Source organism: Hermetia illucens, chromosome 2, assembly GCF_905115235.1.
Source record: "Hermetia illucens chromosome 2, iHerIll2.2.curated.20191125, whole genome shotgun sequence".
NCBI classification, from domain to species: domain Eukaryota; kingdom Metazoa; phylum Arthropoda; class Insecta; order Diptera; family Stratiomyidae; genus Hermetia; species Hermetia illucens.
Genome location: NC_051850.1, coordinates 90343101 through 90407026, shown reverse-complemented (window position 1 = coordinate 90407026; position 63926 = coordinate 90343101). Strand labels below are relative to the sequence as shown.

The 63926-nt window shown below is 42.3% G+C and overlaps 2 protein-coding genes across 2 annotated transcripts; one reads left to right on the top strand and one right to left on the bottom strand.

Moving 5' to 3' along the window:
* Nucleotides 1-22339: 22339 nt before the first annotated feature.
* On the bottom strand, nt 22340-34038 carry LOC119649745 (mitochondrial carrier homolog 2). The gene is made up of 8 exons (XM_038052034.1): nt 33750-34038; nt 33606-33690; nt 33347-33521; nt 23528-23659; nt 23285-23471; nt 23082-23149; nt 22908-23018; nt 22340-22850 (listed from the first exon to the last, which is right to left on the bottom strand). The coding sequence occupies exons 1-8, from the start codon at nt 33867-33869 to the stop codon at nt 22775-22777; spliced, it is 954 nt and encodes a 317-aa protein (XP_037907962.1). The 5' UTR covers nt 33870-34038; the 3' UTR covers nt 22340-22774.
* Nucleotides 34039-34314: 276 nt separating this feature from the next.
* Nucleotides 34315-55674, top strand: LOC119649613 (trafficking protein particle complex subunit 8). Its single transcript, XM_038051833.1, has 18 exons — nt 34315-34561; nt 44406-44567; nt 44625-44916; nt 44973-45111; nt 45163-45327; nt 45384-45590; nt 45647-45750; nt 45806-45890; nt 45946-46109; nt 46169-46631; nt 46690-46833; nt 46886-47033; nt 53577-53723; nt 53793-54263; nt 54323-54533; nt 54597-54814; nt 54903-54941; nt 54998-55674. Exons 1-18 carry the CDS (start codon nt 34396-34398, stop codon nt 55579-55581), a joined length of 3909 nt encoding a protein of 1302 aa, XP_037907761.1. The 5' UTR covers nt 34315-34395; the 3' UTR covers nt 55582-55674.
* The last annotated feature ends 8252 nt before the right edge of the window (nt 55675-63926 follow it).

Below are 63926 nucleotides of genomic sequence, written 5' to 3'. Positions count from 1 at the left end.
CCTAGTAACTAAGAAAATTGCAAAAGACCGAAATCTATCAGCTACTGGTACGAAAAGGAGAATCGTGAAAGGTTCTTTTATGTGCGCTTCATAGGCACAATTAAAGAATATGTACAGAAACAGGCACGCTATTCTACCCAATAATTTGGTCTATATATTCTCCCTGCTTGCTATTGGAAATACTTTTTCGATCTGCTATAATATTGTCAATAATAGCAGAATTCTCCCCAAGTCTTCCAATTTTATTGCTTATCTACGCAGAGAAAAAAATTTAGTTATTAAAATGAACATGAGGTTTTTAGATGATTTGTATGTATGTACACGCTGTGGTGGAAACCATATTAGGGACAAACTCATACCAACATTTCAACGGACACGCAACATTTTTTTAAAGCTATTTTATGTTAACAATTGTTGTCAGAGAACCTTCAATAGCGATACTTTATTCGCCATTCTGTTTTACTGTAGCAATTACAGGTGGTTAAGCACGGAAGTAAGATATGATCAGTCGGATGCATTTGGAAATGGAAAAAATAATAAAAACAAAATCCTTTTAAAGGTTTTGTGTTTCTGTTGAATGTTCATCTGAATGGAAGTGGAAATTTTCGAATGACACTGACCTGAACGCACTAGTGTGTGGGATTTTTATCTATTAAAACCCAAAAAGAATATTGAAACTCTATCGAGGTGTTCCGTCGATAAGTCGGGAATGGGTCCTTTGAGCACTTCGATCCCTTACGTGTCATATCAAAAATGCACGTATGCGTTACCGGTGCGTGAGTTCCTACCAGATCCTGAAAAATACCACAAACAAGGAATCATCACGCGAGCTAAAACGGCTCGGCCACGCGTGTGGAACCGTAAAACTCCGAACCATGATCAAAGGAGAGGCCCTATGGTGGACCACATCTTCAATCGATGCTTCTTTAGTTTTCGTACGACTTTATTTAAACATACATATTTTACGGAACGTGTATGTTGAAAGTTTAGTAAACATTTTAAAATAGAAATCACAGCTTAAATAATTTTATTGATAAAGGAATAATTGGCGAGACTCTCTCAGTCGAATAATTTCACAACTTCTTTACAACTTATTTTTTCTTAACTTCAATTATTATTTATTTACATTTGATTTCAAGACCTACTCCGCCACGGAGAACACCGGTGGTGGCACCTGTAAGTCAAATTAACAACATTTGAAATAAATTTCAAATGCTTTAACCCTGCTGCGCCACACTTTCCCTGCATCAGATATGCAATAAGACCCGGCCTTTAAAGTACCCTCCCTGCCTTGGCATCTTCTTTTGAAGGATGCCTCTTATTAAGAGAGTTTTGCCGGGTCAAAGGGAAGGAGGGAAAAAGGAAAGGTCAAATCAAAAGAAACATAACAACATAATAATATGAAATGATAATCGAAGTAATAGAAATGACATGAGGAAAGAAGGAATTCAATATGTATAATAAGTATAAATCAAGTGAGCTAATTGAAAGGTTTAGTGTATTTCTCATATAAAAATACTTGAGTAGACATTTGTCCCATTAGTACCTAGCACGTAATATATGTATGTATGTATGTATGTGAGAATACTCACTTTCGCGTGATAATGACATTCAGTCTTGGATTTGAACAGAAGCGATAACTTCGACCTAATTTGCTAGTAATAGCGCGATTTCCACCAAACTTGAAGGAATCATTCTATCTGCCTAGCCTACATTGCTGCAAAATTTTGTAGCGCTGGGGTGAGCTTAAAGGTGGCTTTGCAGCCAAATACTAGAAATTATATTTATATAATTATTAACTTTATTTGAACAGGTATCGTTATGTAGGGTGCTTCGGAGCCTACGCACCATATAGTAGCAGCTTTCCGGTTTTTTTTCTGATTCTTCGGTTGAGTAGTTTCTGAAAATGAGTCCGTGAAACAAATGATCATTTTCCGCCCCCGCACTCCCCACTTTTCAAACAGATGTCAAAACCAAGACCGGCATCGGAAAGTACTGATTGGTGAAAAAAAAATCGCATCCCGCTTTTGCATATATGGAGACCTCTTCTTAAGTTCGACCTAGAATCATGTAATTCACTGTATACGTGGGCGTTCACAGTTCCCACATGCATGTTTACTTCTACAGATAAAAATGGAAATTAGTTAAAGTAAACATTTATAATATCTGGAAACCTCTGAGTTGTTCCAAACGATGTACCGGACAGAAATTGGAAGGATGGACGAGTCAAATGCTGATTCAACATTGACGCAGATTCAAGTAAATTCTCCGGTGAAGAATAACAAACACTGCGGGGAAACGCGACGGCTGCCCCGGCGGCTCTTCCCAAACTATGAGTAATTTCCCTAAGTGCCAACTGTCGATGTCACACAATTTCAAGGGAAACTAACCCAGGAAGGAAACTCAACACTGTAAATAGCCTTTTTGCGATTCAAATTTTCCACTCGACAAAGACAAAAATTTTGTTGTTTCACCACTCTCGGTTGCTCACTTCGAAAGCTTTCAGGCTATAAAAAGTCAGAAAACTACACGCAATAATTAACTACTGAAAAGTCCTCTGAACTACAATCTCTTGAAATAAAATTCCCTTGATTGAAAAAGGAAAATCGCGGAAAACCAAAAGCAATCCTCCCGTTCGCTGTGAATCCGTTGCGAAAAAATCACATTCTCCTTTCTATTATGACATCCCAAGAAATTCGAGAGCCTCACAAAGGATGATGACCTGACTGCTCTTTAGCGATCCGTTTCGATCCGTCCGGCCAATGTTCAACGAATCCCACCCTTCACTTCGTGAAGTTATCTAAAAACATAAACAAAAAATAAAATAACAACCTCACAATAAAATCTTGCGTTTCGATCCACTGCGGTCAAAATCCTTCTACTAACTTTGTCGCACAAAGACCAAAACTGTCAAGTTGCTTCCAGCACGTCCCAAATCTGAACCAAAAATGATTTCCTCTGCCCACCAGCCATCTCTGGATCAGTCGAGCCCGCTAAACTTGGCCTTGAACTTCTCGAATTTAGGTTTCCAGCAAAATGCGCATTCCCCTCTGTCACGATCAATTCGCCCGAATGCATTCAATAATGTATAATATGCGGCGAAATTTAAGGTCATTGCACAAATGTATTATTTGATGAAATTAACCCCAAAAAGTCGAATAAAATCCCGCTTCCGTCGCGAAGCCGCGGCCACCACACATTGGTAGGCTGGCTCAAATCAGCTCCGGCAGTGACAGCAGACGGGTAAAAATAAAAGTGCAAAGGGTTTATCACAGTGAGACACCCATAGTTGAAATTCTGAACACACTAAAGCAGAATCTTTCTGTCGTATAGAATCAGTCATTTCAGACGTGTCCAGAATGCAACGTGCGCGAGAAACCAGCGGAGCCTTTTCAGATCTCTCTCAGGTCTGGATCGGGTGTAGAACTTCTGATACAAAAAGTTGACCAGTATACATGGTGCAGCATCGATCAGATCATGAGTCGGCTTGAGGGCTTATAATTGCGCTCATTTGAGAGCACCAATACCTCAGGCCCTATCTGGATATAGAGGGACATCTTCCAGCTAGATTCATCGAGCACTCTTTGGTTCTCCATAGCACCGAATCCTCTTTCATGACTATTGAATGATGCTAGAAAGCTTGGTTTTACAAGCCTAGGTACTAAATGCGAGCTGCCGCACTTAATGTCCTTAGATGATTTCAAGTTGTATGCTAATACTCACGACAACCTCAGAAGTCTGTTGCGAATAGTAGGCATGTTCAGCGGCATGCCGGACGTGGCATTGGTGACTTCCAGGGAAGAATAAAATAAGCGCATTGAATGTATTCGCTATCCCTTCACTGGCGTATGACCTGGAAAAAGTTCAGCGGCGGATACGGACTACCACGTCCAAATTCCGAATGCATCATCGAAGCTCCGCCGTGGGCGGATGAACCTGCCTGCCCAACAATACCACCAACAATACAGCAAAGATCTAGCGAATCCCTTGCGTGCGAGTATTTGTAAGGCAGACTGTGCGCTGAATCCACTTTGCTTGAAAAAATAAATCTTTCAATTGTCTAAGTGCGATGAAGTCAGATCAAGAGGAGATCGGTGAATGGAAGTCAAAGACAATGCATAACACCACGTGAATTGCCTTCGGCAACCATTTGTCGATTTGTTTTTGTCAAAGAGATGGCTTTGTGTTGGAGAGCTCTTTGGTTAGACGGAGGAATTCATGTATGCGATTCAGGGCGACGTGGTCGCAACCCAAGGTTATAAAAAGCTGATAATGAAAGAGCGGGTGGAGCAAAATGTGTGGTCCGGCGTTAGAGACGTTGGACCATCTCATTTCTGGCTGCACAATAATAACACCGGCGCAATACACGAACAGGCATAATGTTGTTTGTAAGGTGATTCATCAAAACCTTGCATACAAGCATGGGCTGATCATGCGAACATGCCCGGGTTTACTGGTATGAACCGCAAGCAGTACTTGATAGTACTGCTTACGACATATTTTGGGGCCGGCAACTGATTACCATACACCACACAATAAACTAACAAGGCATGAGAAGTAAAAGTTATGTAGTGGTCTCCCCCTGGGAGTGTACCTTTTAGTGGAACATAATCAAAAGTCACTTTAAAGTGCTTGTCAAGACCTTTAAAATGAGTGGGAAGAATAATAACAGAGCGATAATCAAAATAATTTAATTACCCGAACTTTTGACATAAAAAAGTAAGCCGAATCCGTTGAGAATCGATTGTATTTAAGTGCGTGGTTTCGGGAAAAAGTATTATTTAACCCAAAAGAAATTTGTCCGAATAGCTGAGTGGTTAGAGCACAAGGCTGTCGTACGGAAGGTCACGGTTCAAATCTCACTGGTGACAGTGGGATTTGTGTCGTGATTTGACGTCGGATACCAGTCGACTCAGCTGTGAATGAGTACCTGAATCAAATCAGGGGAATAATCTCGGGCGAGCGCAATGCTGCCCACATTGTCTCCTACAGTCTACTGTAGGGTACCGTTACGGTCTTGAATGAAGTTCTCTAACACACTTCAAGGCCCTGATCCAATATGGATTGTTGTGCCAACGGTTATTATTATTAAGTTAGCGAAAAATATACGCATTGCGACCACCAGGCTATATAAAATTACCATTGACAAGCGAACCAAACTAACAAATCTTCAACTAAAGAGGCCAATAAATCATCATCTAAAGAAACCAAAAACACCAACAACTTATCGAGATAGCCAAGAAAGCCTTTGACGAAGGAAAATATTACGCAATGGTGGCTCTCGACATCAAGAACGTGTTCAATTCTATCAGATGAAACCGCTCATCGCTTAAATATATGTTAAGCATAGTCTAATCTGGTCAAAAAGTAGTATATGTCCTAGGGCGAAACGGATAACACAACGACGAACCCGGCGACGACAAAAGAATAACGATTTGCGCATTTTCTCATGGAACGTGCGCTCCCTGTACAGAGATGAAGGTGCCAAGCAGCTTGCCGATACCCTGTTCCAATATGGGGCTGATGTAACAGCGTTACAGGAGATGCGTTGGACAGAACATAGCGCCTATCCAGTAAACCATGTGCTCGGAGTAGGTTTCTTAGTCAGTCAGAAAATTAAACCTGCTGTTATCGGCTTTGAAAACATAAGAGAACGGCTATGCACTCTGCGGTTGCGAGGCGAATTTAGAAATATAAGCCTCATTAACGCTCACGCCCCTACAGAGGAGACTGCAGAGTCGGAGAAGGATACCTTCTACGAGGCAGTAGAACGAACCCTCGTAGCCTGTCCCAGATATGATATCAAAATCATACTTGGGGATTTTAACAGCCAAGTAGAGGCGTATCGCCTGAATACGGGCTCCCATCGCTTACATCAAAATACAAATGATAACAGACTGCCGATTATTCAATTAGCATGGTTGTTGAAAGTACCTGTGGTCTACAAACATACGAGATCACTTTCAACCAAATTGACCACGTGTTGGTCGAACGCGGCCACCTCTCAGCATTGATGAATGTAAGAAGGGGGGCCAATGTAAACACGGATCACTATCTCGTTGGCATGGTGCTCCGAGCTCCAATAAGAACACCACCCAGAATCCCTCTGACAATCAGGTGAGAGTTAACACTGAGACCATCCACAACGCATCCCTCCACAACACCTATAAGAGGGAAATGAATGCCGCAATAACGGCAGTCAACAGAGATTCTGGAGATGAAGCATCACCAAATGATCTTCACAATCACCTGAAGAACGTTATCATATCATCGTAAAAAGAGCGGGAACGGCTGGTTTGACGATGAATGTAAGCTAGCAACGGAAGGGAAGCATGCCGCATACCGAGTAATGTTGCATTCTCAAAGAACACGGGCACGCACAGAGGCTTATCACGAACTCCGGCGAGCGGAGAAGCGACTTCACAAACGGAAATAGGAAGCCTGGAAAAACCAACAGATCTGTGAACTCGAAAATTACAGGGAGCAACCGCACCAGACGCGGAAGTTTTATCAACAAGTCAGCAGGATAAAGAGGCATTATCTGTCTCATACAGAAAAAGGGAGATATCATAATTATTGAGGTATCACGTTGCTGACTACCATCTATAAGATATTCTCTGCTATCTTGCTAGACCGGATAGCCCCATACGCTCAGAACATCATTGGCCCATACCAAAGAGGCTTCACTCCAGACAAATCAGCAACAGAACAGATTTTCTCTCTGGGGCAAACGATGGAAAAACATCAGTTGTACCATCTATTCATCGACTTTAAAGGATAAAACTGTATACGGTCATGACAGAATTCGGTATACGGACGAAATTAATAAGACGGACTAGGCTAACCCTGACCAATGTGCGAGGCCAGATAAAAGCAGGAGGATCACTCTCAAGACCATTCGACATCAACAACGGTCTACGACAAGGGAATGCCCTATCATGCGTCCTCTTTAATCTCGCCCTCGAGAAAGTGATCCGTGATGCTGAGGTAAATGCAAGAGGTACGATCCTCTTCAAGTCCAGCCAAATACTGGCCTATGCTGACGATATCGGCATCATGGAAATAACGACCCGAGACGTACAAACTGCCTTCATTCAGATCGAGCAGGCGGCGCGAGATGTTGGGCTGCACATCAATGAAAGCAAAACAAAGTATATGGTGGCAACGTCAGCACCGAAAACCAAGTAATCAACAAAACATCAAACCGCACTGGTCAAACGGGAAAAATAAGGATAGGAGAATACAACTTTGAGACCGTTGATAATTTCTCCTATCTAGGGTCGAAAATCACAACCGATAACAGCTACGATGAGGAAATCCACGCACCCTTACAAAAACTGTTCCGTTCGAAAAGTCTCACTATAGGGTCAAAGCTATTACTGTACAAGACAATGACCTTGCCAGTCCTCATGTATTCCTCGGAGACTTGGGTTCTCAGCAAGAAAAATTGTGAACTCTTGGCCACGTTCGAGAGAAGAATCCTCCGAGAATTTTTTGGTCCCCTACATGAGGATGAACGTTTCCGTAGCCTACATAACGACGAAATCTATGAGCGATACCATGACCGTCAGGTTGTGGATAAAATCCAGCTCAATGGGTTACGGTGGGCGTGTCACTTCCTATGATAAGGATGATCCAGCCCGGAAAATCTATAAGGGTAATATCTATGATAGAAAAAGAAGACGAGGCAGACCCTGCCTCAATTGGAGCGATGGCATAGGTCAGGACGCCAAACAGCTTTTAGGGATGTTGAATTGGTGGACCTCGGCGAAAAACCGGGATGTCTGGAGTTCCTTATTAAGGCAGGCCTAGACCGGATACCGGTTGTTGCGCCGTTGACGATAATGATGATAATCTAAATATATAGTAAGTATAATCATCGACTACTTTCAACAATAGAAACTACTTTCTGGTTCGGACGGTCGAAGATGTACTATATAAGGGCAGGAGTTCCGCAGCGGTCTGTTCTGGATTCTCTGCTATAGAACATAATGTATGATGGCGTTCTACGGCTCCCAGTACCTAAACAAGGCGTTGTCGTCGTATTCACAGATGAGAGAGTGGCCATAAAATCCAATTACCCCGACGGAGTAGAAATCTATGCGAGGTTTGAAAGCTCAAGGAGAAACCATGAAACTGAGCTAAATACCCGTTTAACGGCTGAAAATTTAGTAAAGTGCATTGTGCAATCGAATACAGCAACTACTCGCATTAATTATGACGTCAGCATCTTATTTCTATGGCTTAAGTGAATCATCCCGTTGCATCCGAGAAATCAGTTGTGTCTACTAAATATAGCGTAGAATATTTGGACAGTGATTTTTCCGTGTTAAATAGGTAAAGGATTATTTCGATCGCCGTAATGGGGTGCGAACTCATCTGTCCGAACGACACTTCAATTCTAATCACAATTTAATTTTTAAATGCATTTTTTTCGAAACTACATGTTGAAAATCGGGTGCCAACGAAATTCTTTGAAATTTTCACGACCTAATCAGAACATAGCTGAGTGGTTAGAGCACAAGGCTCTCATACGGAAGGTCGCGGTTCACATCTCACGGCAGCAGTGGGATTTGTATCGTGATTTGGCGTCGGATACCAATCGACTCAGCTGTGAATGAGTACGCGAGTCAAAATCAGGGTAATAATCCCGGGCGAGCGCAATGCTGACCCTATTGCCTCCTACAGTATACTGTAGTGTACCGTTACAGTCTTGAATGAAGTGCTCTAACACACTTCAAGGCCCTGATCCAATATGGATTGTTGCGCCAACGATTATTATTATTTATTATTCAGAACATATTTCTATAAGGCATATAAGGATAATGGCAATTCATTGGGCGGTTCTTTTATACATTAAACGTGAGAAACACCAAAATTTACCAGTTTAAGAAACTACTAAAAATGTACCTTTCGGTATTTTTTAATAATCCTAGTTCACGGACCGGGATATACTCCATGCCGATTATATTTTCTCTCTAAGATTAGCAAAGCACCCTCTAGCGTGGCACCTGAAAAACACTTTTTCGAAGATGGGTGGATAAGTTAAAACGTACTTCAATTATGAGCGATTTTATCGGGCTGTTACGTGTGCTCAAAATATTAATAAATATATGGTGAAAAAATTATTCAGTTCTTCAAAAAAAAAATCCCGAAAAAATGGCCTACATACGGGATGGCCCCCTTAAGATACAGTAAATTCCAACAATATTGACTTTGAACTTGCCAAGATTATGCGGGATTAGTTATCGTTGCCGATACTCGTAAAGTCGCTGCAGAGTTTATACACATAGCTTTATACAAGTAGTACTTGGCAAATAAATACTTATTTCGGGAGCCACTTACTCCCTTCTTCAGTGCTTATGGCAAGAGTTCTTAGGCTTTTATAGAACTTTTTCTATAATTAGATACATAAATTGAGAGGTTATTATTCATTAAATTATTATCCTGTCAGTGCCACTCATTAAGGATCGCCTAATAAGTAATACGATTGTTGGTACTTAGGCGATCTATTATGCCCGATAATTTCTTCTATGCTGCTACAAAATTCGGTACTGCTAGAATGAACTTAAATGGTGTTTTTCGATCAATTTCCGACAGTTGATGATATGCTATTATTAAGTATACTAGTATGTATAGGGAGTCCCCTTTAAAACTTAAGTTTATATCACTGTATGTGTGTGATTTCATAGTGCCCTTATTTTTATGTAAAAAAAAGACTAATGACCAGCAAACTTTTTCAGTTCATTGCTGCGACCTCCTATATTATTATAGTGGCTTATATAAGGTCCGCGGTCACTTGGCTTATCTTCTGTCCTAGAAATAGAGCACCTTTTTCGCTTGGATGTCTTTGGGGATCATTCTTAGAACTCAGTTTATCAACGATCTCCTACGTACCTAATGATCGATTTCGATACTACTCTGTGATCACCAAACCCAAGATTGTTTCCCTTTTCGGCATGAACAGTGTATAATTCCATGTCTCCGGGCTGCTTCACAATTATAACCATCATCGGAAACTTATCAACATGGGATGGCCTTTGCGAGACTCGCACGGTTACAAGTATTGCCTTTGCGAGACTCGCACGGTTACAAGTATTGCCTCACAATCATCGACAGGTTTACGCGGTGGCCTGAGGCAATACCTCTGAAAAACATTACGACGCAATCTTGTGCCGAAGCTCTCTGTCGAGAATGGATACCTCGCTTTGGTATCCCTGCAGTGGTCATCACTGAACAGGGAATGCAATTTGAGTCCACCCTTTTCTCGGAGTTAGGCAAACTCCTGGGGTTTAAACGCCAGCGGACTACTGCATACCACCCGCAATCCAATGGGATGCTAGAACGTTTTATGATTCTTTATTCATTACATTTATTAAAAGTCGTAGACCGAACTTCAACTATTATTTTTCTTTTTGTTAAATTACATAATTAATAAATCTGATGCAATTTCTTTCATTTGACGGCTCAGGGACGACTCTCTATTCTTTTCTTTTTTCTTACGTCATGCCCTTTAGTCATGTAAAATAAGTTAAATAAATAATAACCAATTATGAAAAGTGTTAACTTATTTAAGTTACTAATTATGCTTTTCGGACGCTAAATACTTTTATCTTTTTTTAAGTCACAACAATAACGTCTCTTGATATTTCAAGCTTCTTTTTTTTAACAAAACAATATTTTCGCTTGTCCACATTTACTCATTTACTCTTTACATTTACATTTACTCTTTTTGTATTAGTTTTCTTTGACATATCTGCCGTCCCTTCATGGCACTCTGCTCTTCACTCCTGTGGCGAGGTCTAAACTGAGTGGAGAGCGCCGGTGACCTCATCTGTCCGCTGGTATTCGCAACATTCGAAATAAATTTCGAATGCCGCGAATCCCATCGCGCCACATCCATGCTACTGTGGCAATATACACACTTTTTCAGGCGCATCAGAAGCGCATTTTTAAGGTTTGCTGTGAAACAAATTCTTACTCAAATTGGTTTAATGCCTGTCTGTTTGTCTATCCATCACATGCATTTCTCTCGGAGACCGTTTTAGCGATTGACACCAAATTTTGTGGAAAGATGGAAACTGTGAACGCTCACGCATACAGTGAGTTACATAATTCTATGTCAAATTCAAATATAGTCATGTGGATACTCCACAGGTCTCGATTAGTACTTTCCGAAACCGATGTTAGTTTTAACATTTGTTGGAGAAATGAAGAGTGCGGGGGGTCGAAGTTGATCATTTCTTTAACGGACGCATTCTCAGAAACTACCCAACCGAAAAATCTGAAAAAAATCGAGAGGCTGCCACTATATGGTACCGAGGCTCCGAAATACTCTCCATACCATATGTTAATAAAAGTATATTACTATAATTTTTGCAACAATGTAGGGTATAACATAGAGCAGGTAGATCCTACCAAATTTGGTAGAAATCGCAGTATTACTAACAAAGTTATAATAGGTCAAAGTTATCGCTTCTTTCCAACGGCTAGGTACTAATGGGACAAATGCACACTCAAATGTCTTTATAAAAGAAATACACAAAACCTTTCATACCTGGTGCGTCCTGCTTCCGGTTTCTCGACTTGTTAAAGGGTAAATTTTCGAAAGTCACCCGAGCACACACCCACTTAATGTACTCCCGATTCTCTCCCACTTCTCTGTGGCATTACATCACCTATTCTACGTTCAGCATCATCTGTACCAAAACTGAATCTAAGGCGAGCGTAATTTACGGCGCTTGTTGATGAAAAACGCTTCCCCTTCCATTTTTCCTCCGTAACTGCCAGTTAAGCAGTTTCTGTCCACGTTAATTATTTCGAATGAGTACAATCGAGCATTCTTAACCTTAATCAGTGCTATATTGTCGACGTAATTTACCACGGCGGCCTCCTCGGGGTACGTATATGATGTGCCACAACAGTAAAACTAGTACCGAACCCGGTACAGGACCAGCAGAGACGATGAATTCTATAGGTCCATTGTCGGTACCATGCCAGAGCCGAAACAACTGTCGTAATCGTCACCAAAGACTTCCGCATTAAGCTCCAAATTGGCTGAATTGTAAACATTTTTCACGTCAAGGAGCAGTAGGAGGCAATATGGCCAGCATTGCGCTCGCCCGCGATTATTACCCTGATTTGACTGAGGTACTTATTCACAGCTGAATCGCCGTATCCGACATTCAATCACAATACAAATTCCTGAACCGTGACTCTCCGTTGCTTAGCGCTCTAACGACTAAGCCATCCGGACACTGTGCCGCTACTCTGACACTTGCAGAAAAGGCCTGCTATGGCAGATGTCGAATTGCATTTTTAATCTACGATATGACTAGTTGCCAGCGGCCAATGCGGCCAGACTTATTGAATACTATTCCTACAGAATATATTCCTGGTTCTGTTTACCTCTATTTTTTTCTGCCAGCTCGTATATTTGAATGTAAAATTTTAATTATGTTTCGAGTTGTCACCATCTCGGCAGATACCGGATTTTACCTTACTGTCAAGAAATTTAGGATCGGATGATCCTACATTTTTAAAAGATAAAGAGGCGCTGGTATTGGTGGCGGTGGTAGGATAATGGGAGAATCGGTCGAGAACTCCCCGCGACATTAAATATGTATACAGAATGGTGTATTTCTACATGGTTTGAAACAGACTGTGTAAAAGTCATCAAAGACATCAAAGAAAGCCGTGAGGGATTTAGATACAATACCCTGTAACTTACAATATTATGGGAACTGCAACCGCTTTCTCGAGACGCCAAATTTCTTTGATTTCCCGAGCCACTGGCTCATAGTTCACTTTCTTCTCCACGTACTTCCATGCACTACCAGATCCCTTAGTTCTTGCGCAGCGGTGGAGGGCAAAAAGAATCATAGGGCAAGTAAGCGGCTTGAGCATCTCTAATCAAAGAAGATCTTAGCCCCCTTTACTAAACCAAAAGGAACGCACGGATCTTGCACCAGAAATATCTAAAAGTAGTCTTGCTACTTTGCCAACCTTACTGCCAGTAGATAGGAGGAGATTTTGACATGCTGCAAGTTAATTTGAATACCCTTTATTTTTGTAGACATAAGTGTAGCCTAAATGTAAAGCCACAACAAACTAAACAATCCCTGCAGAATTATTTATCTCTGCACTGGCAGTTTCTGCCTCGGAATCCGAGACTTTTCCCAAAGATTGTTAACGATCAGTTAACATACCAACAACACCCACATGCCACAAAGCTAATAGCTAAAGTAACACTGGAACGCATCAGAGGTCAAGCTTGATCCACAAATTGCAGGCTGGTTTCCGCTCTGAATCCTGCAATGACCACGTTACAAAAACCTTACTTCGAACCATTTTGGAAGTGTGCACAGTTCAAATCTTCGCTTCAAATGCACTTCACTCGTGCCGTGCTCTACTCAGAAGGGGTATTGCGGAGAAACTAATAGCTATTATCAGAGCGATATATGATAGCGGAAAATATCGCGGGTTGCGGAAGCGGAATCCCCCAAGTTTTCTTCTTCTTGCTATCGGTGACGTTCTGTATGCTGCCCTGTCCAGAGGACCTCGAGGGGTTCCATGGACTATGACATTTTTCCTCAAACACCTCAACCACGCTGATGACTTATGTTTCCTCTCTCACCGGATCACCGGGTCATAGACCTTGACCAAATGAATTTTGATTTGGAAAGAGAGTCAAGTTGAGTGGAACTGAAGATAAACACCGATAAAACCGAGGTCCGCAGTCTGACGGGTCATCGCACTCTGCCTATCTGCATCAATGGACAGAGCATCATATGCGTCGATCAATTTGTGTATCTAGAAACCGTCGTTTCTGCCGATGATGCACCAAACTGGATGTTGTCCAAAGCATTAACAGCGCTCAATCCGCTTTCACTGCCTTGCATAAAATACAGATAGAGAGATAGAGATAGTAAAGCATATATCATACCAAGATCAAGTTGAGACTGTTCTGTGCTACTGTTCTTTCTGTGTTGCTATATGGGAGCAGCACATGGGAAATGACCACCACTGTCACTCGAAAGCTCCAAATCTTCGGAAACACCTGCCTGCAACGTGTCACCGGAGAACGCTAGCCTGATACTATTTCGAACGAAGACCTTGGTCGGCGCCCGGACCTGTCGACTGTACGCGATATAATGAGAAAGCATAAATGGTATTGAAAAGGTCGCCTATTAAGGAAAGGCGAGATTTCCTTTGCTGAGTTCGTCATACAGTGGAACCCACTCTCCAAAAATGGTCGACGAGTGGGTTAGCCCAAGAGCACTTGGCACAGAACAGTAGAGGAGTGCAAGCGCCCCCGGAAAGTCCCGGGCGCGTAATTGTGGTTGACGAATTGTACCCCACCAGGAGTGGATGGAATCCAGGTGCATATTACATGATGATGATAATTTTTCAACATCATTTCAATATCATATCCGAAATGTCAAAGAATGGTTGACATGATCCTGCTTTTCTGGTTGATCGAAAAATTTAAATAAAGTGGAGTGTATTCTAAATTGAACCTTCTTTCGCATGAACTAAGATAGACATCTTTGGTTGAAAAATAACCAAATGGCGTGAAAAATTGAGAAAATTGTGAAAATTGAGTGAAAATCGGAAAATTTACTACGGGATCTGAAAAATCCTAGTTTATGCCACAGCCAGATATTTATGCAATACAACCAACCAAAATAAGTCCGAATACCGGAAGCTGGTACTTCGAGTATAAAGGCTTTCTGTTCGTTTCATGTGAGAAGCTTTCTACGCACGTTTTTCCATTCGTATATGGCTAAAAACCCAAAATATTCCTACATTTCTTTATCAAACTATAAGATATACATACATATTGCAACCATAGATATGCTCACCCTAACCAAACAAACATTGCCTATTACCGGGTACTATACTTATACATGCACGTATATAAATCGATCGTACACATATTTCCGATTCACTTCGGGCACAAAAGCATACATATTAAACACGTATATTGAATAACGCTAGTTTTATGTACACATATATCTACGTGAATTCGGCACTATCCTAAAGCTTGATTAACATATAGATATAAATACATACATATGTCAGTCTCGAGTAATTTATGTGGATATATAAATGATAAAACAACTAAAAGAAGTGTTTCCTTGTGCCCCATTTCATATGAGCTCACTTTGTTGTGATATTGATGAATTGATATGTTATGATGATGTCATATATGTTTTAGAAAGCACAAAATATACAGAAAACGTAAAAATTTCACTCTTTTATAACTTAGTTAATAATGGTTAGATTTCCTTCAAACTCAGAGTTATGCTTTATGGTATCCCTTGTACCTCTGCACAAATTTTGTACTTCTAGCATGAACATAAAGGGGATTTTGGCAAAATTTCTAAAATGTGCTATTTGTGCAGATATCAGAACGAGATTAATTTTGGGGCCTAGATGTCGCTTAGATAATCCACTGTGATTTTCTTAGATTTTTCGGTTGGATAGGTTATGAGAACGAGACCTATTACACTTTTTGGGGGGCATATTTTGAGCCCTACTCCCCTCATCAAATATAGGACCAGTTTCGAAAAATGCTAATGGAGTCCTTTCACTTGATACCCCACAAGGCCATATTCTGTGAAAAAAAATTGCCCAAAACGTGTGCAACAAACAGTGAAACAGATCTCGTTCTCAGAACCTATCCAGCCGAAAAATCTGAAAAAATCACAATGAAGCATCTGTACGAAATCTAGGCGTCAAAATACATCCCATTACGTCATCTGTTCAAATCTGTTCAAATACAGTTAATAATAGTATATTTTCATATTTTAGAAATTTATCCGAAAACCCCCCTTAATTTCATCCTAGAAGAACAAGGTTTGGCATTGGTATATAAGGCTTAACTTTGAGAAGTTTGAATGAGTGTGTGTGTGGTGGGGTGAAACTACAGCTTCTGGGCACTCAGGCCGTGTTGGCCCATTGTACTCGCCACACCCGTCTATTTATTCCAGATTCGTTAACGCATCGCAGGATTTCTGTTAGTTGATGTGATGCTACCCGTCGCAACTAGTAAACATCGGCACCAAAAATCTGATGCCTGATGCGTCCATAGGAATAGGAAAAGCTCCGTGGATTCCACTTCTTCATTACAGGAAGGGGAACGTGTCATCTTGAATAATTTCTAGTCTGAACATATGCCCAGCTAGTGAATTATGGCCTGCTGCTGGTTCTGGTCCCGGCATAAGGGAGATTCACCCCTCTTTCGCTAAAGCATCCGAGGTTTCATTTCCCTCTATGCACAGTGACCTGGTACCCAGAGTAGTTCTACCGTATTGAATCTAAAGATAGAGTTCAAATGTTTTCTGCATTCCTAAACGATTTTCGAGGTGATCAATGGAATACTCAACGCCCTCAGGAGCTTGGCTATCATTGCAGATTGCGATGCACCTGCCCTTCAACCGCTAATCACCCAGTTTGCCGCCCTTAGGATCGCATAAATTTCGGCTTGAAAACCTGTTGGGACTTCCCAGTTCTCTTCACGCTTCAAGGTAACTTCATATCTTCTACCAAATAGATGTATGCGGACACGAGTATCGGAAGGCATTGTAAGAACTGGATTCAGTCCTCCCGGTAACTCTTCCAAAGCTCTGTGCCCCCCACATCCGTTGTTTCCCCATAGATCTAATCAAATTAGTCTATGAGCTGCTCTCATTGCAATGCTTTGCTGCGCCGGATATCGTGCTCATGGCACCAGTGATACCCAGACACACAGTTCTTTGCAGCGCGTCTAGTTCACGGTGAAAACCTTTTTGTCTCACCTTAACCCACCACACTACGGATGCATATACGAACATCGGCCTAATGGCGACGTATATACATTACCACCTGAAGCCTGAGTCCTTATGTTGAGGCAAAGGTCCTTCTGCCCAGCCCATAAGCTGTGAAATAGGACAAGCCTCTTCATAACAGTCTAAAAGTGTGCAGTTCAGAGTTTTCAATTCGTCCTCCAGCCCCAAAGGAGTCCTTAGTCGCCTAGGGAACTGTATTTCATTGGCAAGAAGTTCATTGAACTTTATCCGATCCGTTTTCCTAGGGTTCCGTCTTTGTACTGCAGACTGTTCGCCCGCAATAGTCAGATTGAATTCTAGGTATCGGTGATCTGACAGTGAGACCCCGTCTCGCACTCGCCAGTGTGTAATCAACTCTAACACTTTTGAGGTACAGATTGTTAGGTCAATTACTTCGCTTCTTCTCGGTTCCACGAACGTAGGGACGCACCCTACGTTTGCAGTCATAAGACCAGCTGAAGTGATGAAATCAAATAGCTTCTCTCCTCTTGGATTGCATTTGCTACTACCCCAACAAATATGTTGAGCATTCGCATCGCAACCTATTAATAGTTCTGCATACGCCACCAGATCCCAAAGCTCTTGCGCCGGTGGAGGATACAAGAATCATAGGGTAATTAAGCGGAGGCAACTATGATGTTTTTCCTCTCGCCATTTATCCGGTATTGTATGATGACCGTACCTAAGTCCTGGGAAGAGTACTGCCTCAGCATGGTTGCCTCTAACCGTCTTGACATAAGGACGCAAGCTCTCAGCCTTATGGATCTTTAACCATAGAAGATCCTGGCTCCCTTTACTGATCAAATGCCACAGATTCTGTTAAATCGAACCCACCGCTCTTGCACCAGAAAGATGTAGGGAAAAACCTCTTCTTCTTGCTGCCATCAGGTAGGAGGGAGCTTTGGCATGCTGCAGGTTGATTTAACTAATCTTTATGTTTTTGACATAAAATTAGTCTATTGTGTTATGGAAAACAGTTAGAAATCCGCGTGTGACGGGGTTTTCCCCACACCGTACCGCCAGAGACTCGATCCCCTCGTGTTTGATTTCTCTAATGAAAGCGGCATTTGGAGGTACCGAAGTTCCCATGACCTCATCCATGAAAAATCTCATCCCGCAGAGCATTCGTCTGCTTTCCACTTAGCACCTTGATTTGTTTACGGTGTCCGGTTTGCATAGATTCGATCACTCGAACTGGCATCAAGTTAGTTCCGTTCATGTCTCTGGCTTCCCTTTTTTCCGCCTGTTCCTTGGAAGGTGTAGGAGAAGTTACTAGCAGGTAGGATTCATTCTGTAGTCCCTTCACCAGTGCACTATCCTCCGCGGGGCAGCTCCAGTGTGGGAGAGCGCACCGAAGATGATGCAATTTGCTCTATATTGTGTGAGTCGAAGACCATCATTGTTCTTCGCTCTCAAAATCGAGATGATGCCCTACAGTTTCCTGGTATGACTGAATTTCAGTCTATCTAGGAAAAAGTGGAGCACCATATGGTGACTTCCCCTGAGCACATTCAGGCTCTTTTGGTCCAGTTCGAATACCAAGTTGAAACCCTCCAGGTTTGTAGATTTGTCCTTCCTGGCATTCATGAACTTTACCCTCCAGTGTCAAAAGTCCATGCCCAGGTTCTATTCAGCCAGCATGCGGATGATGTCCTCTGCCTTCCTTCGAGGGCCCGGTAACCAACATCCGACATATTCTGTCCTGCGTAGCTCAGTGTTCACAATACTGAACTTGGGCCGACCGTCAGCCTCTTCAGTGCACTCCAAATGCTCATCGCGAAAACCTTGATTGTTAAATCGTGGCTTCGTTCCAGTCTCCAGCATTTTTTTCCACAGACATTCCCGGAAAATGGTAAATTGTCCCTCTGACATTTTGCCATCCTTCGAGGAAACTCCCACGTTAGCAGTCAGAGCAGAGACTGCAGCTTGCACATACGTCCTCTTCCTTCTCGCCTTCATGTCCGTATACCCATGGGAGGGACCAGCTTCATAGAGATCTCTGTCGCTAATCTGATCACCTCCCGGATGTAAGCCCTGGTGCGGAGCACAATAAAGCGTTGGCCACAGCAGATGTGTTGGTCTTACCCTTCTTGCGCGCATTACTGCTGACAGAAGAGTCTGGTGCGCCCAGTGTGGATCTTACCGGGGTTTCCAGTTCCGCTCTTCTCGGTAAGGGTGAAGGAGAAGGTTCTGCCAGGCAGGATTCAGTCTGTAGTCCCCCCTCCTTAGTGACCGAAGTTCCCTTCTGCCGAGCCTTCCTCTTAGGTTTGCGGGTAGATTTGGGCTGCAGTACCGCAAACAGGCCGGCCGTAGTCGAATTTCCAGTTTTTCCCAAGCTTAGAGTTACCGCAGTTTCCTTTCTGGCTAACTTCGCCGTAGGCACAAAATGCAAGCTTTCCAGCCTTTTGCAGATTTATCTATAGGCAACGTTTATATGTATGTACATATGTGTATCTAGTGTTTAGGAGTATTGTGGGTTTTCAGCTATGTACGAATAGAAGACCGTAACCAGGAAGTTCCTCACCTAATACCAAATTCGAATGCTTTTATCCGAAGCGGCCAGCTTCCGGTATGCTAATATGGTGTAATGTAATGCATGGTAATGTAGAATATTAAAGTATAATACAATGCGTGAAATTTGCTTAGCTTATAAGTATGATGTAAAACAGAAATGCATTGATTAAGTAAATATATCAGTTTTTAATTTAATAAAAAACCATGCCAATACTTATGATAATAAATCATGCTCCAATTTGAAGAAAAACGGAAATAACAGCAATATTCGAAAATATGGAGCAAAATTTGCTTAGTCGCACTAGAATCAATTCCCAGAATATCGAAATGTGATCGACACTTTTTTTGAGTTTGTAGTAAGTAGTAGAGCAGTAAATTAATTAACGTTTGAACTGACTTTACAAAATTGCTGTTTTACTCACTGCTAAATACTGCCGAACATGGGCGTAAATAGCTCTTGGTAAAATGGCTCAAACATTTTCGATTGAATTAAGACCTGGACTTCTGGCTTTCCATTCCAAAAATAGTCTTGAGCGAAAGTTTTTTTTACTTTTATGCTACATAAACACTGTCATTATCTTGCTGCAATACGAATTCTATGCTATTATTTATCTTTTGAATAGCTAATTAGAACACCGTCCGCCATCTCAATAAATCTTTCTCATTTTGTTTGTGGTAAATCACAATTATAGGTTTCCGTAATAAGAATATATTGCCCATATCATAATCGACGCACCTCCAGCCAATAGCAGCTACGTTCATTAGGTCCGTTTAGATTAATTTTTTTCTCATTTGAAATAATGGCATTATACCATTTTCCGTTCAAGCCATATGATTTTTTACATAATCCAATATAACAGCTTTTTAGAAGATGTAGGCTGGTGTCTTTGTCGGTTTTTTCCATGTTGATTTTTTCTCCGAGGTTGGAAAGTTGGAAGTTGTGATTTTGACACAATTTGTGATACTCGTAACCTATTTTAGTGGTAACTTTTTCCTTGAAAATGTTAATTTGTCGACGGCGTATATTCATGTTTCCTATACTTTGAAGCCGAGATGCCCTATTTGTCTCCCGGTTTTAAAGAATTTTGTAACACTTCCTCCGAACTATTAATTCGGCGATAAATTTTACAATGTGAAAGTCCAGTTTCTTTTAAAATCCCGATTGGCTTTTTCTCGTTCTTCTGGAAGGTTTCCCCTAGCCAGTTTAATATTCCACTTTTTTAATTGAAGTTATTAGCCTGAGTTAATCCTGAGAAATTAGTTTTTTTCCGAAAAATTTATAAAACACTGAAAATTGAAGAGAATCCACCGACACGGCGCTTAAGGGGGTCATCCCATGTGAAGGCCGTTTTTGGCTTTTTTTAGACATTTTTTGTGAAGAACTGGATAAAGATACAAATACGAATTTTTCACTATAGCTTTATATCTTGAGCGTGCATAGTAAGTTTTCCAGCTCGATCGCATAGTTCATTATTGAAATGCAGAGCAATTTATGCACCCGTCTCCAAAAAAAGGTGTTTTTCTACTGCCACGCTAGAGGGCGCTGTGATCATCTTAAAGAAAAAAGTAAATGGCATTTTAACGTACAGACTTAACTACAGTCCGCAAACTAGGATTATTAAAAAATATTAAAAACTAAATTTTACGGCTTCTTCAATGAATAAAAAAAAAACTACCAAATGAATCGCAATTATCCTAGTTTGCGAACCGTAGAAATATGTTCTGAATAAGTCGTGAAAATTTCAAAGAATTTCGTTGGATAGATTTTGGGTTATGGTGGCAGCCGATTTTCAACGTGCAATTTCGAGAAAAACGCATTTAAAAAGTAGAATGCGATTTTTAGCCATAAAACCTTAAGTGGCCATTAATCTGCTATACCCAGTCGATAAACCTTAGGTTTCTTGAAGACACACAATTCTTGTCCTTTTGGCGAAGTCATTCGAAAGTTATTCGGGCCGATAAAACGAGCTTTATTACGGCGATCGACATAAATCTGGTATGTTACTTATCACGTGGTTAACACTATAATTTCCGAACGGCTCCAAATATCAAAAAATCACTTTACCCACATATTCAACACTATATCTAGATACAATTGATGCCGAAAAAAAGATTCGATTCCGCGGATCCGACACACGGGATTATATAAAGTTGTGATGTCCGCCGAAATCGAAAATCGTTTTATTGCATTGTATTCAAGTAAATTATGTCAAGAATATTCCCACCAAATTTCATAATGATCGGAGCGTTAGCTCCGAAGTTATAGCATGGACTTATGAGCCTCCATCGCCGCAAATACTACTTGTGGTTGCAGCCGCAAAAAAAAGTGATATTGCCTTGAAGGCAACCTTGAAGGTAAAATCGCGGCCATTTTTATAATAGTTCATATTTTGACAAATCCTTCATTCAGCGACTAGATAAAATGATATACTAACGCAAATTTCGGCTAAATCGTTATGGAGGTATCGTGTCCACCGCAAACCATTCCCAAAAGAAAGCACTCTTGAGTGCCGGTGTTTCACCGTTACGTTTTTTGGAAATTACTGTGTGCGATAAAGCAAATTTCGCTCACTGTACTGCCTGCATAAAAGTAAAAATACCAGATTGTGTTGGATTAATCGAAAATTCAAAGTCGTCGGGTTTTTTAGCTTTGTGTACTCAGTACTATATTCCACCGCATGACAATTAACAGAAAATCTTCCTTTTTTACTTCTGTCAGATCGTGTTTTACGTTTTCTACCTTTTCTTTTATCCATATTTATATTTTTACTTTAGAAAATCTAAAGACCCCTTAAAAGCAATCACTGTCTTAGAGAGCAGTTCAGAGTTCCACCGAGAACAAGTTTTTGCATTTACTGTTAAAGATTTCCTTTATTTCATACCCCGCCTTCCCAAACTTCCAGCAAGCTGTAATCAAATGATAAGAAAGGAAATTCCATCCTGCTATGTTTGGTCCCATATAAACCAATCACCAAATGAAAAAAACACGTTTGTTTTCTATTCCACTAACTCACATTTTATTAAACCCAATTGTTTAAAAGTTAATCTCCAACAAGGGCGAATTTTTGGTATCGTACTTTAACGAGCTGAGTGCCATTTTCTCTTTTCAACAAAATCTTTCAAATGCACTATAACAAAAATCAATTTATCCTTTTCAGGTCAAATACATGCTTAATTCCATAAATAGATCCCATTTCACGTCTTTCATTTATTCTTGGACAAAAGAATTTAAAAATAAACAAATTTATATGTATATATAAAAATGACCACTCAAACTTGATTTTTGTTACGCGTTCCTGACGATGTATATGATATTTACAGTAGTGATTGCAACACAAGACGAAATTAATCATGAAGGGAATATCTAATATGTTCGACGATGAAAGTTTTCTCAAACGGAAAAGAACACTGAAACGAACACTTGGCCTCTAATTGTACTTCGCAAGTGTTGGCATTGGGGCAATACTTGCCCGGGAAGCAAATGCTGGATTAGGCCGAATTGATCTGAAAGGGTGTTGATATAATCGCTAATGGATCAGATGCACAACGCACTAGAATTACCTCCAAAATAAGGAACTGCCACGCTTCAGTTCGCCACGGGCCTGTAGATCGTTCCAGCAATCGACCCAGCCTTCGTACACTGGCATAAATGGAGGTTTACCCGCCGATAGACTGTAATTAAACCACGAATTAATAAATCGCTGTGTTTGATCAGATAAACTTCACTCGACTTACTTGCTTCCGGATACAGTCATGCAAGTGGATACCACTTGCAAAGGATACAATATACACGAGAAAAGGAACTAAAAAAAAGAAAATTCTGTGTAGTAAGGATCGTTTGGATATATTAAAGCAACCCGAGCTTTGAAAACGGGAAAAATATTGTAAAGTACTATTGAACCCCTTCCCGCCCGTGGTGAAAGCCAACATATACACACCTGTGTGAAACTAGCAAAATATTGACGACTTTCCTTGTCTCTTATAAGGTATTTATTGGCCATATATACCGTTGAGCTCGTCAGTGTCAAGCATGCGATGTCGCAGAATATTTTAGGCATAACTCCAGCGAAAAATCCCAGAATACCATCATTCCGCCAAATTTCGCCTATTGACCCTAATATGGACCTGAACAAAAATAGATTAATTGATGCGTTTTAATGGCTAATAACATCATCTATTACGAATAACTCGTCTCTCTGCCAATGAATTGGGCCATCATTCGAATCGAAATGACATGGAACGGATGAGTGATGACAATTCCTGATACATGAATGATTATATCTCGTTTTAATTCTAACTGGAATTTACTGAATCTGTGGAAAGAAAAAAAAAATAAATTAATACCTAACGATTGAACTCCAATATATAGATAGTGTGCGACGCTTCTTTTTTCAACCAATTGTTGCTATTGAATGATTATATTTTACGCCCTCGCGTGTCGAAATCATCTTTATTATATGTGCAGGATATAAGCCACCGATAAAACAGCGTGAGGAACGCACTGGCCCGCCGATTTGGTGAGAAGAAAGAAGAAACGGTCTCACTCATACGATTGCCGATCATTACGAATGTGGAAGAATCATGGAACCAAATGAAAGACACGATCCACAAAGCGGCCTCTGCAACCCTCGGGGTCACCAAGCCGGGTAATCGGTACATCAACCGAGAACTTGGCTTTGGAATGATGATGTTGAAATGAAGGTCCGTGAAAAGAAACGCCTCTACCATAAATTTCTCGACGATTAAACGCCTGCTAATTGGCAAATTTGTAAGAATGCCAACCGGGAAGCAAAGAGAGCGGTCGCTGTCACCCGAGCGAACCATTTCAAAAATCTTTACGATAAACTGTACACTCGGGATGCTGAGAGGGATCTGTATCGACTTGCTAAAAGCCGTAATGAACGTACACAATATATCGAACACTTCTGTTGCGTTAATGACAAGAATACAATCATTGCCGACATTTGGAGCAGTTCCACCAGTCAACGCAACTGAAGTCGAGGAGACAATAAAACAAATGAAATCGGGGAAAGCAATAGGATCTGACGACATCGCATCTGAGCTCTGGAAAGCGAAGAGCTGGGACCCAACACTGTGGCTCAGTGAATTCTTTACCCGGGTTATTCAGGAAGGAAGAACACCATCTGACTGGCAAGAAAGTACCACTGTTCCAATATGGAAAAAGAAAGTTAGCCCAGCAGAATGTTCAAATTACCGTCCGATCCGTTTACTTTCCCATACCATGAAGATTTTTTAACGCATTCTTGACAACCATATTCGCGAAATCGTTGAAATAACCGTGAATCAAGCCGGATTTGTCAAGAACTGCGGAACTACTGCCGCAATGCACGCTGCGCGGTTACTCATGGAGAAACACCGTGAGAAGCATCGCTCTCTTTACATTGCGTTTCTGGATCTAGAGAAAGCGTTTTACCGTGCACCACACGAACGCATCTGGTATGCTTTACGACACCACTTAGTGTCAGAAGAACTTATGCGCTGGGTTGAATTGCTCTACCATTATCCGAAAAGTAAAGTTGGAAGTGTGGCGGGTGTATCAAAACCGCTTCGTGTCTCTGTTGGTGTTCATCAAGGAAGTGCCCTCTCACCACTCCTCTTTGTTCTTGTTATGGACACCGTCACACGGGATATCCAACGTCCAGCGCCCTACACATTGCTTTATGCAGATGATGTTTTCCTAGGATCTGATAGCAAAAATGATCTCGAGCAACTTGTTCAAAAATGGAATGATCGCCTCATGCAACACGATCTCAGATTGAATTTAAATAAAACTGAATTTTTAACGACTGATCCCCATGAAACAGGCACAATTACCGTCAGCGGCAGTGATCTGTCCAGAACTGAGCGATTTAAATACCTCGGGTCAACGCTATCAGCCAATGGAGAACTACATTATGAAATTGCTTCAGGCATTAACGCAACCTGGATGAAGTGACGTTCCACAACTGGTGTTCTTTGTGATGGACGTATCAACGAATCTCTCAAATCTAAAAATTACCGCAATGTCGTCCGTCCAGTCGCTCGCTCTCTATGGTTCTGAGTGTTGGCCGACTATAAAAGACAATGAACGGCGTCTTGCGGTAATGGAGACGAAGATGCTACGTTGGACTAGTGGCGTCACACCTTTAGACCACATCCGAAATGAGGATATCCGCGATCGTTATGGCGTTGCACCGATCGTGGAAAAGTTGCGAGAGAGGCGTCTTCGATGGTATGATCACACAATTCGTGCAAACGAGAATTCACTTGCCAAGATTGGTCTGAACATCGAAGTCGATGGTAAACGACCAAAAGGCAGACCTAAACAGCGGTGGCTTGATACGCTAGATGGGGATTTGAAAGCCTCGAGATTGCACCCAGATCAGGCATTCGATAGAGCCAAATGGCGAAGCCGATCACGACGAGCCGACACCACTTGTGAACGGGACAAAGGCTGAAGAAAAGAAGAAGAGGAGATTCTACATCAACGTGGGCAGATGTCTCTGACCCGTGACAGACAACCAAACTGGTTCTTTTATGTATAATCCTAGGAAGGTATCTATTTGCTTTGCCTACCGTATACTCCTTTCATTTTTCTGCATATGAAAGGCAAATTTTTGTGTAACCGACTCCTAAATACATTACTTGAATCAATGTACAATCGTCTGGACTATTTAAAAATAATCGCTTCTTCTTCGTTGTCCCTTTCGCTTCCTTGCCACAGGAGGAAGTCATGTCGCCTCTAGAGTAGGAACTTTTAATGGATCAGCTACTAGTCTTATCGAAGGGTGCAGGGTATCACGTCCAGGGATATGATGACATCAACATACTCATAGTGGAAAATTCCTGTAAACGTTCTCAAAACTAATACAATAAGCTCCAAGCTCCAATATAGTCTCTCAACATTTAGACTATCTTACGCCTCGATACCCGATGCTCCCATCAAACGCAATACCCCAATTAGGGTTTCCATTAGTAAATCCGATGCAACACGCTGCAGCTAGAGTACACCAACAGCAAAGATCGGATTTCTCTTCTATTCTGAACATACTGTAATAAAATAACTTCAGAGTTTGGGTCAGCGAGAATGCCCCCAATACTTTTGCAAGTCTTGTAGCATTGTGATAGGATAAAGATTGCAGTATGTTTATTTGATTCTGACAGCAAAAATTTGACATGTCTAGTGGGATTTAGACTCTGCTACTTGTCCTTATGGGAAGCTTGTTTCCAGTTTTCGACAGCAGCAGCAATACACACACACAATTGCTGGTTCCAATCCCGGAAATTGAATCCTCCCGTGCTAACTAATTGAATCTAGAAATGAAATTTAAACAATTTCTAAATTCTGTGCTTCCTTTCCTCCGCTTTTCCTGATAAAGGCGAAAATGTGGGTTCAGAGAGGCAAACTGTAGCCTGTAGCACACCCTCAGGAGGAATAAATCAGAATTGTTGCATATCATGTCGAAAATTTTGCGCAAACTATTGCGGATCATTGGGCGTTTCCCATTCGAAGAAGCAAATTCTGCTAGTGAACAATTTAAATTAATTCGAAAAGAGTTATCGTTGTTGCATTTCGTGACGCATAGTACACTGCAAAAAGCAATGTGGTCGGCATTGCACTCGCCCTTGATTATTACTCTGATTTGACTCAGGTGACCATCCACAGCTAAGTCGACTGGCATCCGACATCCAGCAATGATACAAATTTCTCTGCCACCAATAAAATTTAAACCACGAACTTCCGCTACGTCACACTAGCCGTCTAACCACTAAGCCAACAGGTAGCCAGAGGATAATATTTGGATGATCGGGTGCGTTTACAACCAGTAACAAAAGCCAATGTTCCAAAAAAACGCATATTTGGATTGCGAATTGATTAACTTTCGTCGTTCTTTATGATCTGAATCCACTGGAAGATGATAGTAGTCCTACGATATTGATGCATTCACGGAGCTCGGCGGCATGTTTCAGAGCAAAGATACTTTACCAGAGACCTAGGGAAAGCAGGGTTGCGATCGAGGAGAGACACACGTTTGTTGAACCAACTACCAAAGTCTCTCTTTACTTCCACGTGATGATGATGATGATGATGATCATCATCAAAGGCGCAATAGCCGGCATCCGGTCTAGGTCTGCCTTAATAAGGAATTCCAGACATCCCGGTTTTGCGCCGAGGTCCGCCAATTGGATATCACTAAAAGCCTACCTACGCCATCGCTCCATCTTAGAGGCAGGAACTGCCTCATTTTTCTACCATAGATATAGCCCTTATAGACTTTCCGGACTGGATCATCCTTATCCATACGGATTAAGTGACCCGCCCACCGTAACTTGTTGAGCCGGATTTTATCCACAACTTGACGGTCATGATATCGCTCATAAATTTCGGCGTTATGTAGGTTACGGAATCGTCCATCCTCATGTGGGGGGCCAAAAATTCTTCGGAGGATTCTTCTCTTGAACGCGGTCAAGAGTTCGCAATTTTTCTTGCTAAGAACCCAAGTTTCCGAGGAATACATGAGGACTGGCAAGATCATTGTCTTGTACAGTAAGAGCTTTGACCATATGGTGAGACGTTTCGAGCGGAACAGTTTTTGTAAGCTGAAATAGGCTCTGTTGGCTGACAACAACCGTGCCCGGATTTCGTCATCATAGCTGTTATCGGTTGTGATTTTCGACCCTAAATAGGAGAAATTATCAACGGTCTCAAAGTTGTATTCTCCTATCTTTATTCTTCCCGTTTGACCAGTGCGGTTTGATGTTGTTGGTTGGTTGGTTTTTGGTGCTGACGTTGCCACAATATATTTTGTCTTGCCTTCATTGATGTGCAGCCCAAGATCTCGGGCCGCCTGCTCGATCTGGATGAAGGCAGTTTGTACGTTTCGGGTCGTTCTTCCCATGATGTCGATATCGTCAGCATAGGCCAGTAGTTGGGTGGACTTAAAGAGGATCGTACATCTTGCATTTACCTCAGCATCACGGATCACTTCCTAGAGGCCCAGATTAAAGAGGATGCATGATAGGGCATCCCCTTCTCGTAGACCGTTATTGATGTCGAATGGTCTTGAGAGTGATCCTGCTGCTTTTATTTGGCCTCGCACATTGGTCAGGGTCAGCCTAGTCAGTCTTATCAATTTCGTCGGGATAACGAATTTTCTCATGGCCGTGTACATTTTTACCATGGCTATGCAATCATAGTCGGCTTTAAAGTCGTTGAATAAATGGTGCAACTGGTGTCCATATTCCAACAGCTTTTCCATCGCTTGCCGCACAGAGAAAATCTGATCTGTTGCTGATTTGCCTGGAATGAAGCCTCTGTGGTATGGACCAATAGTGTTCTGGGCATATGGGGCTATCCGGCTTGGCAAGATAGAGGAGAATATCTTATAGATGGTACTCAGCAACGTAATACCTCTATAATTGCTGCACTGCGTGATATCTTCCTTTTTATGTATGAGACAGATAATGCCTCTTTGCCAATCATCAGGCATTGATTCACTGTCCTATACCTTGAGCAAAAGTTGATAAACCACCTGGTGTAACTATTCGCCTCCATATTTAACCAATTCGGCTGTAATTCCATCGGCTCCTGGCGACTTACGATTTTTTAGCCGATGAATTGCACGGACTGTTTCTCTTATACTTGGTGGTGGCAGTATTTATCCGTCATCTTCAGTTGGCGGGACCTCCAACTCGCCGATGGTCTGGTTGTTTAGTAGCTCATCAAAGTACTCAACCCATCGCTCCAATATGCCCATTCTGTCATTCATTTTGCTGACTTGTTGGTAAAACTTCCGCCATCTGTGCCTGATGCGGTTGCTCCTTGTACTTTTCTAGTTCACAGACTTGTTGGTTCTCCCAGACTTCCTTTTTCCGTCTGTGAAGTCGCTTCTTCGCTCGACGGAGTTCGTGAGAAGTCTCTGTGTGTGCCCACGTTCTTTGAGAATGCAACATTACTCTGTATGCAGTATTCTTCCGTTCCGTAGCTAGCTTACATTCATCGTCAAACCAGCCGTTCCGACTTTTTTTGCGGCTGGGGCCAAGTATCTTTGTGACCGTATCAATTGTAACGTTCTTCAGGTGGTTGTGAAGATCATTAGTTGATGCTCCATCTCCAGGTCCTCTGTTGACTGCGGTTATTGCGGCACCCATTTCCCTCTTATAGATGTCGCGGAGTGCTGTGTTGTGGATGGCTTCAATGTTACTTCTCACCTGATTGTCAGAGGGGATTCTGGGTGGCGTTATTATTCATTTAAGCTATGGGATCCAGCGTATTCCCTGAATACGGGCTCCGTCCCTACTTGGCTGTTAAAATCCCCAAGTATGATTCTCATATCATATCTGGGACTGGCTTCGAGGTTTCGTTCTACTGCCTCGTAGAAGGTATCCTTCTCCGACTCTGCAGTCTCCTCTGTTGGGGCGTGAACATTAATGAGGATTATATTTCTAAACTTGCCTCACAAGCGCAGAGAGCCGTTCGTTTATGTTTTCAAAGCCGATAACAGCAGGTTTCATTTTTTGCTGACTGACCTGCTCCGAGCACAAGGTTTACTGGATGGCCACTATAATATATGGTCTAGCGGCCCTTCTCCAGGAAACCGGTCCCTGTCCAACGCATCTCCTGTAACGCTATTACATCAGCCCTTTATTGGGACAGGGTATCGGTTAGCTGCTCAGCAGCTTCATCTCTGTACAGGGAGCGCACGTTCCATGAGAAAATGCGCAAGTGATAATCGCTGGGGGTTTTTCCTTAATGAGAAATTGCAGACGGAGAAGGATGAAGGCAAACATAAAAACAGAAAAAGTTGTACTAACTGGTCCTCCAAGTAGCGCTGCCAAAAGTTCATTGAAAACCAAAGTAAGGGAACCAAGAAAGGAGCCTCGCATTGGATTGATTACACGAGTATGAACCCGGCAATGAAAACGGAGCAAGGATGTGTGCATTTTCTCATGGGACTTGCTGACGATATTGACATTAGAGGAAGAATTTGAGGTATACAATCCACCTCCAGATCGAAATACATGGTGGAAACGTGAGCTACAAAAAACAAAGAAACAGAAGCATCAAATCGCACTGGTCAAATAAGAAACTAGGAAACTACAACTTTGAAACGATGAAATCACGCGAAGCATTTATGAAGGAAGTAAGTAGCTCCCGAAATAATTATTTGTAAAAAGGGGAAGCTACGTGTAAAAGCCACAGAGCCTATATCAGTTTACAAACACCATAGGGTCAAAGCCCGTATTATACAAGACAATAATTGTACCAGTCTTCATGTATTCCACGGAGACTTTCTTACCAAGAACTCCTAGCAGGGTTCGAGAGAAGAATCCTTCGAGGAGTTTTTGGCCCCCACAATAGAATGGGATGATTCCGTAGCCTATATAACGATGAAATCTTTGAGTGAACCAGATAGTCATGGTATCTGGTTGTGGATAAAATTCGCTCAATATTTTGCTGTGGGCGAGTCAGTCAATCGGTATGGGTGAGGATGATCCAGCTCCGAAAGGTCTATAAGGGCAATATATATGGTAGGAGAAGATGTGGACCACCTTCTCACACATGGAGCGATGGTCGTAGGGCAGGACACCAGACAGCTTTTAGAGATATCGAATTGGTGGATCACGACGCAAAACCGGGATGTCTGGAGTTCCTTACTAAGGCAGGGCTAGAAGAACGGATATCGGTTGTTGCGTCATTGATGGTGATGATTCGGAGAAGCAAAAGGAACTGCTTCAAACAACTTTGTGACCATGCCAATATAAACCCTTGTGGTAAGGCCTAAAAGGAGATAATGAAACCGCTGCGAAGATCGCCTCAGGTGATCTGCCCGCGCCTCCTGAAAGATTGTTTCCGCACCACAAAAACAGCGGAAGGCAAATGGGTGTTCCAGTTTAACTAGTGCTTAATATCCCCAGCATCTCCAGCGAATATTTACCGAGTTTGATAAAAAATTAACCTTCAAGTAGTACTTTCTGGTGCGGGACGGGATGAGCACAAAGAGTACATTAGGTCACTGCGGAGGTACTACAGGACTCGGTACTTCCTGCTATGGAATGGCATGTATAATGGGGGGCTTGCCCTCCCCGTCTTATAAGAAGCTACGATTCCGGGGCTTGCCGTTTGTTCTGTAAACAGAACCGACCTTAACAACGAATCGAAGAAAGAAAAACACTATCAAGGTGGAAATCGGTAGATAAACGGTCGTCTCAAAACCAGCTATCAGAAAATGAGCTTTAGGGAACACTTAAAATATGCATCTCAAAAGGCAGCCAGTGAAACCGCGGAATATTGGCGGGTCGTTCGAATATTGCTTCTAGCCGGAATGATGCGATCCATTCTGCTTTATGTGGACAAAGGCATTTTTTTTTCTCGATTTTAGAACCACATCAAATGAAGCTTTAATGATGGTCATGGACATGATCCCAGTTGATATTCTGGCGAAAGAAATGAATGTGTTGTAGCATGCGAGACGATTCCTTCGCAATCGTAGAATACAGGAGTTGCTGAAACAAGAAAGGAGGAAAGCGGAAAGGAGTAGAAGCACGAGTGTGTCCAGCAAGGCTGGGTTTTTGGGGTAAGGTAAGTGAATCTGTTTAAGCACAGAGTGTTAGACTCCCGCAGCGGTACACCACGGGCTACCAACTGAACTCCTCTTCTAATCTCGAACCATTTGTCGCATTACTGCATTACTTACTAGTCCTCCCGCTTTCCCCTCTTGGGGAGTCTCTACAACAAGGAATTCATTTCACCCACGGGAGGGGCTCCACTTGTGAGCACTCCTTAGCTTCTCCCCGGCAATGTTATCTGGAGAGAGCTCCCTTGTGTTTAAATAAAGTTGTTGATGAATCCCATTCCGCCTTCCATAAGAAAAAAAGATGCAATCGGCGTCCTCCACAACCCCATTGCAAAACACAGTCAGGAGATATAAGACTGAAAGCGTTTATACCAAATTAAGAGCTGAGTAAGGAAATATATTCAGCCATATACTAAAGTTGCCATCTAGTCTCGTTTTCCCCATCCTTGAGTTCAATCTAAAGTACTTAACCATGGGTTTTGAATCGAGTATCGCTGCGTTGCGTTCCATGTCGACATAGGATCGGGATTCTCTTTTTAGTCGGAATAGCTACTTCGGTTTTTTCTAGCGCTAAGCTGAAACCATAAGCAGTCATCTGCATTAACCAAGGGCGACCTTTCTAACACGTTGTGTCTTAAAAGACAATCGTGAGAAACGTTCCAGAGATGCGGCCCTGGGGTGGATCCTTGCGCTACCCCCGACGTTATCACCATCTTACTCCGACTATTCTGATTTTTCTCAGATAGTCCTCCAACATCCGCAAAGATAGCTCGCCACGTGGAATACAATGTCATCAAGCATTTCGAGAAGCATCACCCTGCGCTTAATGAACTTCATCCAATTGCATGACAGCATCTTTTATGGACCTTCCTTCTACCGTTCCGTTTTGGGAATAAATCTCCGGCAGCGCGTATCGTTTCAGCAAGTAAATTCCTAATGAGCATTTCGAGTGCTTTCCCCCGTCGTACTGGGTCTTTTCCCCATCGCATGGGACTAACCAATAGTCTACAAAATGGGGCACAAATCGATCCTGCACATCCACCCATAACCGCAAGTGAAACCATACTCAATTACTTAATAACATTACCCCACCGAGCAACGGTTTTAAAATTTGTCCACGGCTAATGCAAGAGAGTGGTATTAAGTTTCTAAGAAAAATTGTTTGAATTATTGATTGTGAAGTATCACCTTGTTTTGATGTAATTCCACTTCTAGTTCTAGCGGATAATAAAAGTTTCACAACAGGAAAAGCGCCACAAAACCCATAAATGCTCCCGCCTATGCTAATTTCTCATAATGCGGCCACCTACGCCGTTATATTTACCTCGTGTAGATATCAAGCGTTAATCTTTGGCAATCAAAGCGTGAATTAGCTGTTTCTTGTGAATAAAGCGGGCGCCGACCAAGGCTTGTGCGTCTTACCTCTCGAAATCTGATAAATCCGCATCGTCTTTCGTGTCTTCGTCGATAACAACCGCCAGCCCCAGCTTATCGGCGATGCGCTCACTGCAGATCGAACCGACGATGCTGCCGACAAGCTTCGGTGCCAGGCCCCGGTAGCATCCAATGAAGCCATCCATCTTCTTGATGTGACCGGCTGCGAAAGAACATTCATCATTATTAAGGCATGACAATGGCCCCAATTGGCCGACGGGATCAGCTGACAGTAATCTCCACTTACCATACTGGAAAATGTTGGGCAAGATGAGCGTGGGTGATCCGAACAGCGTTTTGCCCGGACGGGGAGGGATCGGTTCATACCCCAACTGCAAATTCAAACCAATTATTTCGCAATCTTCACCTGACTTTCGCAAGCTTATCTCACCTGAATTAGGACTTTGGAATACTCGAAAGGATGCAGAGCCGCACTCACTCCAAGCCTTAAGCCAAAGCGAATCCATTCGTTCACCACCGCCTGATTGTCTCTCTCGAGTGCTGGATCCATTTTAATTTAAAGCCTGAGTATATCAATCACCTTCTAATTAACTACAAATTCATACAACGGGGTTAAATGTGGAAACAAAAATATCCGGCCACCCGTCAAATTTGCGGATTATCAGCAAATGTCAAAACGGAAAAAATTTGCAACGTAAAGTGCGAGGAGCATCGGTGCCGGCTCGCGCTATTGTGATTAGTTCGGGGCAAAGTGTAAATTAGTAACAAATGACAGGTGGAATCACACAATGGAATGAAGTCCAATTTGCCAACGATTTTGTGAGAAACTGGCAGCATTCTCTGCACAACATTCTGGAAATGCCGAAAATTGGTGAATTCCAGTTTGACAAACATGAATGGACAAACTAAATGATATATTTTGTGGAAAACAATTCTACTGAAAATGAAAACATTACGGACGCACCCCAAGTCGATGACCATTTGGCAATCAGCTGCTGACGGAGTTGTCAGTTGACTTTTTCCACTTCTGAAAGAAAACAATCGACCCCTGTGAAAATAATCGTGTTTTCCGCAAAATGATTCATTTAACCGGGCAAAATTACGGCTCACGTGAAATAATTCAGAATGTATTCTCGCCAATGGTCGCTGTTATGTCCAGTCCGCAGGCAGACGAAATGTGCTACCGAAACAACTTGTCCTTTGTGGAGATGCTGCAGCCGTTCTGCAAGCTTTCGAATGATGGTATGTTTTCCCAATTAAACATTACAGTCCGCCGCTTCCTCCACCGGAAATAACTTCCGTGATAATAAGAACAATTTTAGGCAGCTTTGTGGCTTAACCATATAATTATATACGCGTTTCCCCAAGAGAGCCGAGAATTTGCTAAAGTCGCCTCCCGCCCCCATTGGAGTCCTTTGTATGATGATTTGATATGGCAATAAATAATAAATTCGGTGAGGAAAGTTTTCTGAAAAATGATGGCAAAAACTAGTGCGCACGGGTCTGCCAAGGGATACTTGGAAAACATTATTATGTGTGCCCGGATGGCTTAGTGGTTAGAGCGCAATTCAAATATCACTGGTGCAGAGGTACTACTTCCTACAGTGTCCCATAGTCCTGTAGTGTGCCGTTGCGCTCTTGGCTAATTGTGGTTGTTGATTTGTTTCGTTCCGCGAGGTTCCGGCAAGCTAACAATGCAATGATGTGTCGAACCGGTCCGGCTTACGATGACTCCTGCCAGAAACGGAATGGCAGGCTGTTGCCTTCGATGCCAACGTTTTCGATATGGGTTGGGGAAAAAGAAATGTAATTGTGATCGAAATTTGACGCTTTATTAAACATACTTAGAATTATCCGATTTAAGTCAAATATGCGCCGTTTTGTTTGCAAACTTGTTGCCATTTAGAAGGCAACTTCATTATCCCCCCTTATAAAACACCCCCTCCTTACTTGCAAAAAACTCGAAACAGTCAGTTTTCACAAGCCTCTTTTGAGGCGAACTTAGTAGAACCTAGAGCGTTTTGCATGGGCCCAGAAAGATGGTAATCACTTGGCGCCAGGTCCAGACTATACGGTGGAGCGATAGGACATCCCATCCGAGCTCCCGCAGCTTCTGGCGGGTCATCAAAGATGTGTGAGGCCGAGCTTTGTCCTGGTGGAACACAACACCATTCCTATTGACCAAGTCTGGCCGCTTCTGCTCAATCGCCTGCTTCAAACGGTCGAGTTGCTCACATAATTGAGGGTCTGCCCATAGTTGAACAGCTCATAGTGGATAACTCCCTTCCAATCCCACCAAACACACAGCAAAACCTTCCTGGCCGTCAATCCGGGCTTGGCAATGATTTGGGCCGGCTCGCCGCGCTTCGACCACGATTTTTTTCGCTTGAGATTGTCCTACGTGATCCACTTTTCATCATCAGTCACGATCCGCTTCAAAAATGGGTCGAATTCGTTCCGTTTCAGCAGTGCATCGTAGGCTTTGATTCGATCCAAGAGATTTTTTTGCGTCAACTCGGAATCTTTTGGAATCTAATCTTCTGCAAATAGTTCCAAACGGTTTATTGGTCTATACCCAGTTCCTGGTCAATCGAACGAATGCTCACATGCCGGTCTACTTGGATGATTTCGCCGATTTTATCAGTTTCTACGACGATTTTCCTACCAGTACGGGATGTATCTTCGACATCCACTACACCAGAACGAAATCAATCAAACCAACGCTGTGCTGTGCGAAAAGTTACAGTATCGGGCCCATAAACTTCAGAACTTTTTTTTGCATTTTTAACTCTCAGGTAGTAAAAACGTAAAATATGACGAATTTCTTGCTTGATGGACTCCATTTTTGACGCGCTATAACTTGAGACTGAAACGTACAATCACAACACTGTCAAAGAGACACTTGTAGCACAGATTGTCGTCTTCAAATCGCCGTATAATATGACCCGATGCAATAAGTACCACACAAGATATGTTTAAGTGTCGCCATCTACTGCCAAAGTACGACATTTCTTTTCCCCCAACCCAATATATGATGCAATTAGTAGAAATGATGATTTTCACAGTTTTGACAGGACAGGGAAAGGAGATTGATTGAAATCCAATCCAATTTACAGCAGTGAAAGGAAAGGAAAATAAGCAAAAAAGACGAACAAACGCGGAAAATACGACTGAGATAACACACAAAAGCTAGCGTGGAAAAGAAGACTAAAACAAAAATAAAACGGTGGGGTTAGGTTTGACATGGAAGGTGAAGGTGGTGGAAAAACATGAGCAGGACAGGAAAGAGCGAAGGTAGAGTTTGATTCCAGCTTCCTCTATGAAATTGCCCATGCCTATCCGTGAGGAGATCAAGTAGCAAGTTGTAGCACTTGATCCAAACATGGTTTGTTGTATTCCGAGAGAACTTGTTGCACTAAAAGATAATGTGGTCATTCGTCTCGTTCACACCGCAGCTGTCACAGACAGCAGATAATTGCCTGGAGTTTTGTTGATGAGAGCCTTAATGGCTTAACGAGAATCACTGATAATTATGATTTTCTTTGGCTTAACCATATCTGATCGTTTGATTGCTTGGATCATGGCTTGTAGCTCAGCCGAGAGAACCGAGATTGTGCATGCCCTGAGCCCAGAGCAAAGTTTTCGCACCTCTGAGAATACCGCACACCCGATGTTTGAGGCGTCGACCGTAAAGCAAAGAGCTTCCCATTTTTAAGGTTTTGTCTAAAAGTAGCCGGTCTTAGTTTTGACATTTGTTGGAAAGATGGGTAGTGCAGGGGGTTGATCATTTCTTTAACGGACCCATTCCCAGAAACTACCCAACCCAAAAATCTGAAAAAATGAAGAGGCTGCCACTACATGGTGCCTAGGTCCCAAAATACCCCCCAAACCGATATCCTTTCAAATAACGTTAATAATAGTATATTACTAAAATATTTAGTAATTGACTGCAAAACGCCCCTTAAGCGCATCCTAGCACCACGAAATTGCAGCAATTTAGGCTATAACATAGAGCGTGATCCTACCAAGTTTGGTGGAAATCGCACTGTTACTAACAAAGTTACAATAGATCAAATTTGCCACTTTGCAAATTTAAGACTATAAATGCCAATATCACCCGAAAATGGATACCATCTCATAATATATGCATATATTATACATGCTATGTACTAATGAGGCAAATGCACACTCAAATGTATTTATATAAGAAATGCACAAAACCTTTCATACCTGAATGGTCCAGCTTTCGATTTCCCGATTTGTTGAGCTTCGATTTCACCACGTGAGGCAAGATCCGCTCTGAAGGAGGTGTGGTCACCCTCGTAGTTGTTTATTATAGAGAAATGCTTGAACGGGGTGGGGTTACGTCTGCACGTGAGGTCAAGACAGCGCCTCAAGGGGACTGCAGGGAGCGATTCAATTTTCTTCTCAAGGTATTTTGGAGCGAATACTGAAGAGAAGGCATAGTCAAGGATTGGCATGACAAACCCTCTAAATAGTTTGAGGGCTTTGCTAGGGTGGTGTGTCTGTGTGTTTGAGGAGGGGGAGGAGCAAAACCTCTGAGCACTCAGACGTTAGTGGCCTATTATACCCGATTAGTCTGTCTAATGTAATGCTTCTCGTTGCAGTTGTAGCACATCAGCATTAAAAATATGATTTTTGACGCGTCCATAGGCGGGACACTCACATAAAAAATGTTCCGTGGATTCCGCTTCCTCATTACAAGATGGTCACGTATCATCTTGAAGAATTCCTATTCTGAATATATGCCCAGCTAGTGAACTATGGCCAGTCAGATTTCTCACAATGCTTCTGCAAGTCTTCCTGCTTTTCGACAGGGTTAACTTTATCGTATGTTTGTTTGGTTTTGACAGTTAAGTCCTTGGGGTTTTAACGTAGGTACCTGTCGTGGAGGCTTAATTCTACGGTCTTCTTAAGACACGAATTGATTTTGGGACCACAATCAGAGCCCCGCTGTGACAAGCAACAACGGTACCAATTTATGCAAGTGCATGGCTTAGCATTCATACTGGTGAATGCAAGACCTACCTAAATCTCTACCGAACTAAGGAGTACGGCACCCGTGTTGAAACGCAACACCACGCCGAGGCCCGAAGGTCTCTTCTCGCTCCCAACCGCAACAACCGAGCTGTACTCATATACGACAGGAATTCTCACGAAGTATATGAGTCCAGGGGTTACCCCGATTCCCATGGTACCAGTATACCCCTGGTAAGGTTTCGAAACCACTTCAGATGAGTCCCCGTGCAGACTCGGGTCTGATCGCCCTTATTAAGCCTTGGAGCATTCGCCTACTGCATCACGGCCAGCAAACCAATGCGATACAGCGTTTCCCGGTGCCACCACGTGGAAGTTCTCCTCGGCCACTTGATGTTGGTTCAGCCGACAGGGTTGCCACCCCACCTTCCTCCCCGCCACCTCAGAGCACCATTTGGTTTTGACAGGAGGCGTTTGGTGTGTTTAGCGGCATTAAGGCTCGGCCACCTGTCATTATGCGAAGCTTTTTCCCGGTTTTAAAAGCAGCATTAGCCAATGCTATCGACACTCTCATTGCTGGTTCTGGTCCAGACATGAGGGAAATTGCAATCTCTTTTGCTAAAACATCCGAGATTTCATTTCCCTCTACACCACAATAACCGGGTACCCAGAGCAGTTCCACCGTATTGAATCTACAAATAGAGTTCAATCGTTGATCAAAGGACTGCTTGACGCCCTCAATCCAGTTTAACCAACTCCATATCGTTCGGCGAGTCGATGTTCGAGTCAAAATCAGCGGTAAAGTACCTCGGGTTGATTCTTGACGCAAAGATGAGCTTTTCTGAGCAAATCCAAGCAGCAGCGAACAAGGCTGCGGCTGGAGTTTCGGTGTTAAGTAGGCTAATGGCAAACATGGGGGGTCCTACGTCTAGTAGGCGACGTCTCCTGATGAGCTCAACACAGTCTGTCCTGCTCTACGGTGCAGAAGTATGGGCTGGCGCTCTTAACAAGGAGGTATATCGTAAACGCCTCGCGCAAGTACAGAGACGGGGAGCTTTACGGGTGGCGTCTGCGTACCGCACTGTCTCTGAACCGGCCGTAATGGTGATCGCGGGAGTTATCCCCGTTGCCCTTCTTGCTGGGGAGCGTCAGGCCATATACAAGCGCAAGGGAGATGAGCCAAGGGAGGTGGTTGCTCGCGAAGAACGGCAACACACTCTAGACGAGTGGCAGCTCTCTTGGCAAAATGAAACTAGAGGCAGAGGGACTGCGCGGCTCATCGGCAACTTAGGTGCGTGGCTGAATCGGAAGCATGGTGAGACTGACTATTTCCTTACCCAATTTTTAAGTGGGCATGGAGGTTTTCAGTCTTACCTGCACAAGATTGGAAAGGCGCGTTCTCCGGGTTGTGTGTTTTGCAGTGGAGTTGTGGACAACGCCCACCACACTTTTTTTTCTTGTGGAAGGTGGGATGGGGTTCGTCAGCAGCTCTATTTAAACTCCAGACAACATTGTCGAAGAGATGCTGACTACTGCTGACAGGTGGAACCGTGTTGCCCATTACGTTCGGGCCCTTCTCGTTGCTAAGAAGATAGAACTCGACCGGTGGAGGAGCCGGATGGCAGGGGGTTCCTTGTACTGACAGTTCCCTTCCTCCTCTCCCCTCCCGTTGGTGAAAGAATTCCCTGATTTGAAGGCTCCGCAAGGCGGGAGAGTTCGGGGACTAGCCCGAAGTAATGTGACAAACGGTTCCAGGCTAGCTCTCTGAGGATGGGGAGGTGTTTAGTTGGTAGTCCGACGACGTACCGAATCGGGAGTCCAACACTGTGTGCATAAATGCATTCACCTACCCTACCCCCCAAAAACCAGTTTAACCATCGCTACAGATTGCGATGTACCTGCCCTTCGCATGCATTCTTCTGGTTCGTCTCATTTTTCTCTCCGTTTCAAAATAATTTCATATCTTCTACCATACATCTGTTTGGGGATCCAAGAATCAGAAGGAATTGCGAAAACTGGATTAAGTTCTCCCAATAACTCTTCCAATGCTCTGTGCTCCCATGTCCATGGTTTCCCCATAGATCTAACCGAATTAGTCTATGAACTACTCTCATTGCAGCGTTCAGCACCGGTGATACCCAGACACACAGTTCTTCACAGTGTGATTACTTTACAGTCAAATCTCTTTTTTTTCATCTTAACCCACCACACCACCAAACTACAGATGCATAAGTGAACATCTATCTAAGGATAGCAACATATATCCACATTACTACCTGTGGCCTAACTCCCGATGTCGAGAAAAAGGTCCGCCTGCACAGCCCATAAGCTGTGAGAGCTCATTTCATCTTTACCTCCACATGTTTGTTTCAAAGAAGCTTCTTGTCTAGAATAACTCCTAGATATTTTTTGCTTCTTCGGAGAGTTGAAGGATTGCACCCCTCATCTCTGGAAGGCAAAAACCATTCAGTTTCATCATTTTTGTAAATAACACCATTGTGATTTTATTTGCATTTACTGAAAGTCCATGTCTGAGGAATCAACTGTCAACAAATCAACGCCGCGTTGTGTATTTCTACACACACTGTTTCAAGATCTCGACTAACAGCTAGCACAGCCACGTCATTCGTATAAGCTTGAACGTATATTGGCAGATTTTGCAGTTCGCATAGTAGTGCGGCGATCAACACACTCCACAGAAGTGACGATAGCACACCTCCTTGAGGGCAGCCTTTCGTCACTTCCATTGTTAGGTAACAATCAACACCCACTTCAGCACAGCAATCTCTTTATTAAACGTAGATCCACTTTATTAAATTCATAAACACCATGCTCTCTGGCGGTATCATAAAGCTTTTGGAAGGGTGCACACTCAAAAGCCCCTTCAATGTCCACGAGCACCGCGTCGCGTACTCGCCTTTCAAAATTGCTTTCTCTATCTTTGGAACCAAAGAGTAAAGAGCAGACTCACAAGACTTTCCACGTTCTACGTCGAGGGTGGCCCTTGTGGCAAAATTTATAATCCTGATCGCCTTCTTGAACTTGCCAAACATATCTGCAATGTGCTCCTTGACTGTGAGAGGGGCAGTGATGATTCTTCCAGGGAAAGTGATTGACTTTTTATCCTCAAGATAGACGTTATTGACATTGAGTCTAAATACATCGAGCCAAGAACGATCAAAAGCAATCGTACATGACTTCTCCAGGTTAACGTTTCAGGAAGTTATACTGATTAACGAAGAGACCCGCCTGTAGTCGAAGAGTGTTTTCTGCATCCTCCCGGGAATCTCCGCAGTTTAGGAAAAGAAACATTATATAAATGTTGAAGATTACTGCGCTGAGGACACACCCTTGGGGAATGTCGTTGTTTACCAGGATGTGATGGCCCTGCATGGTTAACTTTCTGTTGCGCATAATCATGTCAGGGGGAGGATTCATGTCAGCCATGATTCGTATAAGAAGGGATAGGTCCACTCTTTGCTAGGCTTTACTGATGTCTCGGGGTAGACCAAGAACATGTTTTTTGTGGCTCTTGTCAATAGCGATGTGAAGTAGCAAGCGATTAAGGTGGTGAACTTGTGTCTCCTGCAGGCAAAGCTTTTCTCCGGAAGCAGGCGGAGATCTTCAAGAGCTTGGACAAGCCTGGATTTAACTATTTCATTCATTGATTTGGAGAAAATGTTGAGATCATTTTGAGATTTACCCTTGTTGGGGATCGAGGCAAGTTTAACCTCATGCCAGTTATCGGCTGGATTTTGACATAGTCATGTATCATGTAGTGCTTCCAGAAGAACTTCTCGTGCCGTTTGGTTTAGCCACTAGACATAGGTGTAGATGATCTCATCCGTGCCCGTGCAGAGCGCTTTCTGCTCTCTATCAAGAACCTCCTGGAACACTTGCGGGAAAAACTGTTGAGAGGCGAACGAGATTGCCTGAGCCAAAGGGACGGTCACTGCTATAGTGTTCTTCTATAAGGTTGAGAAACTGGGGGCACCTAATTATTGTCCCATGCATCGAGATGTCCCTTTGGATCCTGAAAAGTTTTAAGCCAATTGATTTGACTCCAGAATTCTTTAGAAGCTGTTTATCCACGTGCTGTGCCAGGAGTTTCTCGTGGGCTCCCTCACAGATCGAAACCAATTATTGCTTGCCTGAAAAAAGGTTTTGAAGTTTTCCTGATTCACCATTGTTCTAAAGTTGTTATTATTATAGTTATTGTTTTGCCCGGAAAAGAGGTTTCAGGTGTGCAGACCACCAGTGTCACTGAGCTGGTTCTCTACCGTTAGACTTGAAAGTGGAAAGAGTGACTAGGTTTATGATATTTTCAGTTATTTTTTGACTGTCAACGAGGAGAGTTGTTGAAGAGTCTGAGATGAAGGTGCGTTTATCAAATTTTGGGCGGATAGTTTTGGGAAATTCTTTTGTTCTAAATGAGGATAAGTCGGTGGTGGTTGTTTGAGATCTCCTCCTGAAAAGTGTTCCACAACGAGTTTGTTTCGACTGGGGGGCCTATTGGGGTTGGTTCATGCCGGGCCAGACTTGAAAAAGTTGGTTTAGTTGGAGCTGCTGATAACTTCTTTGAGGGCACGACCCTCGGCAGGAGTGCAATGATCACCAGGGGAGTTCGAGCAGGACTGCCTTTGAGGAAGTTGATCAACTTGTTGAGCTCTGTTTTAAAAACTCTTCTGTCTGTGGAGGAAAATATTTCGATACAATGGTTAAAGTGTGTGTGTGTATGGTCCAGATAGCTGCGTGGTTAGAGCACAAAGCTGTCGTACGGAAGGTCGCGGTTCAAATCTCACTGGTGGCAGTGAGATTTGTATCGTGATTTGACGTCGGATTCCAGTCCCTTCAGCTGTGAATGAGTACTTGAGTCAAATCAGGGTAATAGTCTCGGGCGAGCGCAATGCTGGCCACATTGCCTCCTACAGTGTACCGTGATGTACCATTACGGTCTTGAATGAAGTGCTCTAACACACTTCAAGGCCCTGATCCAATATAGATTTTTACGGCAACGGTTATTATTATTAATGGTTAGAGTAGGTATTAAATTGTCTGTTTCAGTAATGATGATGACATGGACTCTGTCGGGTAAAAATTTTACGGGAACCCTCTTGGAGAGTGAGGATATCAACATTATTCAAGTTGGCAAAAAATTCAAGGGTAGATTTATTTCTCAGAAGACTTGATTGTTGTATTGGAGAATCTAGTCCATTGACTAGGTTAACAAAGTAAACATCACTATCTGTTTTGAGTGTGATAAAGTTACCCCCTTGGAAGCTCATCTTTCTACTGTCTTCAAGAGCAACCGGGCAGTTTTTTCTAGGAGTGTCTAAATCATCAAGGGTAATTTCGGGTCAAATATTAGCCGGAGACTTGGGAAAATCGCTTTTGAGAATGGAATATTCTTTCTTCTAGGCTAGTGTGGGGTTGGGCTTTGGGAGCTTGTCATTTGGAGATATCAAATCAGATTTCGGGTATATTCAACGTACATACACTATGAACTATGTATAAATGGAACCATCTTGTAGTCAAATATTCTTACATAAAAATCCACAAAACCTCTCTTATCTGATGCATTGAGCTTCCGTTTCTGGCTTGTTCAGCTTGTTTACTCATTCAACAACTGGGAAAGTGTAAAGTTTCAGTAAATTATGTATGCTACAGAAACCGTTGCATCAAACTAATTCATCCACAACCTTCATCAACACATTTATAAGAACTTCCCTATATTTTTTATTTCTCTAAAGGACATGTCTTTTCTAACAGACGAATGAAAGCACTTGGTAATCTCGGTTCGGAGAATGTGTTAACCAGTTTAGTAATCCAAAAAAACTAAATGCGAGCTCAGGGGCGATTCTAATGGCTTTCACGGACGTATTGCTACATTATCTTCAACGAAATCATAGAAAACCTCTAAAATTAATATAGGGCGAAGTAAAGAAAATCCGCCAATCGAATATAGCGGAGTCCAAGAAGATGATAGTTTTCGTGATAATGCACAAAAGGATGTAAACAACAAAAAAGTTAAACCTAAGACTAAATCATAAAAACCAATATTTTGCACATTAATTTTCGCCTTCATTAGCTCATTTCAGAGACACCACAGGCACCAGCGTATCGGTAAAAGGACTTCGTTTGAATATATGTGATGTAAATTGGAGACCCCCACAGACAGTACTAGCAAGGAAAATGCTGAACGAAGCAGTTTCAAATGGTTTCTGTGATAAACAAAAAGTCATTAACATTGGTAATTTTACCGCTTCTATGTTATACTCGTGAAATTCCTTATATTTGTTTTTAATAGGTGGAACACTAGATATAGAGGTCCCTTTTAATGAACCGTGGTTTGAAAATTGGCGTGAAACGTTTCTAACAGTTCAGTTTCCTTCAGATCACGAATTCACTAGACATTTCCTTAGTTGTCTAATTGTCTTGGCGACTTCTGATCCCAACATACTAGACACAGCAAATCAATTGACTAAAAAGGTCCAAATGTTGCAAACAGTTACACCGCAAAAGCTTCCCAAATGGTTCTCGAATGAAGTCCTTAATACTTACGTGTTACTGCATGATGGCTCCTTAAGTGACATCTCGACGTAATAATTGTTTTTATATTTATGGAAAGGAATCAACTCATCTATCTATTTCACAGTGCACAGCAAAGTTTTGAGTTGTTGAAGTCGACATTCGGTGAAAACAAATGTTTCCTAGTTCAAATAAATTCAGTCAGTGGGAATCCAACAGAATGCCCTGATCCGTGGATTAGATATATAAAACGACAACCGAAATCAGTAAAATTAATTCTTGGGTATCGAATCACTGTCTAACTGTCTAACTTTCAGGAGCCGCAGTCAGATCAAGGAAGTACACCGAAAACACCACAGGATATGTCTGGAGTTACTTCCATGCCTGCTGTTCAGATGAGTATTCTGGAAGCATCTCAGGCTGAGGCGGAATCCTTTGTACATCCACTAAGCCCCGTGCAGGAACAAGCAACTGAAGCAATTGTAATTATTTTATATGTTTTCAGCCGCTTTAATTCATTTCCTATTCTTCAATGCAGCATTCGAAATATTCCACAAGCAGTGAGAGTATCAACTCACAACATTTGAACCCTAATGTTTGGGCATCAGAAATCGATGTCGACGCACCGCATGGGATGTTCCTAACTTCCACCGATGTTGAAAACTTGAGGCATTTTGTTCAGGATTATACAGTGCGGGCCTTAATCCCCTTCGTTGAAAAGTTGGTGGGCAATCTCAATGACATGGTCAGCTAGTTTTAAAAAAAAGATCCGTACAATATTAAATATATATTTTTTTGTAGATCACTAATAAAAAGGGAGTGAGTAAATCTCTATTAAGTGCAACAAAACGGTGGTTCGTAACGAACAAACCAGGAGCCGGAACAAGCATGCAAAATGCCGTGATGTAAAAGTTTTTGTTGAGTAATAATTATGTTTCGCGTAATGTATGGTTTTTATAGATATACAGCCGAATCTGCAGAGCTGCAAACTCGAAAACTCGGAGACTTATATTTCATGTTTGGACACTACAACTTAGCATTTCAAGTAAGGGTAGAAACATATTACTATCTTAAGAATAATCTCACCTCGTGGGCTCTAGGCATATCATCAAGCCAAGCGCGATTTTAACGCAGACTCAGCTTGGCAATACTATGCGGGTGCTTTGGAGATGGCTGCATTAGCTGCATTTATGATGGGAACAGCGAATAGGAAAACATACGATTATATGGAAGATGCAATTGTTTGCTACCTAACTGTTTGCAAGTACTTACTGGTCTAACTCTTGCTTAGGAGAGATATATGACGGTTTTTCTTGCTTTTAGATTGCCCCAATTTGCAACTCGTGCGACGCTTCTAAGCATCGAGTGCTTGAAACCCGTTAAGCTATATGGGGAAGCAGCGAAGCAACTCATTCGAATGACAAGCGAGGACTCTGATCTCCGATCGGCTTTGCTACTAGAACAAGCTGCTTATTGCTTCCTTCTATCTCAGCCGTCAATGCATCGCAAATATGCTTTCCATATAGTTCTCTCCGGCAATCGATATTCGCGTGCCGGCCAGCGAAAGCACGCGTTCCGGTGCTACCAACAAGCTTACCAAGTATTCTACGAACGAGGTTGGAGTCTTGCTGAAGACCACATTCAATACACGATCGGCAAACAAGCTGTTACACTGAAGAAATTAGACGTGGCCAGTAATGCGCTAGCGCATTTGCTGCGTCCCACAAGTTTACAAAATACAGTGCAGCAGGCAGCATTTTTAAGGGAGTATATCGCAACTCAAAAAGTATTTTTTTTTATATTACTTGTTTTCATGTATGTTATTTAAATTGTAAATTCAACAGGAACTCATAAAACGGAATCCGGATATCGGACTTTTGGATATTTCGTTACCCAAAGTTGTACAGAAATCCATAAGAGTGCTTGTTACCTCCCATCCTCCTTTGGCAAACCCACATTTTGTACCGGCTACCAACATCAATGTGAATGTTAGTAATCAAAATAGATATTTTAAAACGCATCTGAAAATTTTTTTTATAGTCAAACTTGAAGGACGAATTTAAATGGCAAAAACTGGAAGAAATGGTTGTGCAAGCAGCTTCTTCGAAACCTATTGTTTTCAAACCTTCGAGATGTTTGTTTACATCAGAAAATCCAACAACAGATAATCCACTGTGCATCCATGGGGGTATGTTATTTATTTTTCTTTTAGAAATATTTTCGCACATTTCACAAATTATTTTAACAAACAAAACTTTTAATAAATTTGATCGATGCTTTTGCACTTTTGAAAGATTTAAATTTAAATTATACGAGGAGTGGCTGAAAAGTTAACTGCTCCGGAGCTTTTAATTGCGGGTTAATCCTCCCATAATGTGTAGGGATGAGTACATCCAATATGAGGTTTTACATCTTAATGCTTCGGTAGCTAATTTTCTGAACACTTGAGCGACTCGTATACTGCTGCTACCTTTCCTGTATATTGATGGTAGCATCAAAGATTTTAGTTTGATTCTTGGTCAGCTGTAATAAATGCACGATGTTCTGGTGCATTTTCTCTAATGATTTATGCCATCAATTATGCTTAGTCGGCATCAAGGACATCAAATAACCCATTTGTTACTTTGTCAACGATATTTAGGGAGCCTCTTGTGACTGCTGAGCTCCATTGTTTGGAAATATGAATTGGCTATTCCTTTGGGTGCCTAGGATGCCGTGTTCAACCTGAACCCATATCTGCTCACATAACACCTTTTTGAAAGGCAAATCCTGTTGAGCATTTTAGTGTAATTTAACACAACATCTACTTTTGTTAACACGAAGATCTTTACTTATTTGAATACAAATATATTCGTATTTTTATTCATAGAAAACCACCTGTCCACTAAAGCATTACTGGATGGGATACTGGTTTTTCCGCCGTTAGTGATGATGATTTCGGCTACACTTTATTTCGCTTGAAGAAAATGAGAATTTATTAAACAGCTTCCGAAAAGCAGAATGCCAATGCCAAAATAGGTTTGCAACCTTTCCAATTCCACTACAACCAATCGTTCTTGATCTTGAATCGTCTTGATTTAATTTCAAACCTCAATATACAGGTTCCTAATGTTCCCATCGAAAGAAATCTTCTCTGTTATAGTGTGACAATTGGAGGGGTATCTGCGTGCTCCCTGCCGTCTCAAAGATAATAACTAAAATAATCCTGGAACGCATCAAAGAACATTTCGAAAACTTGGTCGACAGAGAGCAGGTTGGTTTCCACTCCAGATCCTCCTACATCGACAACATCAATACCCTATATATCATTTTGGCACAGGGCGCGAAATTTAGATCTTCGCTGCACCTGCTTTTCATCGATTTCGAGGAAACTTTCGACAGCGTGAATAGGGAGTGTATATGGAGTGTTCTACATAGGAGAGGCATTCCGGAGAAACTAATTGCTATTATCAGAGCGACAGATGATGGCACAAAATGTCACGTGCTGTACCAAAGTAAAATCTCGGAGGATTTTGAGGCCCAAAGCGGACTCCAGCAGAGTTGTATTCCATCACCGATATTATTTCTTCTTATTATCGGTGACGTTTTTCATGTTGCCCTGTCCAGAGGACGTGGACGAATTCAATGGACGATGACGTATTTCCTCAAACATCTCGACTACGGGTCAGGGACTTTGGCGCCAAATGAGTCTGGATTTGGAAAGAGAGGCAAATAGAGGCGGACTGAATAACACCAACAAAACCACGGGTCATCACACTCTCCCTATATGCATATCTAGGAAGCGTGGTTTCTACCGACGGTGGCACCGCACTAGACGTCGGCCGATGTATTAACCGCGTTAGATCCGCTTTCACTGCCCTGTCTAAAATTTGGAAATGCAGTTAACTCAACACTAAAATCAAGTTGAGATTGTTCTATGCTAGTGAACTCCACTGTTACTCAAAAGCTCCAAACTTTCTTCAATACCTGTCTACATCGTATCATCGGAGTACGCTGGTCTGACACTATCTCAAATGAAAAACTTGGTCGGCGCACAGGCTTGGCATTCGTACGCGATGTGATAGAAAGTCGGGAATCGCAGTAGATAGGTCACACATTAAGGAGGGGCGACAATTCCATTGCAGCCTATGCCATGCAATGGAATTTACTCTCCCAAGATGGCCGACGAAAGAGTCACCCCAAGAGCACTTGGCGCAAAACAGCAGAGGAAGAGTGCAGGCGTCTCGGAAAGTCGTTTGGGGAGCTGAACCGCATTTCAGGTAACCGCGAGCGATTGCTACCAAGGATTGACAAGCAGCCATATATATACAAAACTGTCTATTTCGTGTGAATGAACTATTCTTAGCGTACAGCATCATAGAATGTCAGAGTCTCTTTAAAGAGAATAGTCTGTCATAGTAACTTCATAAATACCATGACCTATACGCCATCACTAATGGAATCGTCGTTCTCGCATATAAAATATACAAAATATATAAAATCGTTCATGTCTGGAGCACCGAGTCTGATTTCGGACTTATCTTAAGTTTCATTCGAACTGTACCGTAATTCTAAAGTGCACTATTACTTGGTAAGCAAATTGAATCATTCAAAGAAACAAAGCAAGAATTAATCAAAAGAAAAGCTGGTTAACGTGAGACTTCTATATCTCATCGAAAGCCTCTACAGCTTAGAGGGTATGTACTACCACACTCACACTATTTTCCAGATTTAACATTTTTAGAGTATTACTCATTCTGATCTTTGTGAATTTTTTTAACGACAAACCTTTACTGACGTCAAATTTACTTGGATCAATTTTCTGCCAGCAACGCTTACTAGAAAACGAAATAACGTTTCCCACAATCCAATAAGTTCTTACCTATATAGAAACATACGTAAAAATTAATTTTTAGCAGAAGTTTATTTTAGTTTGGAAGGGAGCGGAATTCCAGGGACCCAGGCCTTTTATTAGGCGTAATATACTATCCCCTAAAATCATGTGACCTCCCGCCTATCGCGTCCGAAACTCTTTGCAAATCTGAGCCCACCTTCCAGAAGCAGGTGTACAGATTCTTCATTCTAGAAAAGCTTACCTTCGTGCGGCGGGCAGCTGCAGAACCGTCGTCCTCGTTACATAAGGTACATATAGCCAAGACCACCTACCAAATTTTTTTCGTGTGTGTCCCTTTAAAAGCGCTACCAGGCTTTTCATGTCCCACTTCTTAAGGGACAAGCCACGGCTTCTTTCTCAAAGGTTTCCTGCTAGTAGGGACTCAAATTTCTCCATTTACATATACAAACTCTACACATTCCGCATTTGCCGCAAACTCCAAACCTCCTCGCTTGCAAGTACGTTAGCGACTTCTGAGCAGGCAAGCAAATTCCCTTTGATTTGTGCCATCAAATCCGGCAGGCGCTTTCAAACAAATAAAGTCAAACTTCCTACCCACACGTTTGTATTTGTGAGGATTTGTTGAGGTTTCTCAAAGCTATAGATCCGGCATTACTATTCCACACTTCCGAACAAACTTGGCAGTGGATAGCCGGATGTCGAATACTGGCTCTGGTCCCACCATTGTGGATCAAAACCCTTGGTAAACTTCCCCATTACCAGCGATATTCGAGTGCCCTTGCACCCAATATTTCGTTCAGTTTCAGCCGCAGCTGGTGGCAATTCCACATCAGTTGGCTTAATATGTTGTTGCTATTTAGTGCTGATAACGCTGTATGACTGTCAGAAAAGTGCGCCCCGCCATTTTTGTCTCAGACATTCTTCTGTTGCCAACAAGATGTCATTTACAGTGGGTGGCCACATTATCAGTCACCCTTGGAAAAAATACATAATTTCAGTTTATATTCAAGGAGAAGTAATTACTAAGCCAAATAAAAGCTATTATATAATTTTCTTCTAAAAATTTATTTTCTCTTTGATCTTATGGCGTAGAGCAGCGTCTTGCACAATTATAATGTGCCGTTTGATAGCCATTCGTGTTCTTTGAATAGCATTGTGATTTCCAAAACTCTTATATGTAAGTATATTGAGTAGGCGTCCTGCTGCTAATGATTACCAAACTATAATACTGAGTGGATGCTTGATCCTTTGCAATCTTTTCTAAATTTTTCAATTTTCGCCATTTGTTTCCCTAGTTAGGTAAACTTATATGTTTGGTAATTTTATGAAGATCATACCTCCAAATTTCATAATGATCGGCTCATTAACTTTACAGTTAGAATTCCTGCAAATGTCACAAAAAGACATTCTAAGAAAGACGTGTTTGAAAAAAATTGTTTAAAAAGTCGCTTTTCGAATATGAGGACATTTCTCACCCCTAATTACAAACAAAATACAGTTCAACAAATCCAAATGCACTTGTCGAAGGAACTGACGGAAAGTAATTATAAATACACTATTTACATATCGATTACGTAAGGACATAAGGCGATTATCTCTTGGCTGCTTGAGCCTGTACCTGATAATCGTTAAGTAAAAGATCTATGCAATAAAAACAAGTGGAAATACCAGTAGCTGGGCGCTTTGGGTATAAAGGTTTTGTGTCCATATTTTGTGAGAAATTTCCTATGCACAGTTTTCCATTCATATATAACTAAACATCCAAAATGTTATTTGGTATATCCAACTCCACTTGCGATAAACTCATGTATTATAAAATACAAAACTTTGACCTTCTATAACTTTGTTAATAATGGCTGCGTTTATTTCAAACTTCCCAAAATTGTGTATTTTTTTATTACTTAAGGCGGGTTTCGGGTAAATTTCTAAAATATGCTATTATTAACTTTATTTGCGAATGTATCGGAATTAAAGTTTATTGAGAGACCTAGATTTTATGTAGGTGCATCATTGTAAATTTTTTCAGATTTTTCGGTTGGATGGGTTCTGAGAACGAGGCCAGTTACACTTTTCGGGCATTGGTGGCAGACATTAAAAAAAATACATCACTCTAAGAGGCAATAATAATGGCAACTAAATGTAATATGTACCTAATATGAAAAAAAATATGTTCTTAAAATTCAACAAAAAACACTTTAAAAAATTAGCCTCCCTTTGCATCTCTCCCTGAAATGTGGTCGCATTTTTTTAAGACGTCGGACCAGTTCCATCTTCCAATCCCATTACGATTTAGTATATCTTCTTAAATACTAATCTAGAAACCGTAAAATGATATCAAACCTATATGCGTCGTTAGCCGCTTTCCATTTCATTTCGAAATGAATAAGACGTAGCTTTGGGAAAGCTTCAATTGTCAGGTAGTACTCATTGCTCCCGTAATGTTTGGTAACCAAGCATTTAAATTAGCTTACTGCTGTTCAGTTCAGTCTTGGCCACCAAAATGGATTTTATTGTGGATATGTATGTCCTCAGCTCGTGATAATCCTACAGCAACATGGCGATCTGCAGGATTTCTTCTTAGCGTTCAGCGTAAGTTATCTGCAGGGTTGCATGCAATCGGTCACATTCTAGGCCCGCAAAACTTGCCGATAATTATTATAGCTAGATCGTCCGCAAGTGCTTGCACAAAGACTTTTGTATCGTCCAGAAGTCATTGCAAGGTGTCTATTACCAGGAGCCAAAACCAAGGCGAAAGTGTCCCTTCCTGTGGACAGTCCCTAAGCCATCCTGCCTCAATAAACACTGTCTCGCCGTGTTACAAATTGACGCGAACGAGGCATATTTAAAGTCACCTTCGATATACATGAATACGACTAAGACGTATTCCTTTTTGGATATCGTCTTTTAAATTTTTGCCCTGTGCTCATGCAGTACTGCCTCCTTTTAGTAGAAGGGAAGTTATATTGATCAATGGGGTATCTCTGGGTTGGGAATCACAATTAATTCCACGCCAGATAAAAGGATAAGTATGTGCGAGGCATACGCGGTATATATTCTAAATATGTAAACCCAGGATATCCATTCCCTCTATGACTGGAGCATGAATGATGCCATTCGAGCGTGCCGACTGGTATGGAACGAGCTTTGATGATCCGTGGGAAGTGAGCTTCAAGAAAATGATTTTCCTTTTCGTCATGCTTTCTGCGTACGTCCTGCTCTGTAAATTTAGGGTACCCAGCTACTATCTACATCCTTTGACAAGGATCCTCCAAATTCAAAGTCGCCTCAAGCAAATCTGTTCCCAAAACCATCTCCATGATGATTGCTTAGCCGACCTTTTTACCGATTCCACTCAATAGCTGAATCAGACTTTGGAGTTCGGTTCGCGTTTTCCTCTATTTTACCGAATCCCTGTTTTACCATGGTGTTTACCCTTCTTTGGCGAATAGAGAAAGTTCTCTATGAAAGCTTTTCTCATACTAGTTGCATAAAGAGCGGGGGTTGTGCTCTCAACTGCAGCAACGCATTTGATGCGTTTCCCAGGGATCGTAGCTCGGGTGCTCATTTCTGTTTCGTTCGTCACCCAATCTGCCTACCGCTGATTTTGAAATCGAGTGGTTAGAAGTGAATGCATATCCATTTTGAAATAAATGCGCCTGTGATCTAAAATCGTGATTTCATTCGACACCCTCCACTTTCTGGCAAGAGTCGCCATGTCAGGGAATGTCACCATGATCTCGATGGTCTCCCCGACCCCCACCCCCCTCCCCCAGCAGATGTGGTGGGCGTTAAAATCGCATCATACTATTAACCTCTACTTTTTAAGCAAAAATTATTTGCTATTAAGTAGTTCTTCTCTTATCTGGTACCATCTTATTATCTTATTTTCCTTTTCAGAACCAGTTGAAATCAGCGTAACTGTTGCAAATACTATTAAACCCAGCATAACTTTTAGCGACATAAACATTGTCTGGGAATTCAACACAGATGACGGAGGTGTAATCTCAAATAAAATTCTATTTGAAAAGGAATGCACAGAAAAGGGTAACTATTCGCTCCATTTTTTACACTGATCTCATTTTTTACATAACCCTAACGTCTAATTTCACACAGAGAAAGAAGATATAAGCTCCGCCATTATTGCCAATGCTATCCAAGAGATCCACCTAAACGAGCATGAAGAACGAACCATACATTTCAAGCTAACTCCAAAGTTGATTGGAAAACTGAAAATTATCGGAATAGTGGGGAGAACATCGGCAACAAACGAACCTGGAAGCTTATTAGGATGTCTGCGGTTTGAAGCGCAGTTGATCAAATCAACGGAGAAGGCATACGCTGCAGATCGGTCGATTCAATTTGATAATAAGTTAAACATAGAAATATTGCCACCCGCGCCGTCGCTACATGTTAGCTTTTCTCAAGTCCCTACTGACGTTCTCATTGGAGAAATTATTCCGGTAACTCTGTCCCTGCGAAATGCAGGCAATGCTTTTATTGATAGTATTTTCCTCGGCTGTGATAATCCACGTTACATGACTATCTCAAATGGTGGTGCTGAGTTACCTCTATCAATATTGAGAGGTGAGTGGGGAATAATCATACTTGTATCTTGTATCGTTATGTTAAATCATTTTTCACAGATTTCAAAGACTTAACCAATGAAAACCTTAGTAAAGACAAAGAAACTCGCAAGCAGCATGTCTACAAGGTAAAAGGCGATAATGAAAGTCCGTTGAAACCACAGGGAACGATTTCTGTTCCGATTTGGATACAGGCGCCGTATTCAAAGGGCAAGTTTAGCTTACGGGTTCTTATTTACTACGGAACCCCTGCTGGATATCCAAAAATAAGGTAATAATTAGATAGACGCTGGTCAATAGAAAAAAATCTTAATTGTTTGGAATTTTAATGCAGGCACAGACTTGTTCGACATGAGTGGGATTTCAACGTTCACGATAGCTTGCAGGTTGCTGCAAATTGTATCATCAGCAACGTAGTAACCAATGAGCTGGCAGTTGAAATTGACTTGAAAAATTTGAACCAAGTGCATCATCCATTCATGACTGAAATCGCATTAAGTTCCATTCACCTTTACTGTCCGAAATACAAACTGGCACCGCAAAAACTTATCTGTAAGTTAAGTTCTCTTGGTCTTCAAAACACCAATAGTTCTTATAAAATTCATTTGTTTTATAATATCGCCATAAAAATTTCTTGCAGATATAAACGAAATGGAAGTGACTTCAAGCGCCTTTGGAGGTGAGAGGTTAAAAAGCTGAGTGAAGTGAATTCTCTTAAAATCCTTTCTATTGTAGACAAGACAATGAAATCCACAAAATCCATGGGATTACGTTGCGGTTTAGTTGAGTCAGCAGCAGAAAACGCTAGCAATCCTCTCCAATACATCACCAGCCGAATATCTTCCATAGAAACCGGGTCAAAACCTACTCCAGAAAAGCTTCCACCCCCAGGCAGGATGTACAGTTTTCTTCTAAAGAATGAAACGAAATACCTTACACCTTCTACCACCAACGAGGAATTTAACAATATCGTGTCAACAGTGGATCCTCATATGACAATGATCATTACGTGGAAAGCTTCAATATCGGACCCAACTTCAGCTAGTCGGATATCGTTCGGTCAACACTTTGTTCAGCTCAGAAATCTTTATGAACAAGTTCTGTGCCCGGAGACGGCAGATTATCGAATTAAGACATATTTAGGAGATCATCAAAATTACTATAAAATATATGAATATCAGGGATCGCTTTCGAACGAGATTGACGACGATGACGATCAATGGGAATTCAATAATAATTTTGTGGGAAAACGATGTCTTCTGGAAGATGAAACATTTCATGGTGGGAAGGTTGTAGCAGAGGGAAGCAAAGCGTACTAGATGTGATAGGTTTTATGTTTTTGTAAGATTAAATAAACGTTAGAATAAATGTTGTCGTTCGTGAAACTAATTGAAAATAATAGTGTTTTTAAATTAAGGGATGTAATGTATGTTTATTAGGTTAGGGGGTTGTTAAATTGGTTAGTTTGGTCAGTCCCCCGTGAGTTCGGGTTTAAGAATACACTCAAATTCTTTCTTGTTCGTCGCAACGAGCGATTGGTTTCTGGAATGCGCGCACGTTCCTTGACAACGGCAGCGAGGGTCCTCAGAGTGCTCCCTTTTTGCAACTCGAGCGGGAATTCCAACGATATAAGCTGGACATTCTGCCTCTGTCTAAGTGAAGTAAGATTATATAACCCTCGAGAGTACTTCTCTCCCTGTTGCCACACCAATCGCAATAATGTGCTTTTATATTCTAGAAAGCCGAGCAATAGCAGGCGCGAATCCGGTGTAATGTTGTTCTGCTCTAGGTTAAGGAGCATCATAATTGTACAGTGCTATGCACCAATGGAGGCTTCTGATATAGTGGAGAAAGATACTCTCTATGAGCAATTACGCGCAGTCCAAGGGAGGCTTCATGAAGCTGATATTGCGATTAAATGCCAAGATGAGCTCTGACGCCGCCTTGTTCAGACATATGGTGGGGAAGGGAAGCACGGTATTGGCGATCGTAATGATAATGGTGTGATTTTTGTGGATTTCTGCAGCTTCGACTGCCTCGTCATTGGTGCCACATTTTTCGAACACAAAACCTGCAATAAGGTCAATTGGGTTTCAATTGACCGGCACTGCACGAGCAACCAGACCGACCACTTGGCAAACAGCAGTAGATTTAGCAGTTGTGTTCTGGATGTGCGTAACAAGAGAGGCGCTGACATCGGCCTCGAAACGGATCACCATCTGATGATGGCTCAATCTCGCAGGGCTGGGGAGCTGTCGCTGAAAGAACTATCTTGCTAAACGGACGGCAATATACTGAGAAAAATCGATGAGCATTGGGCCGCTATTAAAAATGCTCTTTTCTCGTGTGCTATACAGGGTGTCAATTCCGTTCTTTCTCTCCCCTCCGTTTCGTGGAAGTCACTGCCTGAATTGTAGGCTCCCTAAGGCGGGAGAATGGGAGAGCTAGGCCTAAGTAATGCGCCAAACGGTTAGTGCTCTAATCACGGTGAGGAATTTAGTTGGTACTCCGACGGTTTACGGTTGTGAGAGTCTAAAACTAAAAATTGTTTAATCTAATTTCCGTGAATTCTAAACTTCGAACGGCTACGGTATATCTAGTGGTAATGTAAATTTCAATTTGGCTAGTTGACATTGCTTGGACTGGAATGCATTCGGCTGCAATATAATTGGGCGGCTGAAGGGTAAAGGTTATACAAAGTAAATGGGATGAGGTAAGTGTTTGAATGTGTCTAACGACTTTGTGGGGCTGGCGAGTAGAACCGTCGTTTCTTTAGTGAGCATATTGGCATTTATGTTGGCAGGATATCTTGGTTTTGCAGGAAGTGGGCATGTTTCGTGTAGTTCTCGGTAAGTATTCTGATTAACAAAAATTTTATAATGTTTATAATGCATATTAGTTGCGAATTTGGCTTTTTACCAGCTGTGATATGAGTTTAATTTGGACCCGCAGAAAGTCGAACCGTGGAGTGTACTTTTTGCGATATAGGCGATTTTCTTCCTAAACTCCTCCATGCTATTAACTTAGTATGCTGCTCCCAAGCTCAGGTAAAGGAGGAGGGTTTGAGGTAACGTACATGATGATCGGATTGAGCCACAAGCCTCGGAGAAATGCTAAGGCGTCCACCTCAGTCGACGAGGCAAGACGGGCCCCGGTCCTGTCGAGAAATGGGCAAGGGTTCTTGACGCCTGGACGGAATCAGAACGTAAGCAAGTTAGTCCGCACACAACGAACAAAACAAATACGTGTCTGCACGCTAAATGTTGGTACCCTAACTGGAAAGACCGAGGAACTCGCAAGAGCCCTTCGGAAAAGGCGCATTGATATCTGCGCTGTGCAAGAAACCCCATGGTCTGGTAAAAATGGCTACAAACTTCTCTATTTCGATAACCCGCACACTCAATATGGTGTTGGCGTTGCCATCTCAGAGGGTTTCCGTGATGCCATTAAAGAAGTCGAACGATTTGATGATCGACTGATGAAGCTCACCATTATATCAGCTGATCGCAATATTCACTTCTTCACCACGTACGCACCACAGGCAGGTCGACTTGATGCCGAGAAAGATGCCTTCTGGCAACTTCTCGATGAAAAAACTTGTCACGTGCCTGCTGACGACTATATTATCATTGCCGGCAATCTTAATGGTCATGTTGGTGAAAAGGCAGATGGTAACAGGCGCCATGAGGGAAAGGGGTTCGGAGCGCGCAGTGAGGGTGGCGAGCATATAATCGATTTTGCGGACACCCATGACCTTGTACTTATGAATACATGGTTCATAAAACGATTGTCTCATCTTCCTACATTTTATAGTGGGAACAGTAAAACGCAAATCGACTATATTCTCATAAGACGCCAACATTTTACCACTGTCACTAATCAAAGTCGTTCCCTATGAGAGACCATCGCACTTCAACATCGGCCGTTGATTGCCGTCCTACGAAACAAGCCTCCGATAAAATAGCATGAGGAGCGCACTGGCCCGCGGCGCATTAAATGGTGGCGATTTGGTGAGAAGAAACGATCCCACTCAAACGATTGCCGGCCATTACGAATGTGGAAGAATCATGGAACCAAATGAAAGACACGATTCACAAAGCGGCCTCTGCAACCCTCGGGGTCACCAAGTCGGGTAAGCGGTACATCAATGAAGGTTCGTGAAAGGAAACGCCTCTACCACAAATTTCTCGACGATAAAACGCCTGCTAATTGGAAAATTTATAAGAATGCCAACCGGGAAGCAAAGAAAGCGGTCGCTGTCACCTGAGCGAACCATTACAAAAATCTTTACGATAAACTGGACACTCGGGATGGCGAGAGAGATCTGTATCGACTTGCTAAAAGCCGTAATGAACGTACACAGGATATCGAACACTTCTGTTGCATTAATAATGAGAACGGTAATTTGCTTACCAACCGTCGAGCCGCAACGGATAGATGGCGAGAATACTTCAAACAGATTTCAACTGAAGAATTTGCTCATCCTCCACTTCGAGAATCATTACCCACATTTGGAACAGTTCCACCTGTCAGCGGAACTTTCCAGTTAACCCGTTGGGGAGTTACGTCTCCACGTACTCGAGGAGGGTGATCAGACCCGAGTCTGCAAGGGATTCATCTTAAGTGGCTCTGCCGTGAAGCCTCACCGGAGGTTATCTGGTACCATGGGAACCGGGATGGCCCTCTGAGAGCATATGCTCGAGGAGAATTCCTGGAGGATGTGCTTTCGGCCCGGTTATTTGCGGTTGGCCCTAGTGGGAGTTTCATGGTGGTTGTGGTTATGCCTACATCGCAGGCAGAGCTCCTCGGAGCTCGAGCGTGGAGTTGCGCTGTACAACTCGGGTGCCGTACTCCTTAGTTGCGGCAGAGGTGTTAGATAGACCTCGCATCCACTGGTATGAATGCTGAGCCTGCACTCAGTATAAACCAGGACCGCTGTGCTTGCATGGCGGGGCTCTGATTGTGGTCCCAAAATCAATCCGTGTCTGAAGAGGACCGTGGGATTATACCTTCACGGTAGGGACTCACCTTAAACCCCCAGGACGTTCATGTCAGCGGAACTGGTGCTCAGAGGTGGCGGTGAGGAAGACGGGGCGGCAACCCAGTCGATCAAACCAAAACCAAGTGGCCGAGGAGAACTTCCATAGTGGTGGCACCGGGAGACGCTGTACTCACTTTGGCTTGCCGGCCGGGATGCAGTATGCGAATGCTCCAAAGGCCTAATCAGGGCGATCAGACCCGAGTCTACACGGGGACTCATCTGAAATGGCAATTCGGTCACGAAACCTTACTAGAGGTATACTGGTACCATGGGAACCGGGATAGCCCCTGGATTCGGGTGAACTCCTGTTGTATGTGAGTACAGCTCGGTTGTTTGCGGTTGGCCCCCTAGTGGGAGTTTCATGGGGGTTGTGGTTATGCTCAAGCGAGAAGAGACCTTCGGGCCTCGGCGTGGTGTTGCGTTTAAACACGGGTGCCGTACTCCTTAGTTCAGTAGAGATTTAGGTAATTCTTGCATCCACCAGTATGAATGCTAAGTCATGCACTTGGTGTAGACTGGTACCATTGTTGCTTGTCTCAGCGGGGCTTTGATTGTGGTCACAAAATCAATCCGTGTCCTAAGAAGACCGTGGGATTAAGTCTTCCAGAGAGGTGCTCACGTAAAACCCTCAAGGACTTAACTGTCAGCGCAACTGAGGTCGAGGAGGCAATAAAACGAATGAGATCGAGAAAAGCCAGAGGACCTGACGACATCGCATCTGAGCTCTGGAAACCGAAGAGCTGGGACTCAACACTATGGCCCAGTGAATTCTTTAATCGGGTTATTCAGGAAGGAAGAACACCACCTGACCGGCAAGAAAGTACTACTGTTCCAATATGGAAAAAGAAAGGTAGTCCAGCAGAATGTTCAAATTACCGTCCGATCCGGTTACTTTCCCATACCATGAAGATTTCTTAAGGCAACTACGGAATTACTGAAGCAATACACGCTGAGAAACATCGCCTTCTTTACATTGCATTTCTGGATCTAGAGAAAGCGTTTGACCGTGTGCCACACGAACTCATCTAGTATGCTTTACGACAACACTTAGTGCCAGAAGAACTCGTGCGCTGGGTCCAATTGCTCTACCACGTTCCGAAAAGTAGAGTTCGAAGTATGGCGGGTGTATCAAAACCGCTTCGTGTTTCTGTTGGTGTTCATCAAGGAAGCGCCCTCTCACAACTCCTCTTTGTTCTTATTATGGACACCGTCACACGGGATATCCAACGTCCTGCACCCTACACACTGCTTTATGCAGATGATGTTTTTCTAGCATCTGATAGCAAAAATGATCTCGAGCAACTTGTCCAAAAATGGAATGGTCGCCTCATCCAACACGGTCTCAGATTAAATCTAAACAAAACTGAATTTTTGACGACCGATACCCATGAAACAGGCACAATCACTGTCAGTGGCAGTGATCTGCCCAGAACTGAGCGATTTAAATACCTCGGGTAAACGCTATCAGCCAATGGAGAACTGCCTCACGCATTAATGCAACCTGGATGAAAGGGCGTTCCACAATTGCTGTTCTTTGTGATCGACGTATCAACGAACGTCTTAAATCTAAAATTTACCGCAAAGTCGTCCGTCCTGTTGCTCTCTATGGTTCTGAGTGTTGGCCAACTATAAAAGACAATGAACGGCGTCTTGCGGTAATTAAGACGAAGATGTTACGTTGGACTAGTGACGTGACACGTTTTGATCACATCCGAAATGAGGATATCCGCGATCGTTATGGGGTTGTACCGATCGTGGAAAAGTTGCGAGAGAGGCGTCTTCGATGGTATGGTCATGTAATTTGTGCTAACGATAATTTACCTGCCAAGATTGGTCTGAACATCGAAGTCGACGGTAACCGACCAAAAGGCAAGCCGAAACAACGTTGGTTTGATACGCTGGATGGGGATTTAAAAGCCTCGAGATTGCACCCAGATCAGGCATTCGATAGAGCCAAATGGCGAAACCGATCACGACGAGCCGGCCCCGCTTGCGAACGGGAAAAAGGCTGAAGAAAAAGAAAAAGGGATTTTCTTCCTGGAACAATATAACTCAAATTACTGCACTAAAGCTGGTAGTGTCTAGCATACATTCGTATAGCATATTATAATAATTTTATAAAAAAATTAAATGGACAATTAAGAAAAAACTTTCGTTGATGACCACGTGCTTTAAATACATAATCTAACCTCTAAATTTTAAAATAACGGCTTCTAATCGTAAGTACCGTCAAAATCGACCTCACTTGGTGTCTTCTTAGTTCTTGGTGATAGACGAGCAACACGCTCTATCAACCCTCAACGCAAGGAGTCGTCCTTCATATATCGATTACGTTGGCAATATAGGCACTGTGCTAGCCATTAGTCCGATTTAGTCTTTTTTCAGACCTGAGGACAACCAAAACCACACACACATACAGGATGTGTCGAGGTAGGGTCTATTATAGCTGAGGATCCGATTTGGAATGTTATCATAACATACCTTTGGATGACTTGGGTGAGTTTATTGGCGGAATTATTTATGGATACCCGGTGAGGTTCAGATGACTAATCAATGTTTGATATTTTGTCAGCTATGCTTTAATTTATATGGCTCCAGTTTACGAGTTGGACATCTGGGTCAGTTTTCGGTATCAGTTGGTGTTTGATGCTAAGGACAATACTGTTATGGTCGTTTCTTCCTGGAATGGTGGGAAGATCGTGAGGTAAAGGAGAGTGAAGAAAGCGTGACAGGTTGTGGGTTAGGAAAACCAAAAAAAGACTAAATTTTCCTTGATTAATAAAAAACTCACTGAACAAAATGACGACTGGTCCTCGAAATATCAATATATGATGAATAAATAATTTTTTTTTCGGCATTCAAGGAAAGTTTAGTTTTTATTTTTGTTTTTCTAACTATAAACAAGCCGAACAAAGCGACATACGCAATAGTTAGAAATAGGTTACTGCTTACTACGAAGAGGTCTTGGAATGAATGGTTATTATTTCGGTGGTAGATAGATTGTGACGTAGGCAGGATAGAGGAATCCTAAGTGTACCAGTTAAATATAGAAGTGCCATTAGAATTAGTAAGGTTGTTATACCTGAGCCTGGCATTGAAGTCCCCACCAAAGAATAGAGGTGGTTACTTGTTTGTCGTGATGGGATGCTTCTTAAAGTATTTTATTAATCGGGAAAGTTCATGTGGATCTTGGGTTTGATCAGCGCAGTATAAGGAGCAAATGAATAAAACCGATGCGTTAGTTGTATGTAGTAGCTATATTGGTTCGAGGGAATATTTGTTCTGTTGGCAGGCGGTAAACTTAGACGATTGCAGTTTCACTCCTTCGGAGGTCCGGGCTTTCAGTTCTGACAATTTTATAGTTTGGGGTCGCGAAGTTATGGCAAGCTTTTCGCCTCGTTTCATTGAGGAGAGGGATTTGTGGTTTATGATAAGATTGGAAGAGAGATTATTGACTACTGCGTTTATGTGTAAATGAATTATTTTAAGATACATTTGCGGGACTCATTTAACACCCGAGAGGAGCGATAGTCTCTTCTCCATGTCAGTGTTTATAAATTGATAGTTGGGCATAATTTCAAGCCCCACATGGGATAGAGCTTTGATTTCTGAGTTGAAGTTGAAAGTGGTAATGCATCTCTGTGTTTTGACACAAACCGTAGCTCTGGGTGCTTGTTTAAGGTGTTTGGATAGGGGTTCTTGCCGGTTGGTAGTTTCTTGGGGTCATGGTGGGAGGCTAGTTGGTTGTAGTTGATCGGTTCTGTTGCCTATGAAGATAGGGCTGTTACGGTAACTTGCTGGGTGAAAGGTGGAATATTACACTTTGATGCGGCATGATCAAGCTTGTGGCAGTTTTTCCATTGCATGATATCTTTTGTTCTAACAGCATCAAAAGATAAAACCGTGTGGAACAGAGCGCGAATTTTAGAGAGCTTGACAGACTGGAATTCTGGTCTAAATATAACTAAGAAAAGATCCTTTCTGTTTGCTGCTTGTTTTCCAAAGGCGTATAGCAGAATTATTCTTAGTTTTCGTCTTTTGGGCATGATCGAGTGTTTGCTCTCCGTGTAATTATAAAAGATCGAGTTGGGTAGCATGCACAGACAATTTCGTCGATCGTAGTTTTTAAGTTAACAACCTTTTCCGTCAGCTGTCGTGATTTACCACTGATTTTTAGAGCGGACCACAGGCCGTTTGATACCGCGCGGGACATTTCTGAAAGGTATGTGTTATGCTTGCTAATGCTACGGATTAACGATTTCCGCATTTTCTCATGGAACTTGCGCTCCCTGTACAGACCGAGTGCTGCTGAGCAGCTAGCCGATACCCTGTCCCAATATAAGGCTGATGTAATACCGTTGCAAGAGGAGACTGCATACTCGGAGAAGGATACCTTCTACGAGGCACTTGAGCGGACGCTCGAAGCCTCACCCAAGTATGATAGCAAAATCATACTTGGAGATTTCAATAGTCAAATAGGGAAGGAGTTCGTATTCAGGCGATACGCTGGCACCCATAGCTTAGTTTAGGATTGCGCATTATTCAGTTAGCAGTATCGCATGAAATTGTTGTTGGAAATACCTGGTTTGCGCGGAGAGCGGTCCACAAACATACGTGGGCCTC

Bases quoted from the DNA above. Each gene is read 5' to 3' on its own strand.
- LOC119649745 (XM_038052034.1), bottom strand. From the start codon at position 33,869: ATGGATCCAGCACTCGAGAGAGACAATCAGGCGGTGGTGAACGAATGG. The intron at 23,472-23,527 runs GTAATAGATGAT...ATTTTTGTTCAG, and splicing joins GGCAGAGAGACGAGTTATTC to GTCCATATTAGGGTCAATAG. The intron at 22,851-22,907 runs GTAATTCTAGTG...ACACCCTTTCAG, and splicing joins GGCAGTTCCTTATTTTGGAG to ATCAATTCGGCCTAATCCAG.
- LOC119649613 (XM_038051833.1), top strand. From the start codon at position 34,396: ATGATTCATTTAACCGGGCAAAATTACGGCTCACGTGAAATAATTCAG. The intron at 45,112-45,162 runs GTAAAATTAATT...TCTAACTTTCAG, and splicing joins TAAAACGACAACCGAAATCA to GAGCCGCAGTCAGATCAAGG. The intron at 54,264-54,322 runs GTGAGTGGGGAA...CATTTTTCACAG, and splicing joins ACCTCTATCAATATTGAGAG to ATTTCAAAGACTTAACCAAT.